The following is a 69,176-nucleotide window of genomic DNA, read 5'->3' on the forward strand; positions in this document are numbered from 1 at the left end:
TATTTTCCTCTAATTATAAATAAGAAAAACTGATTATTCAACCCCAAATCCTAATCTACTTTATTTTCTTTATTAGGTCGTGAAAATTCGTCACATAATCTCACCGTGGCCCATTCGTGTGGATACGGAACACATGTGGGCTCGGGCCCACAAACCTACGAGTCAAGAACATTAACTTGCATATACACTTGGTGAGGTTCATTGTTTCCCAAAACCATATGGTAATAGGAGAATTAGGTCAGCCAGTATATATGCAAGTCCCCAACCCACTATTTTATCGATGTGGGATCTTATCTCACATGTGAAGTATTTCAAACATTCCCCCTTTACAAGTGAGCCACATCATACCAAGAACTACCTTCAGCTTTGATACCATATTAGGCCGTGATAATTCGTCACATAATCTCACCATAGCCCACTCGTGTAGAAACGAGACACCTGTGGGCTCAGGTACACAAACCCACGGGTCAAGAGCATTTCTTCAGTTCGTACACGCTGATTTTTGATCATGAAAAATGTTATTTTATAAGATTTCTACCAAATACAATTATATTATTGAATGATAGTTGATTACGCAGAAATTCTATTCACCTAACTTTGATTGGATATCATGTACTAAGTAAAAAAAATATAATAATATTTTTTATATTGCATAAATAATTGATGATTATTTTTTATATTGCATAAATAATTGATGATCATTAATAGCAAAAGTATATATTGCATGATTCGGTTTTGTTTGCAACTATAAACAATCATCTTTGTAGGTTTTCCCATTGAATTCTCTGATCACAAACTATTACAAATATTTGTTGATGGCTAAAATAAACTTACACAAAAAGCACTAAGAACAAGCTTGAAGATGATATTTGTAACGATAATCATTACCCGGAAACTTGATACTTATTGCAGGCGTGTAATCAATTTCCTTTTATGATATTTCCCCCACAAGAAAGGTACTTAGGTTTTGACTTGGAAATTCACACCCTTAATACTAAGGGTACTTAATGATAGGGTTTGTCGAATTATAAACTTTGGAAATTTTATCAAGAAATTATAACTCTTTCTGAAAGAACACAAGTAAAAGAGAAAGTAAGGATGTGAGAATTCAGAAATTGGGTGTATTTGACATCCTTCCCCAAGTCCCTATTTATATTAGTTCAAGTATACCAAAGGGTCATGGCACATTCAATCACCTATTGATGATCAAGCATAACGACCATCAATCAATACCATTATAAATATGGTATTCATGAGCATTATTCCTCCTTATTAAGCATTTGTAACATCAGAATTGATATGGAATTAGAGAAGGAATCCAATGCATTTAATTCAAAGAAAATGTAAAGGCACAACGGTTGATCAGAGCCTAAAGCCGAGTCGTCTTTAGGTCCATTACTAGGAAAGCCGACTCGGCTTTTCCTGCTGGACAAAATATTATTTCCAGTACCTATAGCAGAGTCGACTTTTCTTGCTGACTCGGTTTTCCAATTTATCTTTTGTCCGATCCTTTAAACCCCTTAATGAACTTGTATTTTGAATACATTTTGTCCCAGTACTATTTGTAGTACTAGGTGATATTTTCTTAGGATTTAATATACACTAAATGTTCAACAATCCTCCCCCATTTAGAGTTATTCAAAACCTCTTTCTCAATTACAAAACAAATTTTATAATTCCATTTCATACTGTAACATTTGGGAAATTAATATTTTAAGACAAGTAAGTTTAAGAGAATTATCAGTGCGAGAATGATCTTGAATACACATGACATAAAATATCCTCATTTTAATTTCTCTTCTTTTCCTTTTCTTTTATAAAAATTAAAAATAAATAAATAAAAATAAAAAAATAAAAAATAAAAAAAATAAAAATAGAAACCAGTTTCACGCATTCCTCTATTCATCATCTTCTACATTTCTTCCCTCTTTTTCTTTTCTTTTATTTTGATTAAAATACCCCAAAACCTTTTTCCCTCTCTCACTTCGTTAAAACCCTAATCTTATGAGCTTCAAGAATTGAAACAACTGCTTTCCTCCTCAAACCATTCGAAACCCATGCCTCTCATCCCGTTCTTCTTGTCTTCGATATTCGAAGGAAAGCACAACCCCAATCCCATCTTTTCCTCTGAGTTTCAACAACCATTGCAAGTGAGTCCTCATTATTTTGGTTTCCGATTATTGAAAGTTTAATTGTTTTATTATATTTTTTTTACTAATTTCTCCTAATATGTCCATCCACTTCTTTCTGGGGACTCTTTTATTCGAAGGCAAATTAAGAATCAACAATAAGAGGATCCTTTTCTTTTTACCTACCATTTGTGATTTTTGATTCATTATTTCACCCAGGATCTTCAAGGAAGGTAATTACTACTTAGATTTACTTTTCTTATCAAGTCATATTATTATACACCTTCAATATTATTAATGTAATCTATTTTCTTTAACTTTAAAGAATCTCTAACCATGAGATCAATTTTTGTTCTATATCAAGACTTGCGAAGTATATTATTTTAATTACATAATTGGAAAATGTGACGATTGACACCAATTTATGAGATTATAATGTTAGTAAGAGATTATTCTAATGATAAAGGATTGAGTAATTTGGGTATTCTTGGATGTTTCTTTTTGGATATTGTTGATTGGGTAGTAAAATGTTAAAATTGATGGATCATATGATAATTAGTATCAATTTGTGGGATGTAGAAGTCATGAGTTTATTGGAAAATACTTGTCATTGATGATTATGAAATAATGTGATATTCTTGAAGGAATTGCTAGGTTATTTGGAGGAATTATTGAATTAAATTAGACCATTTATAGTTATAATGGTTTGAAATATTAGGATAAAGTCTTGACTAAGTTAGGATTTTTAGGAGGAGATGCAATAAGCTATATGAACCTAGTTTGTAGTATCGAACGCTTTGTTGTGATGTTATGTTTGTTATGCTTCAGGAGGCGACGTCATCGAGGAACCTTTCAAGCTGATAGCTACGAATCAAACCTGACTCTTTGAAGCGTTGTCTTTGGTGAGTAGTAGCAGTCCCTTAAAGGGTCTGATCAGACTACAATCTTGAAATAAACTTTTTACTAAAGCTCTTTTGAACTGGAAATTGTTGAGACAAATGTTGTTGTGAATGTTTATGCTGATATTATGATACGGTCAATGGATCGGGCTTGCGAGCTGGTCATTGACGGAGTTGAGGAACATTGTTCCCTGCTCCCTGTTTGAAGCGAATTGTGATTGAGATATTGACTAGCTTCACCCGAGAGTGACATAGCCTTAGAGCTATGGATGTTCCTCTCAAACTAAACTCCCTGTGCGCACATAGATCTAGGGACTGATGTTGCTTTTAAACCTATGAATTGATTTACTGTGTTTTGTTGTTTTGGATTGTTACTTCTCATTTAGTTTAATCTGACTTTCTATTGTTTCCAACTTTTAGTTTGTCTACAGATCGGAACCAGACGGGAATAATGGATTAGCGGAGGTGATTAGTGGTTCCAAGGATGTATATTGAGCTAAGCATTTAGGAATTTGTAGTTTTGTATTAGTATTTTGGATAAATGTATATTTGTTTTGGTTGTGTTGGTTATATCGAACTTGTAAGAATTGTATGATTAGCTGTTTTAGTTAGATGTGTGGTTTGAGAATTAGCTGAGTTAGTCACATTAAAGAGCTTGTGACCCTTTGCTTGAGTTTTGGAAGTGTGATTTCAGTTTCTTGGGAAACGAACCCAGTGATGACCCTATTTACCCAGTCAGCGGTAAGTCGGGTTGTTACAGTTGGTATCAGAGCCGAATCGTGAATTGAGAACCTTTTGATGGGTAATAATGTAACACCCCGTAATTTATCGGGTTTAAAAATAAATAAAATATAATAAAATAAAATAAATAAGTAATATTAAATTATATTATTTTACATAGTTAATTACAAGAAATAAAGTAGGTTTAATTTTAACGGTAACAAGTTTTGTCGCGTACGATGTTATCGCGTGACGTTTCTTGCTGTTTTAACAAAAGTATAATAATTACTCAATTAATAAAAAAAAATATGGAAGGGAGGTGAAGGGCTGCCGGTTTGGGTGAGTATGGGAGGAGTCTTGTAACTCCTCTCATAATGGTGTAATTAGGAGTAATTAAGTTGAACCTTAATTTCCCTATTAATCCTTAAGCTTCAATTTGAATTCCTCACTTTCCTAATCACATTTTTAATCTTCTTGGTGAGAAAAAAATTCAGAAATTTTTTCCCTTTGTGTTCTTGGTTTCGGCACTCAAGAAGAAAAAAAAAACATTTTCTTTGCTCAATCCAATCTTCTAATCAAAGGGTAAGTTAAGTTGTTAATTACTATTTTTATTTATAAGAAATTTTAGTATGGGATTACATAATCTTCTTTCTTTTTATGATGATATCCTATGACTTATTAGGAGGATTGAGTATTTTATATAAGTTTTCTTTAATAATCATTTGATAAAATTGGTTTTGTTTGTTTTATTTTAGTAGAATGTAAATTCGGTTTCGGTTAAGTGTATCTTGGTAATGAGATTTAAAAAGGATTAAATAATTTAAATAGAAAAAAATATAAAATAAAAATAATAAAAGTAAAGGAATTTTGGACAGCAGCTGCTGCCTCGATAGTGGCGCCCCGATCCGAGCGTTGGGTGTGTTTCGTTGTTGTTTTATTTAACCGATGCGTTTTGAAACTCGTTAAAACGCTTAAAATAATTAAAAATAGTAATTGGATGCTAGAAATTATGAAATTTGGTACCCAAGGTAATTGATGCGTTCCGGACGCAGCGGTGAAGTCGGATTTTTAATTTGAATTTTCTAAACTGTCTGAAATGGCCATAAAAGTTTCTTGTCAGAATGTAAAAAATTTGGAACTATTGGGAGTTTGATGAAAACATTTGAAATTATCAAGTCTTAGTGATATTTTAATGGTATTGAGTGGATTAAATGTTTAAACACGGTCTAATACGTGATCGTTTTGTGTGTGTGTTATTTAGGACCTCGTTTCATAAGAGGGCGAAATTCTAATTGTGCTTGAACAACGTGTGTTTGCAGCGTTCAAATGTACACGCTTAGACCATACTGTTTATATGGTTGTGCAAGTAATGTTGTTTTATTCCTAATCGAGGCATTTTTAATCACATAAGAATTAGACACCTCAAATAATATGAAATAATTAAGTGTAAATTGAGAATTTATGTGTTTGTCACCCAGAAGGGTTGACGTTTGGTTATGTTACCCAAAAGGGTTAACAAATGGTTTGGAATATTATAAATTATTTTTCGCATGGCAGTTGTGGATCATTACGGTCACCATGGGAGTATGCATACTTTAGCCTTTGGCGACCCGAACAGGACGGGCAACGTCATAGGTAGGTGGTTGCCTTGGGATTAGCTCTCCCAAGTGTATTCCACCAAAACAAATTTGAAATTATACTTGTACGACTCGAACAGGACGGGCAATGTTACAAGATTGAAAATATTGAATAAAGAATATGTATTAGAGCCTTTGCATGCTAGAGTAAACACAATGGTTGTATTCAACCTGTTTAATAGATGTATGAAGTCTCTGACGTGTGTTGGTTGTTCTTTGGAACCTGCTACGTGTTATCATACGACGTGCAGCAGGTTGACTACAGGAGGGGGCTGGAGTGAGGATTCAGCTTAGAACCCGTAACCATCAAATCTAGACATACTTTGTAATGAGTCGAAATAACTCAGTTTATGTAACCAAAGTTTTTGACGTTTTCTTTTTATCTCGTACAACTTTTAGCTAGTCTAGAGGCCTGTGGGCTCTTGAGTTGTATGTAAAAACTTCCGCTGACTTGTTTTATTTTGCTTGGCGTTGTTTCCTGTGTTGACCATATTCCTTTTACCGTTGGAACGTTGACGATCCGAGTAAAAGTGAACTTTCTTTTGTGTCCGTTTGTGAACCGAAATCATGTTTTCATATGATTTTCCGGGTCACTTAAACCGGGCCGTTACAATTGGTATCAGAGCCAACGTTCCCTAGGAGCTAAAGGAATATCAGACCTTAGGAATGAGAGATGGGGAATGGTCGAATTTGATATAAAAAAAAAAAAAAAAGTTGAATGTGTTTGTTGTGATGTAGCTGGCTTTGGACCATTAGGGTTATATAGTGTTCTAGGTGTCCTTAGTTATCAATTTTCTTACTTGATTCCTTTTCGTTATGTGTATATGTTTAGGAATATGAATAAGGGAAAGACACCTATGGACTCACACACCCCCAGTGAATCGAGAGAGGTACCGATGTTTGACCCAGAAACTGTCTGGAGGGAAGTCTCCAATGCTGACATATGGAAAATAAGGAGTGGTGAAAGTATCCTAGATTATAGGGAGAGGATGCTTATGGTTAAGGAAAAAGTCGATAGAGTATGTTACGATTTAGATTTGGACCTAAATAGGTTACACCGTTTGTCTGAATCTAGGAAGAGTGTAGAACCGGAGAGGAAGGGCGAGCCTCCAATATCGGGCGGCACCGATGTGACCTTGGAACCTTTAAGGGAGCGGGTCCTTCCTGATTCCTCACTGGTGGAAACCGAGGCTCAGGCAGAATTGAGATGTGGGAGCCTAGTCGTGAACCGCCTACTTATATAGAAATTTCCAGCGATGATGAGAGAGAGAACTGGGGATCGCATTACGACTTATATGGCTTTGAGGTTGGGTTTGATAGGAGGTGGTCTGATGAGGAAGATCCTGAAGAGGAGGTAGAGGATTTACAATTAAGCAGCCCCAGAGATAGTGGTAGTGAATCAGAAGAGTCGTATTCGAATTCCAGCTCTGATTCTGGAGAAGACGGGGATGATGAGGACTTCGATACAGCAAGTTACGATGAGGGTGTTGACGCTTGGGATGCTTGGCGCTAGATGTTCTTTTTGCTTTCGCATCTTTCCTTGAATTATTTTTAAGTTGTATCTTTTTTATCAAATAAATAATAAAGTAATAATGTAAACTCTTGCATGAGGCAATTTTCGATGTATCAAAAGATATCTATAGAATATTGAAGTGTGCTTGCTGTTTCTTTTGGTGTTGTAAGTTTATGCATTGTATACGTAATTTCCTTTTGTAAGCATTTCAACTCGAAAATATATATATATATATATATATATATATATATATATATATATATATATATATATATATATATATATATATATATATATATATATATATATATATATAATAATAATAATAATAATAATAATAATAATAATAATAATGATAATAATAGTAAAAATAACGTTAATAATGATAATAATAATACTTATATATATATTTAGGGATATAAACAAACAAGTAAACGACTGTTAGGTTTAACCAGCAAAACCTTGTTCTTTCTCCAAAGGTTACGAATCTTAGGACATTCTTTTGATTTGTACCTTTCTTTCGATTGCAGAAGATGCCTCCAATTTCTAGGAAGAGACTATCTAAAAGTGATGCTAACCGTACGATAAGAAATCTGGTGAAAGCGTTAACAAATGTAAGTGCACCTCGAGAGAAGTCTTTGTCGGAGTTAGCCTCTGAAATGAGCAAAAGGATTAGCCAGAGCAAACCCTCGACCTTCGATGGTAAGGGGGAACCGTCAGAACTGGAACTTTGGTTAAGAGAATTTGACAAACTTTTCGATGTAGTAGAGTGCCCAGAAGAATTAAAAGTCAATCAAGCTGCCTTTTATTTGGTTGGAGAAGCCGACTACTGGTGGGCAAACAGTAGACCGGGTTATTAGAGCAAGTTGAGGGGGATTTTGGTTGGGAGTTGTTCAAAAGGGCCATGCGAGAGAAATTTTATCCGCTGCATGTAAGGAAAGATAAATCGAACGAGTTTGCGCGATTAGAAATGGGTAGTATAACTGTTGACGAATATTACCACAAATTTATGGAGTACCTCAAGTATTGTCCTGATGACGTACCCGCTGAGGAGAAAAAGATGCAACGTTTTGAGCTAGGTTTATCTTTCGATATTCAAAAACATATTGAGAGTGACCGATATAACACACTGGAGCAAATGTATAAGCGAGCGTCACAAATAGGGAATATTTTAAGGAAAGAAAAGGAAAAAGAGAAGGGTAATGTTCCTGAGAAGAGGAAAGAAGTTTCTGGCCAGGCATTGGAGAATATGTCGGGCTTTTATCAGAAGAAAGCAAGGAATTTTGGAAATTTTCAGGGAGGCAGGCCTAATTCGAATTTAGGGATTAGGAACGACGCGAAGCCTGCTAAGCCATTATTGGACTGAGACGGCAATGAGAGGAAGTATTTCTGTAGGAGGTGCAAGAAAAATCATCCGGCAAAAGATTGTGAAGGGAATCTGATCGAATGTAACTTTTGCCACAAAAGGGAGCATAGAGAGTTTGAATGCTACATAAAGAAAGGGGGTAGAAGTCAACATCCGAGTGGACAACACCGGCAACAAAATTTAAACAACGCTGGTAGTCAAGCCAGCCAACAGTACGGGAATGGAAATCGTGGTAATGCTGGTCAGAGATTCCAGCGACCTTTTTATGGTGGACAAGGCCGGGTAGATGGAAACCGAGTGGAAGGGTCAGAAATGCAGCACGGGGAAAATCAGGTGGGAGGAAATAATGTACAGCCGACGAGCAGAAGGGTATCTGCGGTCAGTGCAAGAGAAGCTGACCAGGCAACAGATGTGGTTACAGGTACGTTCACCATTCATTCTATAGCTGTTAATGTATTGTGTGATTCGGGAGCTACATGTTCATTTCTTGCAAAGAATAAAGTAAATGAATTGAATTTGGGGACCTTTGAAAAAGTTTCTTATACGGTGGCTGTACCATCGGGAAAATTGTACAGTTGTGAAAAACTGTATAGGGATGTACCCTTAAGGATAGGAAAGGTTGTCTTTCCTAGCGACTTGTATGTGTTAGATATGGAAGGTTTAGAAGTAATTTTGGGGATGGATTGGCTGGGAAGGTATAAGGCCACTATTGAATGCAGAGAGCAGAGAGTTTTGTTGGAAGGACCACGAGGGGAAAGCGTTAGATATAGGAAGTTTCCCAAGGGGCCCAGGACGAATTTGGTGTCGACCTTAGAGTTGCAAAGGCTTGTGAGGCAACGACACCCTTTGTATTTATGTCATATCAGCCAGGGGGAAAAGAAAGAGGGGGATCCCCAGGATATTGCTGTAGTGAATGAATTTTTGGATGTTTTTCCTGACGAGATTCCCGGAATGCCACCTCAACGGGAAATTGACTTCACGATTGACTTGGTACCGGGGACTGGACCGATTTCTAAGGCCCCTTATCGGATGGCTCCAAAGGAGATGGAGGAATTAAAGTCTCAACTTGAAGAATTGTTGGATAAAGGTTATATTCGACCTAGTGTTTCACCTTGGGGCGCTCCAGTTCTGTTTGTGAGAAAGAAAGATGGTAGTTTGAGGTTATGCATTGATTACAGAGAGTTAAACAAGGTAACAGTTAAGAATAAATACCCGTTGCCCCGGATAGATGACTTATTTGATCAATTGAGAGGAGCCGGGATCTTTTCGAAGATTGACTTAAGATCGGGTTATCATCAGCTAAGAATAGCTGAAGGGGATATACATAAAACCGCTTTCAGAACACGTTATGGACACTATGAGTTCACCGTGATGCCGTTTGGGTTGACAAATGCTCCAGCCGCGTTCATGTGCTTAATGAACCAAGTGTTTAGTGCGTACTTGGATAAATTCGTCGTTATCGTTATCGATGACATATTGGTCTATTCGAAGGACCGAGAAGAACATCAGGAACATCTACGATTTGTCCTGCAAACCCTGCGAGAAAATAAGTTGTACGCGAAATTGTCAAAGTGTGAATTTTGGTTGGACAAGGTATCATTTTTGGGTCATTTTGTCTCTAAGGAAGGTATTTCGGTGGATCCGGTAAAGGTGGAGGCAGTTCGAAGTTGGCCGTCACCTAAGAACGTCACCGAGGTACGAAGTTTCCTAGGTTTGGCCGGGTATTACTGTCGTTTTGTTAAGGATTTCTCGCGTATTTCACGGCCCATGACCTCGTTAATGAAGAAAGAGAAGAAGTTCGAATGGACTGCAGAATGCGAACAGCCCTTCATGACTTTGAAGGAAAAGTTAACTACGGCCCCTGTTCTTACTCTACCTGACCCTAAGTTGGATTATACTGTTTATAGTGACGCATCGAAGAAAGGGTTGGGTTGTGTTCTGATGCAGGACCATAAGGTGATTGCTTATGCATCACGACAACTGAAAGTACATGAAGTTAATTATCCGACCCATGATCTGGAGTTAGTCGCCATAGTATTCGCTCTCAAGATATGGCGGCATTAATTGTATGGCGTTAAGTGTAGGATTTACACTGATCACCAGAGTCTGAAATATCTCTATACACAACTTGACTTAAACATGCGACAACGTCGGTGGTTAGAGTTGATGACAGATTATGATCTGGAGTTCATATATCATGAGGGGCGAGCGAACTTGGTGGCCGATGCTTTGAGTAGGAAGTCTAATCACTCGCTGTCTGCCTTGGGCGGAGTTGAAGAGTTGCATCGGGATTTTGCTAGACTGAACTTGGAAGTGGTACGTAAAGGTGAACTACAGGGATGTCTGAATGCCTTGGCTATTCGACCTTCGTTCTTTGAGGAAATTTTGAATTCTCAGGATAAAGACCCGAAACTCTTGAAATTAAAGGACCAAGCACGGGAAGGAACAGCAGAGGGATTCCTTGTCCATGAAGATGGAAGCTTGAGGTTCAAGGGTCGTTGGTGTTTACCGACGGGGGAGGAATCTTTGAAGGAACGTATCCTGGATGAAGCACATTGTACGAAATTTTCAGTACATCCGGGTGGTGACAAGATGTACCAAGATCTCAAGTTAATGTTTTGGTGGTTGGGAATGAAGAAGGATATTGCAGAATATGTCTCACGCTGTCTGACCTGTCAGAAGGTTAAAAGTGAGCATAAGAGACCAGGAGGGTTATTACAACCGTTAGAGATACCAGTATGGAAGTGGGATGATATCTCTATGGATTTCGTTGTGGGTTTACCTCGAACGAAAGCAGGTAATGATGCGTTATGGGTTATAGTTGATCGTTTGACTAAATCGGCACGTTTCATTCCTATGAACTGTCGCTGGGAAATGGAACAATTGGCACGAGCCTACATTAAGTATGTCGTACGATTCCACGGTGTACCCCGTACTATTGCAACAGGCAATGGGTACAACGTTGCTTTATAGTACGTCGTTTCATCCGCAGACGGATGGACAGACAGAACGAACAAATCAGGTTTTGGAAGATATGTTACGCGCTATTGCCATGGAGTGGCAAGGGTCATGGGATGAACATTTGGATCTAGTTGAGTTTTCTTGCAACAACAGTTATCAGGCTTCTATACAGATGGCCCCATTCGAGGCTTTGTATGGGCGTCGTTGTCGTAGCCCGGTTTATTGGGACGATTTCACTGAAGCGGTGACCTTAGGACCTGAATTGTTGTTTCAGATGAATGAGAAGGTACGATTGATAAGGGATCGTTTGAAAGCGGCACAGGATCGCCAAAAGTCGTATGCTGATTTGAAACGACGGCCAGAGGAGTTCACCGTGGGAGAACAGGTGTTACTTCGCGTATCACCCATGCGCGGAGTAGTACGTTTTGGTGCTCGGGGAAAGTTGAGCCCTCGATTCATAGGGCCATATGAAGTTTTGGAACGTGTGGGTAAAGTGGCTTATCGGTTAGCTCTTCCAAACTCTTTAGAGAAGGTACATGATGTATTTCATGTGTCTCAACTAAAGCGGTATCATGCCGCAGCCACTCATGTATTAGATCCTGAACCTTTAGATTTGGATGCATCTTTGTCTTACCCGGAGCAACCGGTTCGAATCTTGGACAAGAAGGTCCGTAGCACTCGACGGAATGATATAATTATGGTAAAAAGTCCTGTGGTCAAATCACGAGCGTGAAGCGGCTACTTGGGAAACAGAAGACGCTATGCGAGAAAAGTACCCTCACCTTTTTCAGGTCAGTAACGTTACGGGGACGTAACTTCTTAAGGGGGGTAGAGGGCGATAGGGATTTCGCGCGAGGAATGTTAAATCTTTGATTTGGTAGTTGTGTTTTACTCATGAGTTATGATGTGGAGTTATAGTTATGATGGCATGTGTGTTCTATGTTTTCCGTTGCCACACAAGTTACGAGGACGTAACTTCTTTTAAGGGGGGTAGTTTGTAACACCCCGTAATTTATCGGGTTTCAAAATAAATAAAATATAATAAAATAAAATAAATAAGTAATATTAAATTATATTATTTTACATAGTTAATTACAAGAAATAAAGTAGGTTTAATTTTAACGGTAACAAGTTTTGTCGCGTACGATGTTATCGCGTGACGTTTCTTGCTGTTTTAACAAAAGTATAATAATTACTCAATTAATAAAAAAAAAAATTATGGAAGGGAGGTGAAGGGCTGCCGGTTTGGGTGAGTATGGGAGGAGTCTTGTAACTCCTCTCATAATGGTGTAATTAGGAGTAATTAAGTTGAACCTTAATTTCCCTATTAATCCTTAAGCTTCAATTTGAATTCCTCACATTCCTAATCACATTTTTAATCTTCTTAGTGAGAAAAAAATTCAGAAATTTTTTCCCAATGTGTTCTTGGGTTCGGCACTCAAGAAGAAAAAAAAAACATTTTCTTTGCTCAATCCAATCTTCTAATCAAAGGGTAAGTTAAGTTGTTAATTACTATTTTTATTTATAAGAAATTTTAGTATGGGATTACATAATCTTCTTTCTTTTTATGATGATATCCTATGACTTATTAGGAGAATTGAGTATTTTATATAAGTTTTCTTTAATAATCATTTGATAAAATTGGTTTTGTTTGTTTTATTTGAGTATTTTACAAAGCTACTAGATGTCTTGCTTTCCTCTGTTGCAACACATGAACGAAATCAATTGTAAATTATAAACTTTTATGTTTATGGTTATACAATCATATGTATACTTAAGTAAGCTAAGGAATAATTTATTACTACTAAGTTTTACAATATATCCCCTCTTAGCTAAAAAATCAAACTAAAACGACTAAATATCAAAATATACATGTTAACTACAATAAAGATCAATTAATCCACTCTAAATGGCGATTTTAACCTCAGTAGGATTTTTTGGGAAATTACATGCATAGTACACACCCCACCAAGTAGCATATCTAAATATATATTTACAAAGTACATGATTTACTATACTTCCCAAGTATAAATGTGTTTAGCAAGTGTTCCTCGGATTCTAGATGTGTATTTTCAAAGTACATGATTTACAACCCTTTCCAGGTATAAATGAGAACACCTCCTGGAAGTATGAAACAGAAAGATGAATCATGCAACAGTTCACCTCCCAACCGCCTCTCTGACAAGTGGAAATCGATCGGCCCACCGTGAATACCCTGCGTTTCAAATTCAAAAGGGCTGTCAAAATTTAGGCACGCTTGGATTGAGTGTAATATTTTAGGGGGGAAATGAAGTCAAACTAGTGAAATGAATGCAAATAGAAATGCTTTTGAAGTAGTTGACATAATTGTAAAGAAGGTAAAATGAGCATAAAATAAAAATAATGAAGGAAAAAGAAAATAATTTTCCCTATTATGGAGGTAATAGATTCTCCCACCCTCTCCTAGGATAAATATTTACCCCACAAAATTAAGAGCTCCCTTCATTTTTCATTACTTTGCAACTATTCTTCCACCTCTACAACAATCAAATTTCACTAATTTATCATTTATCTTTGTTTTCTTACTTTGATTTTTTTTTACTCCTATAAATATTTACATCCAATTCGAGCATGCCCTTTGAAGTAAATAATACAACCGCCCACATGAAAATCAACAGGCTTTTCAGCTTTGTTAATACTTCTCGACTTGAGAAAAATCCATACAAAGTTGCACCGGTAGTTAAAATGCAAGGCGAGAACAAAATAAATTGTAAAATGAAACAATTCAATGCCTGCACAAATTCAAACTAAGATTCAGAGAAGCCCAACAAACCTGCAATCAAAATCTGAGAAAGATCCACTTCCGAATTTGCATCGTCGCACATTTCCTGCGTAGGATTCAGTTTTATAAATTTAGAATAATTTCAAATTCCCATAATCTTAGTAGAACTTGTGGCAAGAGAACTAATCTCCGACTTCTAGAACCTTAGTTCAAGTGTTGCTACCAACAACAAAGTCCCATGAAAAGCAGAGGAAAAAGTAAGCAGGGAACATAGTTATACGAAATCGGAAGCTTCACACCAAATCTCGTTTCGGAACCTTCGTTTCCGAAACTCTTGAGTAACGTTTTCGAAACTAATTTCCCAAATGATTTTTTTGAAGCCCAAAAACATATAATAATTAATACGAAAGCCTTTCTTTTCTTTTCTTTTCTTGTTTTTCCCTTTTCTTTTCTTCTTGTTTACTCATTTTACTTCTTGATGTAAAATAAATTTTTATGTAGCTATGTACATTTCTTATGTTTCCTACGTTTCTGAAAATTTAAGGTTGACGTTTCTCGTTTCCATTTCCGTTTCTCGCATCGGATCGAATTTAGCATTTAGCACTTAGCAGGAAGACAGGGCGATTTTGTCCATGAGGATGTAAACATAATATCTACCAATATTGTTTACTCGGATTTAAGATCTTCCTAAAGCATAACAAAGTGCATGCCTAGCTCTTAAAAAGCTGTGCAGCAGAGCAATGCATAATGCCAAAACCACTCCCAGAATGAAACATACAGAATCTTAAATGCAAGATTGCATTCAAGGACACATGGGACTGAAATCAAAGCTGCATTTATATAAAATCTATGAATAGAACTTCAAACTATCAAAGCTCTCCAAAATCAGTGAAAAACTTCAAACTCCTAAAGGTCAAAATCGAAGTCCAAATTGTTCTCTTTCCTTTCTCTATGGCCTCTTTACAACAGTAATTCACAAGAATAACGCTGTATTGACCTCAGTCTTATTCCTACAGTCATTTGCTATTACACAGTACGTGAATCATTTAAAAATAACTTTTTAGAACAAACCAAAAGAATCATAATAAATCATCATGTTTTGGAAGACACTCTTCTACTGTTGAAATGTACCAAATTCCAAATAGGATCATACTGCTATATTATCTGACTTCTGTAACAGATCAGCCCATGATATTAACAAAAACTGATTTTATTAATGAATACAATGATATCAAGGGACGTTCGAGTCTCAGACACTCCTATGTATGGGACGTTCGAGTCTCCCAAACACTCCTAAGTATTTCCACTTCTCTCTCTAGATATTTCCTCCTCTAAAACATCCCATACTCCCCTCCATTTATAAGAGATGGGAGGGGAAATACAAACAAGAATACAAGCTAATAAAAGACTAACTAACATAACAACCTAAAATACAACTCTAACTAAGTTTTATTCTTTTACATTATTTAAGACCCTATGAGTATGCCATATATGACAATACCGGCCGCCTAAAGATCCACCTTGTCCTCAAGGTTGGTAAAATGTGACACGGATCAAGACGTTGACATCCTCATTCAGGCCCTGAATATCTAGAGCACTTATAAACCCGATCAAGTAAGTGAGCGTGTCTTTAAGATTGAATGCTTTGTAGTGGTAGGTTAAAGTGAATGGGCTGAATTTTTTTTTTTCCCAATTGCAATAGGTCTTGGGCTTAAAATGTTTTGGCCCTCTCTCCAATAAAATTTTAGAAATTCAGCAGTCCCTTTGAACACAAATTCAGCAGCCTCTTTGAACTCATTTGCCCAGTTCATTTTGTGATCAATGACGTTATTGCTGATGTCATCAGTACATCTCATTCCTGAAAAAGTGATGTCATCATTGACGTCATCAACTAGTTCAAAGTCCCAGCATTGCCGTATTCCCGCAGTCATTGACTCTTTCCCCTTCTCTTCTTTATTAATTTCATAAACCCTAAAGAAATCAGCTTCCATAGCCGCCTTCTCCCTTGTGCCGGCAAACCGTCGCCGATCTTCAGTGATCCGCCCAGCCTTATCGACCGTCTTCTCGTCGTCGGTGTACCTCCACCAAATTCCGGCGACCCCATAACCAAACATCCCTAAAACAAACGCTCCCCCGTTCTCTGCCTTCTCCCACTCACCGGTAAGCCACCACCGATTCCCAGCCTGCTGCAACTGTCTCCAGTGAGTCGTTCCTCCATATAAGTCGACCTAATCTTCTTTCTTTCTTTTTTGCTCTATTTTATATCTCCTCTCCCAATCACTACCATGAACTTCTTCATTGTCGGTCCTTTCTTTTTTCTCGCGCTCAACCACAGCCTTAGACGAACCCTTCACCTCTGTCTTCTCTCGGGTCCGGTACCACCATCCCAGTCCTCCCCTAGAACCACAACTCAAATGTACTTCCTTTCTTTTCTTTTTCATTATTATTTTTCTTCCCATGACTTCTTTATCTTCTTTTCCCAATACCTTCTGTTTTTCTTTTGGGTTCTGTTCTTTCCTTTATGATGCAAGAACATAACCCTCTTCTTGTTTCTCATCCCTTTCTTTTTACTCTCCATTTCTTTTGAGTATTCTTGTTTGTTCTGCTGTAATAGTTTCTTACATTTTTTACTCAAACTTATTTGTTCCTTCACCAATCTTAAATAATGTAAAAGAATAAAAATTAGTTAGAGTTGTATTTTAGGTTGTTATGTTAGTTAGTCTTTTATTAGCTTGTATTCTTGTTTGTATTTCCCCTCCCATCTCTTATAAATAGAGGGGAGTATGAGATGTTTTAGAGGAGGAAATATCTAGAGAGAGAAGTGAAAACACTTAGGAGTGTCTGGGAGACTCGAACGTCCCTTGGTATTATTGTATTCATTCATAAAGTCAGCTTTTGTTACTATATTGGTTGATCTGTTACATATCAGAGCGGTTTATATCTTTTTTACCAAGGAAGAAATGGGAAATCCGAGTACTCAAGAAGATGATCTTGATGCATTCTTTAAGGTTTTAGGGGCTGAAATGTCTCCTTTAAAGATGTTTCAAAGGGCTGTCCAAAATGATATTATTCACTCATTCAAACCAACATCCACAAAAGAAATATATGAAAAGATAGGAAAAGGAATTTGTGAATTTTGTTATGAATTTGTTGCTGAGGCAGAAATGGCGGAACATGAATGCAGTCACAAGGCGTTTTAACTCCTCATCCTACATCAAGAAGTGAAGGATGAATTAATAGCCTTTGTATTCCATAAAGAAAAAAAAGAAGAGGTCCAAGAAGAGAGTGTAAAGGCTGATGATATGGGAAGGAAAGTAAGAGAGTTGGGTATATGTGAAGATCAATGAACAGATCAGCAATTAAAGAACCAAGAAGAGAATCCAAGATCATTGGAGAAGAGTAAGGGAAGCTTGAACAGAATTGATAAAACTACCTTGGAGCAAAATAAAGAAAAGTTCAGAATTAGAAAGAAAGATGTAGGTATTTGGGGAAAAAGAAGATAAAGATGAAAGGGGCAGCAGAAGAAGAAAAATATAGAAAAAGAATGAAATACAGAAAGGAGGAAAAAGAAAGACAAAAAGGCATAAAGAAAAAGAAAAACAGAAGATAAAAAAAAGGAAAAAATAAGAAAAGAAAAAGAGGACAAGGGCAATTGTGTAGGCACCTGGGAAATGTGGAGGAGGTTCAGGAGGAGTGCTGGGAAAGGCCGACAAAGGAAGAAAGGTCGGAGAAGAGAGGGGATGTTAGATGCACATAATACTAGATCTAGAAGAGGTCCGGGCAGGTTGAACGCCGGAGAAGTGGCCGGCAAGGGAGGAGTTCGCACATACCCAAGGGGGCAGAGGAGAGAGGGAATTGCAAAAAACAAAGAAAAACAAGTAGACCCTCAAGGGAGGCGACTCACCGGCGAGAGGAGCAACAACACCGAGAATCGGTGGCAGCAGGCCGGCTTGAGAGATTCAGTGGAGAACAAGGAGGTTTGGAGCGCCGCCAGGGGAGAAGAATTAGGGTTAGGGTTGCGGTTTGAGAAGACGGCTGGGCTGTACGATCTTGAGGTCGCCAGAAAATTGACCGGTAACAAGGTCGGAGATTGGGAACTCACCTCGAAAACGGGGTGGCTGACTGGCAGGTGGTAGAAGTTGTTGAAGGATGCTAATTTCCTTATTCGTAACGGCAAACTTGCTTTATTCTCTTCACTTAAATATAATATATAAAGAAGCAGGCAATGGGAATACAACTAGGGTTTACTTTTGAATCCATTGTTGACGTCACTGATGATGTCATGGTCCTTGCAAAGTGTTGGGTTACTGGGAGTACTAAAATAAAACCTGTGCATTTTAGTTGATGTACTTGGGCACTCGCAACTTCGACCTAAGCTTGACGAGGATATACCCCAGGCTGCTGGTGTTATTTTCATTATTGATTCTTTGGAGTTCTTGCCTAATTGCCGCAGAGTACTTGTACGATATCCTTACAGAGGCTAGTGTTGAAAGGAAGTTTTCTTACTGATTGTTTGCAACAGATCTAAAGAAGTTGCTGCTCATCCCAAGGATTTTATTTGCAAACAGCTGGAGAAAGAAACAAAAGTGATATTTGATGTTATCAATTCGACCCGAGTTACATTTTACCCACCTTGAGGACAAGGTGGATCTTTAGGCAGCTGGTATTGCCATACATGGCATACTCAGAGTCTTAAATAATGTAAAAGAATAAAAGTTAGTTAGAGTTGTATTTTAGATTGTTATGTCAGTTAGTCTTTTAATAGCCTTTATTCTTGTTTGTATTTCCCATCCCATCTCTTATAAATAGAGGGGAGTATGGGATGTTTTGGAGGAGGAAATATCTAGAGAGAGAAGTGGAAACACTTAGGAGTGGTTGGGAGACTCGAACGTCCCATACTTAGGAGTGTTTGGGAGACTCGAACGTCTCATATTATTGTTCTTGTATTCATTAATAAAGTCAGTTTTTGTTACTATCTCGGCTGATCTATTACAACTTCATCTGCCATATACCCAGAGCTTTACTGAATAATTATAAAGTTTAGAAAAGAGACATGTTAACAGACCTAAAGACCCAATTAGTAAGAAATTTTACATGTCAATGAACATTATAAACGACGTTGAAACACAAATATTCATACAATGAACCACAACAAATAAGATAATAGAGAGTTTTGGATGTGCGTAGTATCTTAGCCTTAACTCAATCTTTCAGATCCAGTCTAGGTGTTATGGAGATTGCTTTAAAATCTACCACCAGAGTTGTATGTGTACATAGTGTCTACCCTTTCCTTTCACCCTTGCATTCCCTCAAGCCTCAACCTCTCCACCATTCTCTCACTAGGAAATCAAGTGATTGTACAGAACATAAAGTTTACCTGTTCACATATAAGCAGGCTTCTTGCAATGAGCTGAGACAATCTTTGAAGAACGCTAAAACCAATGTCAGGATACCTCAGTAGGCTATGCTCAGACGTGTTGTCAAAAATAAGTGAACAGATGCTTGAAGCCCTTGTGATAATAGTTGAGTCACTGGTACCCTCTAGCCATCATAGACACATTAGTCTTGTATAAGAAACAAGACTGTAAATAGCAAGTTGTGTGTGTAGAAAAAATTCATAGTCATGTATTGCATCCAACATTTTCAACCAGAAACGTATATGGCCAAATAAAGTGATACATTTATTAGTAATCATTTCACATGTTGGAGTTAATTTAATTCGTGTAGCTGACCCCATAATATTTCGAATTGGATTAAGGCTTCGGCAATGTTGTGTTGTTGTAACCGAGACAAACTTGATGGTGCCGTAGGCAACTTTGACTATCACCTCAGAATCAAATAATGTTCACGAATATAATATATTGCTTTTCATGCCCCATTTTTTCGACTTTGACACTGCTCAAAATTAGATGAATCATCTCAATACCATTGAATGAGAAAAGTATTAAAAACTATTAAGATTTGGTAACTATGACAAACTTTTGAACTTATAACTTCAATTCATTTTACATATAGTCATGTTATTCTTTCATCCTCGTTGCTGCGTATTAGATAAGGTCAGACATACAAAATTTATTATATTATTGATGATAATAAAAGCACCAGACATCCAAAATATGTACCTGTCCAATCGGCCAATGCCTTCAAGACACAGAAAAGCACAACTTCATCCAGCTGAACATTGATGTGTTCTCTCTAGGGCAAGCCATGCAAAAAAAGAAAGAATAAGCACTTCTAATTAAATAATGAGTAGTCCTTGTATGAAGTTAATCCACACAAAAAAAAAGTGTGTACCAAATTAAATTTAAGGAGTGTGAGTTAGGGGTGTGATTAAGTGGAGTAGAGAATGAGGAGTATGAGCTTGTGAATGGAAGATTAAAGAAGGGTGCACAATAAAAATAGTATGGACCAAATCCATATTAGAGTATTACATGAATAATTCTGTTAAGAAACGTGCAAGAGGGATCACCTTCAGCAAGAAGTTTATCACTGTATCACATGCCAAAAATACAGAATCATTATCCTCGATGAGATGGTGATCTTTACTGACTAATTGCACAAGACACTCCATAACCTATCAAGGAATGCAAAATGTAATCACGACAGAATTATAATTAGCTGGCTTGCAATATAGAATGGACAACAAGAAATAGACTTCCAATCAAAAATATTCACAAAACAGATGGACAAGGAACAAGAAAAAAATTAATAAAAAAAGGGAAAATATGTTTTGGCCGAAGATGTACATGTGAATTGCTACCATAAATAAGTAGATTTAGACAAATACAACACATTACGCCCACCCAAGCAGAGTTGTCACATTACAAGAAAAGTTTGCTAAATTCCTTAGTTTGGAAAACCAAAAGAATTTGAATTTGTAATGCAACCAAATCCAATGAATTTAGAACTTAGCTTTAATAAGGGGGTCACAAATACTAGCTCATAACTATAATTTTTAGATTGCAAATTGCTTGCCTCATGCAACTCTCCAGAGTCCAGACTTCTCTTTCTCTCACTTTCTATAATTGACTTAGCGCTTGACACTCCATTAGAGATTGAAGGTCTTCACATAACATGAGAAAGACTCATCACATTAACAAGAGTTTTCTAGTTGTGTGATTATATGGAGGAACCTGTGCAGAGAAGGAATTTGGATAATGTTCCTGTATAAAGCCTTGCAAATTACTAAGCAGAAACTAGAAGTGTGCTAAGGAATATACATTACATGCTAATGTCTAAAGGAATTATGAGTTTAGTTCCAAGGTATTTTGTACATGTTAGTTACTTTAGTTTATTAAGAAGGAAAAAAGCATATTATGGCATACAATCTAAAAACGTTTTCCTACAACATTGGCAGTAAATAGGAATATTCTAACTAAATATTAAAATATTCATAAATTCTACATGCGATATTCAGAGTAATTTTGAGAAAATCAAGAAAACATAATATCGCTTGCTGTGAATATGTTCTTCTGCATTCAATTTTTAAGTCAATAAGCAGCAATGATTCCCTCCACTCTCTGATCGTTGATCCTTGCTTATAGGAACATGAGATCATGGTGGTAGTGAAACTTGGTTAATAAACTTAAGTTTACTCTATAAATAAAGAGCTATTGTTTTTGGAAAAGATACATCTGATATCTGACAAAAAATGATTTCAGAACACTTTATATATTTATGAGTCATTAAAATAGCCACAATATTTTGAGTTCCTATTGCAACTTTAGTGGTTGACTTGAAATCTAAATAAGATCACTGGATTACTATATTCTAAATCTTAACAATTGTGCAACACCACCCAAGATCGGGGCCAGCATTATGAACCCAAATGAAATCTAAATCAGGGTTATCTTTAACAATGTGCCTTCCCATCTGATGCATAGAGTCCAACAGACCTATGTTATCTGGAACACAATACAGTTAGGAATATGGGACGGGAACGGGAACGCAGAACGCTACTTAAAGAGACTCTAGAATGAAGGGGGTACGGTTAGTTCATTGACATTCTACTTTTAGAATTAAAATTATATAAGAGTTAAAAGGAAACAGTAAAAAATAAGAGGATAAATATTAGAAAAGAAAAAAGAAATAGGCAAACATCCTCAATTAACGTAATCATCTGTCAAATAAAGAAAAAGAAAAAGAATTAACTTTTAAAAATAGAAAAAGTAAAAGAAAAATGAAAAGATTTGGGCCAACCCATTTAATGTAGGGTTTCTATTCTAAATTACTTATATAAAAACAACAAATTCATGAATGAAACATAGGTAGCAAGCGGCATGTGGTAGCCAATAGCCACAAGATCTATTTTCTCTCTTCTGTTTGCAATGATCCGGGGAAGTTAGGGCTGATTGTCTCCTTCCCCTTCTTCATCTCTGTTCTCCCTTCTTTCACATCTTTATTCTCTCCTAACTTTGCAGATAGAGTTGTTTTTTTCTTTCCTGTTTTCCCCCTTACATTGATCAATAGAGCAAATATAACAAGGAACGTTGATGTTAGCAAACAAAATCGCGACCCACATCGTTTTGGGTCGTGTGCAATTCGTGATTTGCGTCCAACGTTCCAGATCACAGATCGGTCATTCGTCCCATGATCCGAGTAACATAGCTGCAGACCCAATTTTGCCACATCATCATTTTAACCCACCATCCAAGTCATTTCAGAACATTAAAAGTCAAATCAATCACAATACACATCTTGTTTTTTTAACAAACAACTGATCATACACACCCAAAGCTTAAGGGGTGAAACTTACAGCTTTATAAGATCCAGTAAACGCCAAAGCCTTAGCTCCTTCAACCGTCATTGTTGCTTGGCAAAGCAAGGGAAGCAAAAAGCATCTAGAAAGAAAAGGACTGCCATAAAAAAAAGTATCAAACTTGTTAGTAATGCACAAAAATAATTTAAGAAATTCCACTAACCTTCAAAGTGCAATACCTTGACTCAGTTTCACCTTCAACTGACAGCAAATATTGAAGAAGCTCCTTGACCAGCTCTTTGCAAGCAAGCGGGGCCTCTGCCAGATAACTAAAACAAAATGACAATTAAAAGCAATCTCAAAATAAAGAATGCCGATATTTCTGAATTTGGAGCTGAAGATAAAAAGAATAAACAAGCACACCTTCCAACAAATCGTACTGAAGCAAGAAGATCATCTCCCTTCTTTTGTCCATGTTCCTAAACAACATTTAAATCAAATTAACGATAAGATCATGCTCCTAAATCCGTCCATGATCCTTCACAATTGAAATGGTTGAAAATCAAGTGATCAATAACAATATTACACTAATACCTTTGCATCCTTTAGATACTCAAGGACAACTTCAACTGTTTCATTAAGCCCAGATATGACCTTTGTAAAAGTGCTTTCACTAATAATACCCCCTGCACTTGCCAAAAAGAATTCAGCATTATCTTTCATCCATTCAATCAGGAAATTATACTATTTAAAGGAAAATTTAGATTATATCACATCAAGACATTAGTAAACATTCATAAAGAACTAAGTCCATTAAAGCAAAATAAACTCCACTTCTTAGCCACAAAGAAAATTATATTTGGACTTGAGCAGTTACAGAAACAGTTAATAGTAAATTTTTAAGATAGTAGCAGTTTGCATTCTACAAATGAGAAGATACTATTTAGAGTCGAAAAACAGAAACATTAGAAATTTTGACAAAAACATGTAACCACGTAAGACACATTTACAAAGCTCCAGTTTAAGTAACATACATCACTCAAACAGGAAAGTAAGGATTGAGTGAGGAAGTGACGATAAAGCACAACATAAAATGTGAACTTGAGTACTTGACCAACAAGTCATATAGGAAACAGGTTTGCTGTAGGCATGACATTAATTAACTACTGATTCAAAGACAATATAAAAGGTGAGTTTGTATTGAGAAAGATTGTTCAGGACATGCTGATTACAATTATGTCAAATTGCATTTCCCGACGACACTTCAGAAAACAAAAAACATTGGAGGCATAAAGTTGATAAATGTAAATCCAACCTACAAGAAAACTAAAAGAGTAAAATTAGCATCAGGATGGAAAATACATGTTCTGCACCTTATTACAATCTAGAGACCAAGGAAACATTATTCAGTTCATAAAAGGAATTAGATCATCAATCTATCCTTTTCACCTTACAGATCGAAGCTTAAAGAAAAGCAAGTTCAGATAAGTTCCAAGTTCCAACGATATCTAAAAAAATCAAACAAGGGCTAACTCCAAGTTATGTCACAAGTCACAACTACAGTCTACAGTAAGTTCCAAAAGTTCAATTACAATTCAATCAGTTCAGAGTTTCAGCCAAGTAAAGTTCCAGAGGAAACACTTAAGATTATATTGCCACAACTAAATCTCAATTCAGGCATATGCTAATTGGAACCGACTGGATGTGTGAGAGTGTGTCAGTATCCAAAAAATGGATCATATTCTTAATATTTCAATCAACCTACCCTTTCATGTTATTTGACGTGTCTAAGACTAATAACAATAAGATTCTTCAAAATAAATCGGGATACTCAATAAAGTTTTAGCAAAACACATTTTCACCCTGAAAAAAAACATTGCAATACCACATCTTGTTTTTAGAAAATAGCTCCTGCCCAAGCATGCTTAGAAGGGCAGATATGTGCAATATAACTATTGTAATGAAAGATTTGTCCGAATGACCCCCGATTGCACCAACTTCACGTTAATAGAAAGTGCACATGATTCAGTGAGTATAATGAATCTTTGGCTCCATCAAGAATAGACATATTTGACAGTGATGTCAATATTAATATAGCACTTTAAATAAGTAGAAAGTAAAATTACCTTCATCTTCACTAAGATTCGAGATGAGTTTGATAATATCTTCAACCAAAGAAAACACAACGGCTAAATTGCGTCTCTTTAAAGGGATTGCAATAGACTTTGATGAAGCTGCTTCATATTTTATGTATGCCAGCTCATTGAGTAGAACAGAAATTTCAACTCTTGCTGACTCTAGAACAAGTAATAAACACCTGAGCAAATAAAGGTGGTTACAAATTTTACAAAATTTACTTAAAGTAATCAACAATATATCAAGTAGCAATGAGTGGTTATTATGCAAGAATTACATGTTGCTGACCTGTCTGATGGAAAGGAATTGTGCATTTCTGGAATATTCAAGTGACTAATCAGCCATGTTTCTCCTAGCATAGCTAGCATTGCCTCGGCCACAGTAAGAGCTTGAATCTTCTTATCTGGATCTCTTTCGACTTTCAAAACACACAAAAAAACTGCTTTAGAATTCCACAAGAAAATAGCTACAAAAGGCAGACAGAAAACATGCAAAACGCCTATATCCAGGATCTCGGTGCTTAGTTCAGGTACATTGAGGCAATTAGGGTCAAGGTAAGGCACAAAGTGCAACCGTAAGACATGCATCTCACTGACGAGGGGAGCTATGCTTAAAATAAGGATTTTGAAAGAAAAACATGCAGCAGGCAACAAAAAATATTAAAAATAAGCATTAAGAGTCCAAGACACATGTACACCTTAAAGCCCCTTTGGAATTACGATCTCTCTTGGTTTTTAAAGTCACAGATATATGCCTTCTAATGAATAGAAAAATTAGTCAAATTTACGGGAACATGATGATTTAAAAAACAGACAACTAAAAAGTGAACCACATTTTCTGACTTGCTATATTCGGTTTCAAAAATACAAAAAACTGGAAGCAAAAAACAATAACAAATGGGCCTTTAGTTACCCACTAGGTGTGGCTCAATAAATTTCCTACCTGCATGTTGCACCTTGCGCTTCAACACATAGCATAACCTCAAACAATGTAACCTATATTTCTCACTCGTCATTTTCAGCTCCTATTTCTCAAGTATCCAATCATCTGTGACATGTCCTTGGAATGCCAACATGATTTCTTGGGTCAAAATCATTGTGAAACTATTGTACACTTGTGTATTAGGTCCAAGTAACATAGTTCATCTCATTGTGAACTCAAAACAATACTATTATACTAATAAAAATAAGAGATCATACCACTTGCATCACAATCAACTGTTTCACACTTAAAGTAAGATGTATATTAAAATCCGCGCTCGAGGCGCGCCTAGGCGCAAAGCAATAAAAGAGGCAACCACTTAAACGTCTCCTCAAGTCTAAGCGCAACGCGATACAGAAGGCCTTCAAAGGTGTGCCTTGCATATGCCAGATGTGATTTTTAATAGATAGCATGTCTTTGCTCTCAAATCTTAGTTGTTTATTTAATGGAAATCAAAAATATACCCTCTTTCGTGCCGTAAAGCAAAAATATGAAGAGAGAAACGAAAGAGCAAAAATAACCTTGAAGTGATGTTGGTTAACATATAATTCTAATTTAAATTTTAGGTGTTTGTTTAAGTGTGTCACAAAATATTTCAAGCATCATGAATCACTGTTTTCATTCTTTACCTTTTATTTTACTCTTTGTTTTAGTTTTATTTCTTTTGTGGACTAAATACTATGTTATCAACTTGTCAAGCATGTGACTTTATATGCTGAAGTAGTGTAAAGCTTACTTATATGTATTCCCTTTGTTTCCTTAAAGATGTTTCCATTCGTCATTTTGGGCCGTTGTTCCCCTAAAGAATCGTTATATTTATATAACAAATTTTGGACATTTTTAACCTTTCTTATTTTCATTTTAATATTATATTAATGCTTATGGTCCCTATATACTTTCCACTAACTTCATTTTAACATTTTTATATTGCTTATAGCCCCCACATTTTTACCACTAACTTTATTTAAACATTTTTTAATAATTGCGGTCCCTATATTTTTCTTACTAACTTTATTTTAATGTTTTTCAAATATTTATGGACTTCACTTTTCTCTATCAATTTTTCTATTCAATAAAATAATATATACACCATCTAAAAGATTTATTTTCTTAATTCTCGTGAACATTCCTTGTGCGAACAACTTTAAGAAACGAAGAGAGTTTTATAATATGAATTTCATGTTGTTTTAAATTAAACTTGGAACTTTTTAGCTGAATTGTGCATTTCACATATAAAAATGTTTGCGCCTTCGCCTTTTGCCTTTCACCTTACGTTTCAGCAAAAAGGACTTATTGCGCCTCATGCCTATTAAAACTAAGATAGTCCGTCTCTAGACAATTCACAAACAACGTGATTTATTAATACATAACATTAAAATAACAAAACATGTATAGTACAACACAATAAAATGTTAATAATCTTGCTCGACAAGGAAAAAATTAGAAGGCATCGATCACCCGTCACTGGGAACAAATAGTGCATCCATACATCAACAGAATGGAAGAGTTAACATTGAGTTCGGACAAGACAACAAAATAAATAAATGTTTTGAAGAATGCTCGGCAAAGATACGGAAATTAAACAAGCAGGATGGAAAAGCTTCCAAAAAAAGAAAAGAACAAAGATATACTTATGAGAAATCAAAGGATCAAACAAGAAGATATAACGATGAGATCAGAGAATATTTAATCCAATAAGACTGAATTAATGATGCGAAGGAGATCAATATTAAGAAATGATCGAAGAGAGAGAATATTTAAGAACACAACTGTCAATTAAATACTAACAGCCATTATTGAAAATCATGCAAACCAATTTAAGGAGCGAATTTTCCTTTGATACAATGCAAAAGTATTAATGAAAAAGTGATATCATAAAAAGCAAAACATACCAACACGGTTCTGTAAGATATCAATGACACCAGCACGCACATAAGCGGACCATGTATTATTAGACATTTCTTGGAGGGATTTCTTCAAAAGAACCTAAGATGTTTCAAAAGAAAAACAAGCATTTTAAGAGTTGAGATGCATCAAGACACTGATATGTAAATTCTGCAAATGAGATCAGATTGACAACTAAAAGAATCACCATAAAAAAACTGATAAATACATCTGCAATAAGCAACAAACAACACAAAAACCTAATCTGAGATCCTAGCAGAATAGAAATCATGAATATATCAGTTCTAAAAAACTAGACTATCCATGTGCATCTTGTACTACTGCGGTATTGTGTGCATTAAAAACCCTCTTATGGCAAATCTGACTTTTGTCAGACTATTACGAAAGTAGTTGCAAATGATAGAAGACAATATAGTTCTGGTTTAAACAGTAAAGTTTGCTCCCTCAACTCCAAATTGTTCTTTACACTTACTACAGCTTAGTGCCGGTTCTTGGGGAAGTAGGCCAAAGGACATTATACAGAAATATATTAAAGAATGTATTATAACAAAGCATGTAATGAAGTATTTCTAATGAAATTTTGGCCCTTCCATTTTTTGAAAAAACAGTAGTCAACATAAATCTTATAGCTAGATTCATTCCCAAAAAGTTACTTGAAAAGAGAATATGAAGTACAAGTTTATTCTTGCTAGAACAGTAAAACAAACGGCCATTACATCCCCATATTGCAAACAAACAAGTTTCCAAGCTATTGTAAAACCAAGAACAAAGATTAGCAATTAGCATAATAAGGAGTTCAAGCATCAAGCATACCAAATGATCCGATGTAAGGATAACACAAAGCAGCTGAAGCAAGTCGAATTTCAGAGCATTTTGTAATAAACCAAACTGCCTGGCTAAAGATACAACCTGCAAAGATAAGGATTTGCTCAAGCATACCGAATGATCGATGTAAGGATACCATATTCTTTCTGTATAATGATAAGCCAACATGGAAAAACAAGTATGTTTGTGGGTTGCTAGAAACATGATATCAGACAGTCACATACATATTAATTATGCTGGGAGTCTGGAAACGTAAAGTAAATTTAGTTTGTAGGACAATAACACATCAGATATAAGGTTTGAGAGTAAATTTTTCTTGGTGCCCAAGTTCGGTGTTTTGAAGTTCAAGCATGTTCTTGAACTTTTTGATCATTGATACAAACTCTTTAATTAACCTCAAGTACTCGTGTAAGATCCTTGACACTTAATTTCATTTTGGATCAAGAATATGGAATTTTTCAATGTTTAACAATCTAACACTTGCACTTGTATCCGTATTGAATACGAGTTGCATATCAGTAGTCCGAATAACAATTGAAAATAACTTTCTAAACAACATCCGTGTTGTTAATATATCATCACAATAAAATCATGGATTTGACTCCTGTAGTTTATGCCATCATGAGTAAAAGATTTTCTTTAAAATTTCAGACCCCTTATAATGCTTTTAGTGAGCTACCAATGGTCTAAGCATATCTTTCTGAATTCCAAGCCCTTATAACACATGAATTCAAACACATTAGCGGCCTCAAGTTACAATGGAAACACATTAGCGGCCTCAAGTTACAATGGAAACACATTAGTGGCCTCAAGTTACAATGGAGTAATAAATTTTTGTTGATACTAATCCTAGACCTATTTAAGGTTTCTAAGATAAAATCATAAAACGTATCCAACATTTTAAGGTCATTGTAAATACAAACCATTAGATAATAAAAGATCTGTCTCTATCCTATATATTTGTTCAAATTTCAGCCAGTCAAATAAAACCTCCAATTGTGATGAAGTATCAAAGGCATGTAAAGGCAAGGATTGGTTAATGGTAAACCAAGCAAGGTAATCATATCAAGAGTTAAGACATTATGTCAGAGGCAGTTTTAATACTTGTAAACTATTGGCTACTTTCATTAAAATACTAAGTAGGGAACTGGAAAGGTGTTAAGGCAAGTACCAACAATCTTAATGAGGACGTTAACTTTAAACATATAATCGAACATGCTTTGTCTTTTACTTTGGAGAGGAATGATAAAGATGTGTCCGGTCACATTGGTTTAAGGTTTGGAATGATTGATGAAGTGATAAACGTGGGGCGTTTGAGGCTTCACTAAGTGTGTAGGAACCATGCCTTGAACGAGGCAACGCATGGGAATGAGGTTGCTCGCTGAGGCAACAAGTAAAATAAAGTCTGTGGTGCTGCAGGGGGCTGCTCGTTCGAGCAGCATTGTTCGAGCACTTTAGTGCCTTGTTCGAGCACATTGCCTAGGATGCTATTTTGGACTGTTCAATACACGGTTCAAGGCATTGAAAGAGTGTTTCATGGGGCAATTAATCTAGGAATAATGGTTGGCATTATTTGTATGTTTATTTGTAGGTTTATTTTTGATGTTTAATATGCATTAAGAGTGTGTTTCATTGCTAAAGATTAACGTATGTTAATTGTAGGGTGTTAATTGTGCTTTGATGGTGCATTGAGTGTGGTTCTAAGAATGATGCTTTCCTTCCTCTATAAAAGGGAGCATCATAGAACAAAGCACCACAACCAATTGTTGAGAGAGCTATATTTTGTTGAAACTTGAGAGTGTTCATTATAGTATAAGCATTTGTGATCTTGAGAGGATCGTTCTCAAAATAAGGGGAGGTTTATTATATTTGCAATTGTTGAATTTAACATAATAAAACTATATTTGAGGGAAGGTATCCAAGATACCTCATAAAACACATTGTGTCTATTCTCTTGCTTTTGTTCATTCTCATCTTATTTTTCATTGTTGAACCTCTTTGAGGCTTTCATTTCAAAAGGTGTGAGGTCATTCATGATATATGTACAGTGATGGCAGCCTTCGTGTTTACCAAGCTATCACGACACTTTTTCCTTATGCTTTACATCTTCTTGCTCTCTGTGTTTATCCTTACTAAACTCTTATTTTGTTCCGTAATATTTTTCAAAGCTCAGTTCATAACAAGACAATACCATTCAGAAAACCATTCAATGAGAAGAACCAATAACACATAATCTAACAAACATCCAAGAGTTTTACAGAAATCTAATCGAATAAGCTTTACATAAAGTTGTTCAGAGGCATAGAATCCATCCGGCAGAATAAAATTAAAAACAGCTTTTGAAGAGATTACTTTCAAAGCAACCAGTGAATGTTCGGACGTAATTAGGTCTAATCAAGGAGTCACCCGTAGTAGCCATTGACTATTAAAAGCTTAATGATTTTAACTACAGCTTAAACCACTAATCAAAGCCAAAACCACTAAGATGACGTTTGCATAGTTACATGGAACGTTGAACGTAGCCACATTCCGCGATCCGGGAACGTGCATCCCCAATCACCACGAAACGCGACCTAAATTGCTCAAGGTGACGTCTCGATGTGGAAAATCTTTTTTAAAAAGTATTTTGGCCTTCGTTTACAAATTAAAGAATAAAGAAGGGAGGAAAAAAGAGATAAAACCTGAAAAACCAAAAAAAATTGACTTAAAAACAATTTCTTAAAGCAAAAGATCATTTGCATTTAAATTTTTTTTCAAATATATTTTTTATACATAATGTTTCTCGTACCCAATCATTCCCGAGTCAATCAAGGCTGCGTTCCTTGTTCCTTGTTCCCATTCCCCGCTCCCATTCCTAATGGATTGTCGTTCTAGGTAACAATGGACGTTTGTGCCATGGATTCAGAGGAGCCTAAGTCCAATATTCAAGTTTATTCTAGAAGAAAGAAGAAAACCAATGCAAATGAGTAAACAAAGAGATGCATTGTAATTAGTCATTTTGTTACAAAGAGGGAAAATTTTCCGTTACATGTATGACAAGCAGTAAAAAGTAGTACATTCTAGAGGGTGTACTAAATAACTGGAGGGGGGAATTACCAAAGGCATGCTTGTACAATTTTAGTGTTGTAAATACCAGGAACTTACTGAGCCACTCAAAGAGCTCAAAGGAGTATACTACTCTCGATGTCATAATACAAGCATTCCATATTCCTCAAGTTTTCTCTGTTCTCATTCTACTACAATCCACTTCTTTTCTGATCTTCTTTTTCTTTTTTCTTTTCTTTGCTAGCAAACAAACCAGTAGGTAGGTCATTACAGTTTTTTCATTAATTTATTCATTTGGTTTTGACTAGTTTCTTAGATTCGAATGTAACGACAAAAAAGAGCAACCCGCAAAACACTCTCTCAACCCTCCTTGCATTTATCACCACCAACACCATATTCACCATTATGTATCCTAAACCACCTCCCCCCCCCCCCCCCCCCCCCCCCCGGCCGTCCAATTCCCTGCCCAACTAGCACTACGCTTCACCCTTCCTTTTCTCTATATTTCCTCGCTTGAGGTCAGCAAAATTACCTACACAACCACCTAATTCACTGTCGTCTTTCGGAAAATTCTTGACCTTTGATGTTTCCCTCGTAGTCTTATCCCTCTGATTTGGATAATAACATTCTTCACAAAGCTAACCACCAATATCATGCCATTCCCCTCACCATACCCAAAATTACACAATTTTGATCAAATTCTAGTTTCCATCCATAGAGAAAAATATCAACCACACTAACACAACACGACGGGTTTTTGAGGTTACCACGACAGGAATATAGACCGTGATAGCAACGAGACCATCCGCATTGATTGCAAAGGTGAGTTTGCGACTATTACCACAACTGTGACCGCTTCTATGATTTTGCACTATAATTACATCAATAAAATTATTTCAAGTTTGTTGCGTATCATAGATTCCTAGAAATTTAAGGTGGCTTTTTCTATCTAATTAAATAAAAGTGACATAGTTTTCCCTTTTTCTCACTTAAAAAGTTGTTTTAAGGAAAGAGATAGTGTTTCAAATGTAAAACGATTACCCCAAAAAAGTGTTTTGTGGAGTCAATCTCTTTTTAGTTTCTTCGCTATTCTAAAATTTTGGACTGATTAAATCAACTAACCATATGGAAGAGAAGAAAAGAAAAAAAAAAATGAAAAGCAAGTTTGCAGCAATTGGGTCGAGGTGTGCGGCATAGAGCAAAAGCAAGTTTGCATCGTATTTCAACGATCATATATAAAGGTTTTCAAATTCACTAACAGGTGTTACTCGCATCGTAAAGTGTAAAAATAATCGTTTTTTGGGCGTTTCAATCGAAATTTCATGGTTTAGGCCAAAATTTGGCGCTGCAACAACACATAAACATAAGCTCAACCTCGACCATTAGTGTAATTTTGCATTTGCACCAATATTGTGGGGTTTCCTTAGTTATAGATAATAGATCATAAACCATCATTTTATATAGTTTTCGTCAAAAATACTGGTTTAGGTCGTAGTATAAAATAATTAAGCTTTTAAAAATTGTAACTCTGAATAAGTTTATGGGTTGTTGTTGGCCAAAAAACCATAGGAGTTGGCAAATTTTCCTTGAAACTTACGGAACCTTTAATTGCCCGGATATAAATTGAGAAGAAAAAATTAACATAGCTATGATGAAAATAGAATAGGAAAATCAACTCACCATAGTTGAAATTTCTGATAAATAATTTTTCATTATAGCATCCATTGAAAATTTGCTTAAGATGAGCTGGAAAAGTCTCAAAGAAGCCTCCAATAGTTCAGTCCCTAACAAAAGATCCAAATTTTTATAACTACAAAGGATTGCACAAATAAATTGAATACATGTTGACTAAACATTTAGTGAAAAAATAAGCAAAAAAAACAAACAAACAGCTAAGATAAGCCAACAAGAGCATGAGAGCTTATTCATACCATCTGGCGGAGAAGAAATGTGATTAGAAAGCAATTTCAAGCCTCCAGAGTCAATGAAAGCAGTAACTCCATTTTCAGAGACCGATGAAGTGAAAATCAATATTTCATAACAATCTTCCAAAAGAGAAGAAGTTGATCTGCATTTTAAAATGACAATAGCTACTATGTATGAACATCAAACTAAAGGATATAAGCATCTAGAATGCAAATCCAAGGTTTTCACCTCTGGTATTCACTCCAAATGCAAGAAATATGAACACCTAAATATACATTTTATAAAAAAAAAATTACTCTTTCTCCATCACTTGCAGCACCAAAGGAATCTTTGATACCATATCCGCAGATGCCGCTATTTCTGGAACTCGGCAAAAGGCTGCTAGGACTGTGATAGACAGTTGCAAATATGCATCACAATTGTCATTCCTGCTACCAGCTATATTTTCATTACCCATCCCTATCAATAATACCATAGTAATTACATTGCAATCAAATTAGATCTTCAGCATGCGAACAAAGTATAACTAAGAAATGCCAAAAAAATTACATGGAAGAAAGAAGTAATTAGGGGAAACATACAAGAATTTAATAGCTAATGATGATATAGTTTAATATACAATTTAATCTTCACATATTTATGATGCACATCAAGCACGCATAGGTAATAAACTCAACAGCTAAAAATAAGACTTCTTTTATAGCCCAATATCACATCATGCATTTTTTAAGTGACTAAATGGAAAACCAAGCAAGTCCCCATAAGCTAAACAATGAATCTTGAAAATCTTCCAATTACATTGCCTAAGTTCAAGGTTTCATCTTTAGTCATGCCAAAATCGACACATAGTGATCCAAACATCAAACTTACTATGCGCAAATCCTACCCAAATAGATGTCGTTTTTTACTGATGTACGATGTACCCCACATTTAATTTGTAGGTAAAGTAATTTAATTGAATTATCAACTTCTCTAACTTTCAAGTTTCAACCTCTAAGAAAACTTAACTCAATATTAAAATACCAAAGGAATTAATATTCAACAACAACACAAACAATGCCAAAGTCTAAATCCTAACAATATGTATCATATGACTTTCATTTGAGATGCTTTTCATTTAGTACTTTTCGCATGATCCTTTCTAACCATGACAACATGTCATTAACCCAATGCCATTAAGTCGTACCCACTTAAGCGGATTCGAGGGACGAGTGATAACAAAAAGGTTGTTTCCTATTATCAAATTTAAGATCCCGAGTTCAGTTACTTCAACACAACATGGGTTTTTTGGAATCAAACAACTAGAGTAGTGAAACAAGAAAACTTAAACGCTAAAACAAAGGAAAGCAAATAAGAGAAAGTATAATGAAAAAAGTTACCAGTGCGCAAGAGGCGGTCAAGAAATTTGACACCAACAGCACTATACACTTTCAAAATGGAATCATGATCAACCTTGTTGATGTGCTTAGTGACCAAGAGAAGTCCGGCAAGATGCTGCTCGTCTTTGTCTCCTTTAAGTAGATTCAAGCAATCCTCTAAAGCTACTGAAATTTGGGGCTCTTTATGTGATTCCTACAAATTCCATAACCCCCTCATAAAACTTGAAATGGAAATCCAAAGTTCATAATTTTAAATTGAATCGTAATGAATAATTCAACCAAAAGATCCGTGTTACTTATCGAAAAACGATTAGTAGGTGCAAGTTGGAGCAATACAACAAATAGGAAAATTCGCAATCATCCGAATTACTCATGTATTGCTCCAACTTGCATGCGATTAATTGTTTTCCATAGAACCAGAAAAAAATAACAAGTGATGTCGATAAGTTTAAAAAATTATATCCTTTGAAATCATTTTCTATAAACATAACAGTTCTATTCAAACTAAATGTCACAATAAACTATGAACCATCTCATTTGATCAAATTATAATTCACATCTTCTATGAGCGTACCAGATTAAACAAAATTTGTGCCTAATGGAATCCCACTATCAGCAATAACGTTATCCTCAAGTTATCAAAGCACAGACACCAACAATTCCGTCCAAATTTGAAATTAACAAATAAATTTCAAATAAAAATTAAGACCATCACCCGCTCAGCTTCTTGTCTAGTTTTCAGTATGATCTAAAATGTTGCAAGATATAAGTTGTATGATGAACTTAAGTTTTTACATAACATACATATTATTATTCAGGTTCATTAGGAAAATTGACTTCCTAGTCCCTAAAATAACCAGATAATGATTAGCAAGCAACCAAATAAGGTCTAGGTTAATAACTGTCATTGATTCTTGAATTGCAAACACAGTATGCTCACAAAAGTAGTGAAACAATGCGAACCCTGACAAAATATCGCTATACCTTCACAAAAATACAGAAATAAAGCTATCAAAATGTGAAACCTAACCCTAAATCCACATAACCATAGAGTCAAACGAAAATCAAAATTAAGAATTGAAACAATTCTAAAAAGTTTATATCTAGAACTTACCTGCATAGCTATTAGTAATATCAACAGTACCCTTGGCGGAACTTCCAAGCAAAACACCGACAACACGGTTCTTAGTGTCGCGCGCAACACGATTGAAGTGATCGACGATGCTAAGCACTAATGGATGAACTACCACTTTCTGGTTTGCTCTAGATGATATCTGTCGAGGTTAGGGGCAAGAAAACAGTTTGTTAAGGAAATGGGGAAACAGGGGCGGGATTAGGAGAATTAGAAATGTGGAGTAAAACTGTAATAAAAAGACCATAAAGATTAAAAACTAATAAAAAGACCAAAAAAATTGGAACCTGTAATCTTTCACAAATTTTGTTTAGACTTTAATTTCATAGGTGATCACTTTTATCATTCCAAGACTTAGTTAAGACCGTCTCAAATTGAGATTAATAATAGGTCGGCTCAATTCGCGCGTGCAACAATATCACATGTTTTCTCTTGTTTTTTCATTTTTTGGGCATTTATCACTTTTGATCTTAAAAGCAACAATTTCAACGTAAAGTAATACTTAAACATATCAATTGAAGTTAAAATTTTCAATTTGAACCTATAAGTGATCAATTTTAACGTTAAACTGATCAATTTCTACTTAAATATGATTTTGTTTCACAATTTTTAGAACGAAGTTATATAAAATGGTATTATTCTATCATTCTATGGATGAATTTCAAACAACACATGAATGGTCAATAAAACTATCAATAATAGTGTTAAAACTATTAACATATTAAATTTGAACTAAATGATATACAATATATGTATACAATTTGAATACTTATTTTTAAAACGATAATTGAAGATTAAAAGTTCAAAATTGAGTTAGATTATAAAACATCATTGTCAAATTATATGTCATAATTTAACAATTAACATATTCAATTTGAACTAATACCTATACAATATCTTTATAGACTTTGAAATACTTATTTTGAAAACGATAATTGAAGCTTATACGTTCAAAATTGAGTTAGTTCATAAAACATCAATTGTCAATTTATGTGTCATAATTTAACTCTTACATATTCAATTTGAACTATTTACAAATATATATAAACGTGTTAAGGAAAGAGTAATATCACTATTATTGATCGATGATTAAAGAGTACAAGTACTCTTATGTTCCATTAGAACCATCATGTTGCATTGAAAAAACGTACTTGTAATGTACAATGTTTTAACACTATTATTGATAGTGTTATTGACCATTCATTTGTTTAAAATGTTTTTCTCCTTAACCCCTACTTAAGGGCCATTGATTGTGCATTTTAGGCCTCTTGATTCTAGGCTATATATTCTCCTAATCTATGTAAAAAAAACGCATGCCTAGTGTTAGACATCATTTATGCTGTTATTAAGTCTTGTTCTAGAATACATTTAAGCTTTCCTTAGTTCTTAAACCCTAGTTTCTAGTTTATTGCTTTTCAATCTTTCATATCAAGTACTAATCTTTATGCATTGGATTTCAAGCTTTGTTTAAGATTCTTAATTTCCATTCCGTTGAAGCATTTATCTTTGGTTTGCAAGTATTATTTCTCTTATTGCTTTCAAGTTTAGTTATTGCTTTTATTGCTTTCTTATTGCATTAATCATTGCTTTTTTTTGTTGGTGACATTTATGTTTATCATGTTTAGTCTTGTTGCTTTCGTTATTACTATTGCTTTATTTAGTTTAATTATTTGTGAGTAGTTTTTTTTGGGGTTTGATTAGTGAAACCCTAGGAATGGTCATGTTCTTCAATACATAGTGTTGGAGAAGATAACAATACTTAATCATTGATATTCGATACGTATCTTATTATCCTGTCATCCCTAGGGAAACATAAGGCGATTATAGGTTATTCGAGTGGTTTGTGAAATCACCAATTTCCTCTCGTTATCTTGAGTGTTGAGATTACTTATGTAAGTTTCTACTTCTTTATTGCTTTCAAGTTGTTAATTGCTTTCATTTATTGCTTTCATTGATTTCTTATTCTTCAATATTGTTATTGCTTCCCTTATTGCTTTATATATTATTTCTTATTGATTTCATTCAAGTTTATTCATGCTTTATAGATAATGGGTGGTATAGCCTTTGATGTAGCTTGCTTAGCGATCTAGAGTCTTTGAAAAATGTCGTTTTCCTTAGTATTATGCTCTCTTGAGCCCATTGTACTTGCACACCTATGGCTAGGAAAGAATTTGTGCATACACACCTTGCATTATCATGTTTTTCGCTCGCCTTGTTTTTCTTTGTTTTGGTTTGTTTTGCCTTGTGCTTTCATGTTGGCTTGGTAGTCCATTTGCTAGAGACTAGGAAAGGTTTGACTTGAGGGAAATTGATGTACTCGTTTTGAGCACGTTTTGACAGTGTCGATTTTCACGTTCTTTAATTGATATTATGCACATTATGCATGATTGTAATAGTCCGAGTTAAAGTGAACCGGATATTCATATAAAAATATGAATTTGGGGTACACGCCGGACATTTAAGTTAAACTGTTTTCAAAATCGATGGCGTTCTAGTGATAAAGAAATAAGTAATCAAAAGAAACGGAAATAATAAATCAGCGGAAGTCTTGAAGTTTACAACTTGAGAGCCCATTGGTCTCATAAAAAAAAACCAAGTAAAGTCCGAAATAAACGTACTAGCTAAAATGAATAGTAAAGTTCAGACGATCAAATAGTATAAACTCAAGTGCGATAGTCAACTCATGTACAAGTTCTAACGTTTGGGTCCTCACACAACAACCCCACCTGCAATTTAACCTGCTAGTTGTCAAAGAACAACATCATTGCAAGTTCCAAAGAACGTAAACCAATACACGTCAGAAACTTCATACAATGCATTATACAGGTTACATACAAGCAATGAGTTCATCATAGCATGCAAATGCTCTAATAGATAAAATGTCATATTTGACTTTCTAATTCCCAACTCATGTCGTTGCACGTCCAGTTCGGGTCGCCAGAGTAATACCAAAGTTTGGAGGAATACACATGGGAGAGCTAATCCCAAGGCAACCTCCAACCTAAGACGTTGCTCTGTTCGGGTCGTCAAATGTAAATTATTCATACCCCCATGGTGATCGTAATGATCCAAAACTGCCATGGAAACGATAACAATAATAATTCCATTCCAATATTTTAACCCCGTGCGGGTAACCAACACAACCATCCTCAAATTTCCAATTTAAAACTCCTTTCAAATTATTTTTGGTGTCTAAGCCTTAAGTGGTAAATAACATCACATTACATAATGAACACAACACTACTTCACATAACCAATTACAAAAGTATGGTCTAAGCGTGTACCTTGATAGCACGGCAAATCAAATTAAGACACTTTCACAAATGAGATGTCAACCTCTTATGAACCGAGGTCCTAAACATAGATACACACATAAAAAGCACGTATCAGAACGTGTTTACACATCCATTTGATTTTATACTATCAAAGCATTACTAAACTTCATAATTTTAAATGATTAAATATTAATCGCAATAACTTCTTAATTCTAAAATGCAACCAGTAACTTTTTTGCCCTTTTTGGACAGTTTCGAAATATCACACAGAAAATCCGACTTCACCATTGCGTCCGGAAGACATCAATTACGTTGGGTACCAAATTTCATAATTTTTAACGCCCATTTACTATTTTTAATTAATTTTAGCGTTTAAACAACTTTTAATGAAATCGGTAAACGAAACGATAAACAAACTCACTCAAACCCCAAAGACCGAGGTACGCCTATCGAGACAAAAATAATGTTTCTGTCCAGAAATGTTTTTTATTATATATATTTTTTTTAATTTTTAAATCCATTTAATTTAAATAACTATCTCTTTAATCTTCTTTTACAATTCTTTTTTTTTTTTTCATAATACATAACAATTACCATATGCTAGTATACTTATCCACAATAATAAAATCAACCGTACCTACAACAAATTCATAGAACAAAATAAGCACATCATAAAAGTCCATCCTCATACCAAATCATGAATCAAACATAAATAATCATTAAATTAGAATGTTTTGTTGACTTTTTTCTGTGATTGATGTCTTTTAAAGTTGAGATTGTCAAATGAATTATCAAATGGTCTATTTTTGTCTTCTTATTGTACTTCATACGTTCATTGTGCAACAATATTTGCAAGTATTTTAGGACGGAGGAAATATAACATTAAATGCCGCTAAGTGTTGGTTTTATTCTTCTACTTTATCCTTTGATTGGGTATTTGGCAAGTCACATTGGTAATATAAGAAATTGAGGATGAAAAGAAAATTGGAAATTAATGTTGATGTTTGATAATTTTTAGCCAAGTTTTTATATTTGTTTTCTCTTGCCTTATTGTTTGTCTTGTCTTATCTTACTTGTGTCGTATCTTAGATCGTTTGTTTGCATTTGCAGATCTTTTTTTGAGGATCTCACTACTTTAATCTCTTTATTTTATTTGATAAATTTTTCTAATAAATTAAAAAGGCCAATATTTATATTTTTTTATTTTAAATTTAATAATTTAAAATAAAATAAAATATTAAATCATGTACACTCTTTTATACTTCTATATTTATATATTAATGTGAAATTGCAATTGAAACTTTCCATCGGTCGGTGAACGCTCTAATTCAAAAAAAAAATATTCATTAACACAAAGAAAACTTGTAAGCAGTTTGAGCCAACCTTTGCTCATCAGCAACTAGCAGGTCAGTGATGGCTATGACTGTCAATTCTCTCGTTTACCAATTATCCATTTAAATTTGCCTTTTTAGTGGGTTGCGTTGATGATTTTGAGTTACAGCCAATCGTATTTTTAGTGGGTTGCAAATTTGCATTATATTTGAATCCCTATCTCTTAACAAAGTTTTGTTCTTTTGATAATCAATTCAAATTTTTGCTGGGAATCGGGATATAGGGCTTTGGCATTTTCCTAGGGTTTCAATCTTACCCTTTTATTGATTTTCTTGCAGTTCATGTTCTAGAAATTGTAATTCTATACTTATTTGTGCTTTCTATCTAAATGGCAATTGGGTTGTTCAAATTCATGTTTAAGCCTGGAATTGCTACTTTTTAGGGATCTAAATCAATTATAAGATCAATTTCTTCTGTACATCATGTTGTATCTAGGGCTAGAGACCCAACATTTGAGAAATATATGGACCATTATAAGAACCTTGTTAAAGTTATTGCAATTCATGACCTGATTCTTGCAAACCCTAACAAAACCCCACCTTGTGTATCAATAGATTTCTTATCTAGGCTCTCCCAAAAGCTCCATCTTAATCGGGGCGCTCCATCGTTTCTTCGTAAATACCTTCACATTTTTGTGAAATTCTATGATCCCACAAAGTCTACCCCTTTTTGTAAATTAACTGATAAGGTGTTTGAAGTTTCCCAGCTTGAGGCTGATGCTATTAAGAATTCTTTGCCATTAGTTGTAGAACATTTAGTTCGAATTCTTTCAATGTCGAAATCTAAGTCATTGCCATTACGAGCAATCTTTAAGGTGTGGAGGGAGTTAGGTCTTCCTGATGATTTTGAGGAGTCTGTGATTGCCCGAAATTTGGAGCTGTTTTCGCTTTGTGATGGGAATGCGCCTAATACCCATGTTTTGAAACTTATCCCTAGCTACCCTAGTGGTCATTTTACTGCTGCAGTTGAGGATTAGCGGGTTTTGGAGTGTTGTAAGGAGGATACAAAGGTTGATAGAATGGATATTCGATATAGCTTTAAGCAAGGATTTCCTCCAGGTATGAGATTGCGGAAGTCTTTTAAGAAAAAGGTTAAAGAATGACATAAATTACCTTATATTGGTCCATATGAAGAATTGGGAGACAAAAAAAGATCAAAAATTGGAATGAAGGGACAGCCTACAAAACACCAATTGGAACGTCATCATACCGTCTTGTTTTCAGGAAAGCCTGTCACTTACCTATTGAGTTAGAACATAAGGCGTATTGGACCGTAAAGTGTGTCAACATGAGTTTAGAAGAGTCCGGTTTGCATAGAAAATTACAGCTACAAGAGTTGGAAGAAATTAGAAATGAGGCTTATGAGAATGGTGAAATCTACAAAGTAAAGACTAAGGCTTGGCATGATAAAATGATAAGTAGGAAGACCTTTGAAGTCGGTCAAAAGGTTCTTCTATTCCAATCCCGCCTTCGTTTATTTCCAGGAAAGCTGAGATCCCGTTGGATAGGACCATTCATAGTTGTCAAAGTGTTTCCACATGGAGCTGTGGAAATTTAAAGTGAAGAAACTTCTAAAATCTTTAAGGTAAATGGGCAAAGATTGAAGCCATACTATGAAGGTTTTCAGCCGAAAGATGTGGAAGAACAAAGCTTAGAGGATCCGGTGTACTGAGGCATCGGAAGCACTAAGTCGTGCCAACGACATTAAATATATGGAGCTTCTCGAGAGGCATCCCGAGTTTATGATTGTGTTAATTTTCATTATTGTGTTTAGTTTAATTTTCTTTACATTACACATTTTATTTTATTTCTTCTTTTTTACAGGTAACCGATGCATTGGAGCTAGCTAGGAGACCTTTCGAATTTAGGGTATGTTATTTTTAAAAAAAAAAAAAACGTGAAGAACAATTTTGGAAGCAGACAGACCTAACTCCGCGGCTCACCCATATCTCCGCGGCACGCGGAGTGCTTACTGACCCAGAACCGCGCCTCGCATAGTTGTACGCGGCCCGCGGAGTGCCTGCTGCCCACTCGATGCATATTTGAAAATTTTCATCATCTTCCTCAATCTTTCACTTCCCTTTTCAAACCCAACCATGCCTTCTCTCTCAAACCCTTCTTCCTCACTTAAATCCTCCTCACATTCTTTTATTCCTACTTAAAAATCATCATTCCAAGAAGTAAAACTACAATCCAACAACAAAAATTCCACAAAAAAAAAATCAGAAATTCAACCACATTTCATGTTTTTTCTCAAAACCTAGAAAATTTAGGAATTTTTATTTGTTGAATCAATAGGTGGAATTGAAAATAAAGCTTTAAAATTTATCAACAAAGAAACTTTTGGGTCACAACAAACATCAACAAGAAACTTATTTGGAGGAAATCTTCAACACATTGTGGTATAATCCATTTCCTACCTTGTTCTTTTTCATCTTTATAATTTTTTGTTAATAATTGTTGTTATATTTTTGAGAATTATTAGTAGTGGTGAGTAACATTGTGGTGATTGTTGAGATTCAATTGGGAATTGGTGATTGTTGTGCTTAGAGAAGGAGTAGAAGTGAAATTTGTTGAATTATTGAAAACAATGGCTCCTAAAAGAAGAAGAGGTGCTTCCACATCAAACCCAAATGTCCCTAGAATCAACTCCTTAGGGCTTCTAAACCTTGATGACAATGCTAAAATACGATGGGGGAGACTTGATTCGGGAATAGACAAATCTCAGAGACAAAGTTTGCTTGCATACAAAGTCTAGAAACCTTAGGTTTGATGGAACCCATTAAACAATTGCTTGGGAAAGCGGGTTTAACCAATTTCCTTCAAGTGGGTGCCCCAACCTACCTAAGGTACACTCTAGAATTTCTCTCAACTTTGCAAAAGGGAGAAGATGAGGAAGGTTCTTTCATCACTTTTCACTTAAATGATGAAGAATGTACCATGTATTTTGAGGAAGTGAAAGAAGCTTTTGGGTGGGATTATGAGTATGACCCTAACTTTAATACTTGTGAAGGATACATTGAGGGCATATTTTGGGGTCACATAACTCATGGACAAAGATGGAACAGCAAATGCAAAAACAACCATATACCTCATCCAGCACTAAGATTCATCAACCGGTTGCTTAGTGCAACAATCTTTTGTCATTGGGAACCCACAAACATACCTAAGTTTGATTTAAAATGTTTATGGGCAATGACACCCCAAGAGGTAGAATGTCCAGATTGGGTAAATATTTGGGTTTCAAATTGCATTGAATTGGGCAAGAAGGACAAAGAAAAAATCAGTATGGGAGGGATGGTCACCGTGTTAGCATCATATCTAGGCATTGAGGTCCCTATAGATGAAGATGGAAACAGAATTTTAAAACCCTTAGGAACCCCAAATGACTATGATCATTTCCCTTCCTACCTTTATAACCTCGATGCATTAAAGAGGGCATTCATGTTGTGGAGTCCACCTGTAGGAGATTCATATGTTTGGCTTTATGGGGCAAATAATATCAAATACATGGTTCTCCCTCAAGAACGCACAATGATTACACCCCTGCCCAACTTTACCTACTGCCGGATGAGCACTAAAGAGCCGGTGTTGAAGAGGAATATGGGAGAATTGTAGCACCCGACCCTCCAATTCCACAGCAGCCCCAAGATTTATATGCAAGTATGGAAACTAGGATGGCTTCCATGGAGAATGCACAACTTGCATTTGGGGCTCAACTTAATGAGCTACAACACCAAGGTGATTATTTGGAGGACACAATGTATTCGATGTCCAACATGGTTTTCGCCATGAACAACTTCTTTGTGTCTCAACATCCATCATACACAGACCCAACACCCTCCATCCAAGCGAATCTTGAAAGGCGAAGGGAGCAACGTGCCTCAAGGAGGGCACATAGCAGGAATCATTGAGGACAATGCTCCAAATAACTGTGGGGGAGGATGTGTACATATTCAAGCTTTCTAGTACTTTTTCTTTTCAATCATTGTTATAAAAAAAGAAAAAAGAAAAAAGAAAGAAAGAAAAGAATGAAATCCCCGTTAGGTGAAAACCCACAAGGGTGGGCACCTAGGCAAAAGTTAAGGGGGCCTCGCTATGTGAAAACCCGTAAAGGTACTTAGGCAAAAACAAGAGGCTATGTAAGTGAGTAGTAAGACAAAAGAATAAAGAGAAAATGAGGTAAAAATAGTGGCTAGGTGAAAACCCGAAAGGGCGCCTAGGCAAAATGAATTGAGAGATAAAAGAAAAGAGAGGAAGAAAGAACACCAACATCTCCAGTTCAAGCACGCATTGAAACTCTCTACTCAAGCAAGAAAGAAGCAACAACTAGGCACAAGTATTTCAAGGATTCTTTGTAAGTTTTTCATGAGAGAGCCATTTCTTTTTGAAGCTTAAAATTCATTTGGTTGATAAATTCTTTTGGGATTACTTTTGGGATTGGTTGATTTATCATTTTGGGACTTACTCGAGGGCGAGTAAGTTTCAAGTGTGGGGGAATTTGATAATACTTTGTTTTGTGTATTTTTCCGGTTCAATTTCGATTTTATTAAGTAGAATTTAGATTTAACTATATAACAATTAGAGAAATTACTTTATAGAATAGTTTTATTGATGTAATTCTCTAAGATGATAATCCTAGTCTTATTAGAAGGTCATTATGTAAATATATCATTTCAAGCAAAGAAGAAGACGCAAGCAAAGAATCGGATCAGACTGAGATGCGCGGCCCGCGGTGTTTTACACGGGGTGCGAAGTTCAGTCTGTAGGTTGGGCGGCTATTTCACTTTTCCCATTTCAACTTTCATTTTCAATTGGATGTTTAGAGGGGTTTGAGAGACGACTTGCAAAGAGGAATGATGAGCAAATCCAATGGCAAGAAGCTTCATCAAATCTCTATAAATAGGCAAGAAAGCTTAGGAATGAGATCATCTTGTAATTTTTCATTAAAATACTTCTTCATTTCTAGTTTGCCATGGTTATGGAGCTTCAAGCTTAGATTTTCATTTCTTAAGGAAGGTTGATTGGAAACTTCTAATTACTTATTGTAAGAATTCCTCTACTTAATAATACTTTAGATTATTGAAGAGTTCTTGTTATAATCTTATGAATGTTTTTTGAATTGTAAATCAACTATTGTTCTTGTTATTGCAATATTCATTTATGCTAAATCTATTTGCAAAATCAGTTAGTTTTGTACTTGGAGTAATGGTAGCAACTAGTTCTAATTGTGAATGAAGATTATGAATGATTAGAATCTAAATGAACTTTTCATTTTGATTGAAAACTATTTACATGAATAGTTTTAGCAAACCTATTGATTCTCTTTTCTTAAAGCTATTGTTGGATTGAATTTATTCCCTGATTGGAGTGAATTAACTAATAGTAAGAGCTTTACATTCAAACTGATTTTGATGTTTAGCTACACTTAAGGAGAATAGAAGTATAATCATCTTCATAATAGGTAGTCAAAAGTGAATTTCTTAAGTAAAGTATTCAATGATCAATGAGAAACAAAAAGTATACAATCAACTTAACTCAAGATATCCTTTCCATTGATTTTTAGAAAACACCATTGTTATAGATTTCACTTTGTTCATTGCTTATTCAAGTTATTTTGTTTCAGAAAAACAAATCAAAACCCCCCTTTTCTTTGTGTTATTGATTGTTTTCAATTTCATATGCTAAAGCACATATCATACTAAACCTTCTCAAACCCCATCTCTGTGGATACGAACCGTACTACTCTACTACATTAAGTTGTATTTGGAAAGTAAGTGAATTTATTTTTGGTTAGAGTTTAGGCGACTGAGAAAGAACTTACCAGGTACGATTTACGAATTCAGGATAGAGTTAACTCCATCCCGCTTTTATTCTCTACAGATACTTGATAGCCTCAATTAGTAACAGAAACAAGTTCTTTCTTCCATATCAGTGTCAAAAAACTATTTGTTCATGTACGCAGCCAGCTGCCAGAATTGTTTACATATCAACATGGAGCTAATGACACGGATGCTTGACAACTCTACTGACTGCCGCCGAGGTGTGTCGGAGGCTAATTTGATGATTTACTATCTGGTAAAATTGCTTCAAAACCGGCTGCATACATGTGCTCTACTATTATAGCATCATGCGGGATTATGCAAGAAAAAAGATCTGTTGATTTTCAACCACGCCGATTTTCTAGTTGTATCTTTCGTCGTATCACAAGTGAACTTATTGCAGAACAGAAACCAAAACGCCCTGCCTCAAAGGTTAGCTCAAAAGCTACTTCAGGTCAACCACAGAAACATTTCCATGTTAATGAGCATCTCAATTTGAAAGAGAGATTGGTAATAACTCAAAAATGCAAATAAATTGAAGGAGAGATAGTTGGTAATTAACTAGAAAATGTTGACAAGACACTCAAAACTTCACCAAATTTCTAACAAAAACACAGGTTGGATTTGGATCGGGTCGGTTTTTAGGGTAGAGTAAAAAATTGATAGGTGTAACGAGAAATATAAAACTCATAGGCAAAAAGATAGTAGAGTAGGTGCAGAACAACAAGCTTAGCAATTGTATTTTGCTCTATTGTTTTTTATGTGGATGTTTTTGGGTTTTTGGACAGCAGTTCACGAACTTCTACCGTCAATTCATCTATCATTTGTCCATACCTTGAGCTTGCACCACCATCTTCATCGGCCTGCAACCACAACAGCACCCCATTCGACCACCATCTTCGTCGACCATCTTTCAAATTACATCACCACCAAATTTCGGCACCCACCTCCGATTGCACCACCATAGTCCCAATTGATTAGCTACCTCAAGCACCACCTCAACCCCAAAATCAATTGAAATTAATAAACCAAACCCACACCCATGTTCTTTTGGCTGCAAAACAGGTGGGGGTTGGGTTGATTTCGAGTGGTGGTGGAGATTTGGACTGTGAGGGATGTAAATGGTGGTGGTTGCAATGGGGTGGTGGTGCCTAGGTGGTGAGGGTTTTTTCTTTTTTTTTTCCTTTATTAGTGTTCGAATGGTGGGAGAGGAGGGGGGTTGGAGGCTGTTACTGGCGTGGCCGGTGTTCGATGGTGGCGGCTATTGCTGGCGTGGCTGTGGGAGGCTGGCTGGTGGTGGGATGGCCGGTTGGTGGTGGAGGAGGATTGGAGTGTGAAGAAGTGTTTTTACCTTTTTTTTCCTTTATTTATTTTTTTATTTTTCTTTTTTTTAAATGGAGGTAACCTGCTATCCTAGGTTACCAAGTTGTAGTGTATGCCTTGTTGGGATTATTTAAAAATAATCGATAATGGAGATTATTTATGGCCAATGAGCGATAGTTGGGTTTATTTTGAGCCAATTTTCCTAAAATAAATAGGAAAAAAGAAACACATACCTCCAGCTGCCCTCTCATCATAAATCTCTATCTGCAATACTAAAAATCAAAGAGGTAGAATCTTGTCACTTGCCTTCATCTTGCATAACAGCAGCCTCATTCACCATCTTGGATGGCATAGTTAACATCCCACGGCGTTCCATCATAACCAAATGAAGGAGCTTCATTCGAGCCTCATAAACAGGATTTGGATTGATCAATCGTCCCCTTTCGTAAGCTTCTCTCAGAAAAACCGTGTGCCTCTTCCCTTTTGTGGACAAATAAAATATCCCAAGGTAGTCCAGAAATAGGTCTCTAATATTCAAATCAATCCCAAACCACTTCCTAAAATGACTTATCTTCTCCACTTCCACAATCTTCTACACAGTCAAACTCATGAATTCGTGAACAATGGCAACTGCTCGTTTCTCCAACACCTTCATTCCAATTTTTGATCTTTTTTTGTCTCCCAATTCTTCATATGGACCAATGTTCAACAACTGTGAAAACCCGCTAATCACAAAGGCAAGCATATGCTCAACAAATGTTCAACAACCAACCCAATAGACTTCCCTTCAATTCAAATCAAAGCCAAAGAAACTTCAATCAAGGCTACAGCCAAAAAATCACGTTCCTTATAGAAATAAAACGAACGGGAGTATACCAAGTTAAAATTTGGATAGACCAAATGGGTTTTATCAAGGGCCTAGAGGTAATCCCAAGTTGTTTGAGTCCCAACTTTCTTAAATAGCCAACCCTCTTCCACCATTACTATTCCCATCTCATCTTCAACCTAAACCATCCACCCAACCTCCATATTAAAACCCTAATCCCAACCCTAATCATCATACTTGCAAGGGAATTTTCCTTAGATCAGATCTCTATACTCCAATGTTGTTGTGACTAATGAGAATAATTTGGAAAAAGGATCTATTGAGGGACATGGGCCTCAAGAAGTGAATGATTAAATAAAGGGAGCTAACCTTAAGGGGAGAAAAGCAAGGAAGTATGATGATGGAGTTGAGAAAAAGGATGAAGGGGTAGCAGAAAGTGAGAAGGGAAAGAAGAAGAGAGATTATGAAGAGAAATGAAAGAAGATAGAGTAAAGAAGGAAACTTGAGTGACAATATGCTCCACCACTACTCTTCCCTTGCAATATAGTGGAGAAGAAATTATAAGAAAAATTCTTCAAATTCCTATAGTATAAGAGCCAACTTGAGATGGAGATCTTGTTCTTAGAGGCCATAGAGAAAATGCCATAATTTATGAAGTATTTGATGACACTCGTGGGGAACAAGAAGAAGATCGAATTCAAAGTTGTTCGCTTACCAAAGCAAGTGAGTGCTTTAAGCAAGAAAAGAGAAGGCTAGAGGGCCTCTTATGCTTTGCGTGACTCATGGGAAACTTGATGCAAGGGGAGTGTTCACACAAATTTAACTCAACATGTGAGTTACTACAAGTACACAGTGTTATAGCATGTACGGGTCAAACACAAGGAGCAAGGGTATGCAACTTTCTTTGCGTATTAGTCGAATATAAAAGGTGTTTGTTGGAAACGATAACAAAGAGGGTATGCAAAAGAAATAACGGTTAACAACGAATGATAAAGAGGGGGTTAAAGTTAACTCATTCATGATGACTATTCAATGGTGATACACTAGCTTCTTAAGGGTCAGTTAAGGATAGCAAATCGCACTAAAGAGAGCAATTTGATCCTTGATCGGGCTTGGGATTGCCTCAAAGCACTTCAACATCCTCACTCTCATGAGTGAAGATGAAAAGCTAGGGCTATAAATCGTTTGCTATTTGCTCATCCTTCCTTATTCTCGTAGGTGAACGATAAAGCCCTTAGATGAGAGGGTGGATGCAAGGTTCAATCCTCATTGATTCCTTATACCCTATTCCATCCATTGATAAAAAATTAGATTACTCAAAACCCACTCTCATTGGTATATTGAAGACGATCATGACAATCCTTATAAATGGGTAGAATAATCGCTCATCTAAGCCTTTAAATAAAGCAATATCAACTAGAGTTTCATCATCATTAAGTCATCACAAGGGTTGAATTAGCCTCAACCCTAGAAAACTACTCTTTACTCATTCTAATAATTAAAGACATCATTATGAGTGATATATTAAAATATTGAATGTTAAACAAACACAAGAACACAAATAATAAAGCTACTAAACAAGAATGGTGAAAACCAAAAATAAGTATAAAAATACCTACAAAAGATGGAACTGATTGGAGAACAAAGATATAAAAACCCAATAAGTCCAACTCTCAATCTTCATGGTTATGGCTTGAAAGCTTGAAATATTTACCAACAAAAGATAATGACTAAATGTAATTAACAAAGATAAACTATAAAATAAAGTTTGTTTGAAGAAATTAAAATTAACACAAGAAAAGACTAAAGAAATCAAGTTAGGGTTTATATGAGCGTAAAGGGAAAAAGGAGAGAAAAACTAAGAAAAAGCTACTGCCTATTTCCCGCAATTATGTTTGAAATTCTTATTTTAAGTGTCAAACTTGAAATTGGGCATGGGAATACATTATTAGTATAATCAACGCTGGGTAATAGCATAAGTCGTATGTTTTCTCAGTTGGTTCATACTCCATTGTTGTTTGCATCAAGTTGCATGTTCAAATTCTGGTGCTAACATTTTTGGCTATTGTGTGCTGCTTGGCACGCGTTTTGGTTGGGATTTCGGATCAATTGACTTCTCTTTTGGCATGCCATTTTAGAAATGCTTTATTTCCTTCGTTATAACTCCAAATTTGACGTATGACTAGTCGATTCGAAGCTAACGAACCCAACTTTTGATATTTTTTCTTGGGTTGGACTCCTTTTCACCTCTTGGCCTCATTTCTTCCTCGGCTTTGATTCATGGTTCCTCCAAGATTTTGGAAAATTTAGGGGTATCCTTCTAGCATGCTTTAAAGCTTGAAAATAGGTGATTAATCTACAAAAACAAGCAATAAACATGCTACGCTACAAAAGGGCGTAAAACCAGCCAAAAATAATGGAAATGCACGAACACTAAGGAATAATCAACCATTATTATGCCTAAATAAAAGGCAAAAACGAGGTTTATCAACTCCCCCCACGCAAGCCCTTGCTTGTCCTCAAGCAAGATGAGCAAGAAAGCAATTAACATTAAAATCCGCAAAATCATTGCACATGCAAGCAAAATAGGTCCCAATGGCATAAATGGTGAACACACTTGCATTTATAAGATGGCTTTACAAAACCAAACATCAAAAACCTGACAAAAGGCTTAGAAAGTACAAAAAGACGTGAATACACTCTTGGGTTCACGGCTCCATTAACTTGAAGTGATAACTTTAAGATCCTAAGCTAGTCTCTAAATGGCGCACACAAGACACACCAAACAACCAGACTGAGCCGAAGCTCCTAAGCCATTCACAAAGATGCGAGCAATCCTCACTATGGGTATGTGCAATCTAAATGACAACCACACTCAAATATGTTTAGGCATCACTCTCACTGAACCTATGGCTCAATGTAATGTGAGCCTCTAACACAAAGATTTAACTGTGTTTCGCACCTCGGTACTCGGGGACTCAAAGGCTAAGACTTCACTAGAAGTAGATAGATCAATCTAAAAGAGGTGTAATGGTAAAGGCTAAAGTGTGGTGAAATGAAAAAAAGACAAGGTAGGTTAGGGTTACAAAAAGGAGTAGCATAACTAGCTAGTTAACCAAAACAAACCAAAATGACCCATGGTTTCACACAACTTGGCATTTATCAACAACTAATATTTTTCTATACAAAATTTGACATTTTTTTCTTTTTTCTTTTTCTCTTTCTTTTTGTTTTTTTCTTCTTCTTTTTTTTTCAAACAATATAAAAACAAATACCACACTACCAAAATCGGGTAGTAATAAAACCAAAAGACTCTTAGAGTCATACAACATTAATATAATATATACAACCATATCTAAAATCGAAATATCACTATGATATGTACAAGTGGTGACCTCAAAAAAGTAAAAAACAAAAACAAGCTAAAGACTTATGCTAAGTGTGATAAACCAACCACCAAAATACCATCATCCAAATCAACTAGTATGCTACAAAAGGGTTATGTTGAGGTTGAAAAAGGTGAAAGTGAAGGGATATGAAAGAAAGTGAAATGCTCAAACGAAATATGAAAGAAAGTTGAGTATAATGTAGGGTAACGAGAGGGTAAGAAACAATGAGGATTGAGTCGATCTAAACTAACAACTAGATCCATACAATGCCCAAGTCTCTAAAGTCATGCCTAGTGTGCTACACATCAAACATCTCAAAAACAAGCATGTATCATTTTTTAGAAGGCTCAATCAAACCCCACAAAAGGGTTATTTGTGTTTGGTCGAGATCTATGGTGGCGCCAAACATCTCAAACACAAGCATGTATCATTTTTTAGAAGGCTCAATCAAACCCCAAAAAATGGTTATTTGTGTTTGCTCGAGATCTATGGTAGCACCACTAACCCAAGAGCACTTTACGTTCCCTAAAGAGGGTCGCTTAGAATCCTACTTGTGCCAAATCAAAGGAATGGAACCACAAGTCAAGAGTGACACTCATGCTCTCACACTCAAACAAAACCAAGGTAAGGGGTTCGAAAAGCAAGATCTATGAACAAAGTCAACTAATGCAAGCATGTCATCAACATCACATCACATCCAATAAGAGTATAAATATGAAAGCACATGCATAAATAGGAGTAAGAGTAATAGCTAAAGATATAAAATAAGAAAATTAAACAATCACGACAATCCCACAAGCAAGACCAAGCATCGTCCTGAATGCTTGAAAACTCAAAAGAAGGTGCGAAAGGAAAGGGTGGCACACCCAAGCCAATAAGGCTCTAAAAGACCCTCTAAAAGGTGGGTGGGATAAAAAAATATCAAACAAACTCATAACATATTGAGCCAACTAAGCCCTCCTAACTTCCCAAAAACACAAGATATGCATAACCGCAAAGACAAACCACAACAAATTCAAAAATAAAAATTAAAAATAATTAAAATGTACTTTGTTGGGTTGCCTCCCAACTAGCACTTTTTAGGGTCATTAGCTTGACCATGGTCACTTTGGCACTTCAAGGTGGCTTGAGCACATCGGTAGCACTATCAACCTTAAAAAGAGTGGATAGAGAAAGAGTCATGTCATCCCCCAAGATAGCTTCTTTGCATGAAGGAACATAAAGTGGTGTCACATCTCCATAAATGTGCAAACCTAAGGCACTTTTACCCACATCAAAGATCGCATTGGTTGTCTTAAGAAAATCAGAACCAAAAATCACGGGGTAGACATGATGCTTCTTAGGGCTAAAGATCATTCTCTCATTTTCTCTTCTTTTCTTTTTTCTCTCTTCTTTTTCTCTCTCAAGCTCAAAATTCGTTTTCTTTTCATTTTCACTCTTTTCTCCACTCTCAACTTTTCTCCTTCCTTCACATTCCACATAATTCTTCTCAGTATCCCATTTCTCATTTTCCATGGTCTGCTTACTCTCAAATTCTATGAGATTTTCAAATGGGGATTTTTGTGATGGGTGAGCAGTTTGTGGTAATGAAATTGGATTGAAGTAGGCTCTTTAGGGTTCAAAAAGAGGGTTATCATGAAAATCTTGAGGTTCAAATAATGGTTTGTCAAGGAACTGAGGATATGGGATATTGCATGTAGCATTGACATAGCCCAAAGACTTTTCATTAGCTTGGGAAAAGATGTGCACATTAATAAGCTCATCTCTAGTACGTGCCATCTCCTCTCTCCATAGAGAACTCGAAGCCATTTTTTAATTATATGCTTGGTGGCTTTAAGAGTCTTACCCATAAAGGAACCACCGGAGGCAATATCCAAAGAACCTTGGTAGTCCTCTTGTAACCGCATGTACAAAGTTTGGAAGATAAGCCATTCGCGTAACCCATGGTATGGACACCTCCTTTGAGATCCCTTAAAGCGAAACCAAGCTTCATGGAAGTTCTCTCCCACCTCTTGATGAAAATGAAGGATGGCATTTCGATGTTTAGAAACCTTAGCCGGGGAAAGGAACTGAAACGTAAAGCCTTTGACCAAAGCTTCTTATGTAGCATATTTTCCTTTCTCTTTGGCCCTTAACCAATCCTTTGTCACCCCTTGGAGTGAGTAAGGGAAGAAAATCAATCTTAGTTGCTCATCAGTGATGCCAACATGCTTTGTGGTTGCACATTTTCCCATGAACTCTTCAAGATGAGTAAGAGGGCATTCTAAGTTGGTGCCCGAGAATTGATCTTGAGAAATGAAGTTGAGAAATGATGGCTTGATCTCATAATGTGTGGCGGTGATGGTCGGCCACACAATGCAAGTACCAAGTGAAGTGACATAAGGCAAGGAATATTCCCGAATACATTTTTGACTTGTCACTGCTCCCAATCACCTTGTTTTCTCCTCCTTTTCTATGCACTAGGTTAACAAGAAAAACCAAAGAACACAACGTAAAAGATTGGGGAGGGGGAATAAAAAAGTGAGGAAACTAACAACAAGTCTAAAGAATAATTGCAAAAGAAAAATGACAAGTTGCCTTGCTTCCCGGCAATGACGCCAAAAACTTGTTCACACAAATTTATCTCAATATGTGAGGTACCGCAAGTGCACGGTGTTATAGCACATACAAATGAAACACAAGGATCAAGGGTATGCAACTATCTTTGTGTATTTGTCGAATATAAAAGGGGTTTGTTGAAAATGATAACAGTGAGAGTAAGTAAAAGAAATAACGGTTAACAATGAAAGATAAAGAGGGGGTTAAGGTTAACTCATTCATGATGACTATTCAACGGTGATACACTAGCTTCTTAAGGATCATTAAAGGATAGCGAATCGCACTAAAGAGAGCAATTCGATCCTTGATTGGGCTTGGGATTGCGTCCAACCTCTTCACCATCCGCACTCTCGTGAGTGCAGAAGAAAAGCTAGGGCTATAAATCGTCTGCTACTTGCTCATCCTTCCCTACTCTCATAGGTGAAAGATAAAGGCCTTAGATGAGAGGGTGCATGCAAGGTTCAATACTCATTGATCCCTTACACCCGATTCCATCCATTGATAAAAAAGTAGATTACTCAAAAATCCAACTCTCTTTGGTATATTGAAAACGATAATGACAATCCTTAGCCAATGGGTAGAATAACCGTTCATCTAAGCCTTTAAATAACCCAATATCAACTAGAGTTTCATCATCATCAAGTCATCACAAGGGTTGAGTTAACCCCAACCCTAGAAAACTACTTACTACTCATTCTAATAATTAAAAACAACATTATGGGTGATATATTAAAATATTGAATGTTAAACAAACACAAGAACACAAATAATAAAGCTACTAAACAAGAATGATGAAAAGCACAAATAAGCATATAAACAAGAATAAAATATCAATAGTCACTAAAGAGAAGTATTAGAAGATACGTACCAAAGATGGAATTGATTGGAGAAAAAGATGTTAAAACCCACAAAATTCTAACTCTTAATCTCCATGGTTATGGTTTGAAAGCTTAAAATATTTACCAACAAAAGATAATGACTAAAATAAAAAACAAAGATAAACTATAAAATAGAATTTGTTTGAAGAAATTAAAATTAACACAAGAAAAGATTAAAGAAATGAAGTTAGGTCTTTATGAGCATAAAGGGGAAAAATGAGAAAAAAACAAAGAAAAAGCTACTGCCTGTTCCTCGCTATTCTGTTTGAAATTCTGATTTTAAGTGTCAAACTGAAATTGGGCATGGGAATACATTATTAGTATAATCAGCGCTGGTTAATAGCATAAGTTATATGTTTTCTCAGTTGGTTCAAACTCCATTGCTGTTTGCATCAGGTTGCGTGTTCAAATTCTTGTGCCAACATTTTAGCACCTACTTGCTGCTTGCTGTTGTGTGCTTTTTGGCACGCGTTTTGGCTGGGATTTCGGATCGATCAACTTCTCTTTTGGCACGCCATTTTAGAAATGCTTTATTTCCTTCGTTATAACTTCGAATTCGACGTATGACTAGTCGATTCGAAGCTAACGAACCCAACTTTTGATATTTTTTCTTGGGTTGGACTCCTTTCACCTCTTGGCCTCATTTCTTCCTCGGCTTTGATTCATGGTTCCTCCAAGAGTTTGGAAAATTTAGGGGCATCCTTCTAGCATGTTTTAAAGCTCGAAAATAGGTGATTAATCTACAAAAACAAGCAACAAACATGCTACCCTATAAAAGGGCGTAAAACCAGCCAAAAATAATAGAAATGCACGAACACCAGGGAATAATCAACCAATATTATGCCTAAATAAAAGGTAAAAACGAGGTTTTATCAATGGGAGCACTTGTCAACGTTGGGGCTTTTATAAGGCTTATGCCAATCTAAGAGAAGGTTGTCTTTGCTTTCTCCTAGTCTTCTAAAATCCCATGGTCGAGCAAGTTTGTTCTTATGAGGTAGTGGATGGTAATGATGATGAGAAGATTGTGGAAAGTGTTGTTCTTGATGTTGGTAATGAGAAGATTATATTGAGAGTAACAATACTGTCAATCAAAGATGCTGAAACAAGAGGGCTAAAAAAAGAAGATGAACGAAGAAGGAGAAGATGGCTTCATCTGAGCTCAAGAGAGCCCTACATTCTAGTCCACCACCTTGTGAACCCAATCCGTAGTTTTTTACTATTGTCACTTTGCTGAGTAGAGAGTTTTTGATCACCATGTAGGCAAAGATGAAGATGCTAAAAGTGTGCCCACTTCTAAGGCAGGTATGTTTTTATGTTTTTGGTTGTGTTTTATTAGTTGTGTCGAGCTTAAAGACAATAAAGAAAAGCACTTACGGGAGATAACCCTGTGTTAATTTAGTTTAGTTAAGTTTGGTTGGATAAAGTGCTGATAATGTCGGTATTTCTTCTTGTGGTTTCTTTGTTCTCACCTTTTCCATGTGAGCTTGCTTTTATTAGTCCGCATTATTGTTACTGTTACCTTAGCTTTTATTTTTTTAATTTAGTTTTAGTTGTGGTTTTGAGTTGTGAAACTAGCTTGCAAGCTTCTATTGTGTACATTGTGGTTGCTTTAAGCTTAATTATATTTTCCTAGCCTTGTATATGTTTTTGGGAGTGGTTGATTATGTTTTTGCTTGACTTGAGGGATTTTTTCTTGTTCGATTTCTGGCTTGGATGACTACCCTTTTATGCATATTTCAACTAGCCATGTCAGTATTAAACGTACTTTGCGAGTTCTCTTTTGAGTTCTAGTTAAGGAATCTAGAAATTGCGTTTGTTCTCCTCCAGCGTAGTCTGCGTTTCATGTACCAGAGATGATAACACGTTTATAGTAATAGCTATATTAAAAAATTAGCCTACCTTGTGTATTATTTGACTTTCGGTTAGTCTTATTCTTTGGCTTGACCTTTTCTTGGTGGCCACTTAATTTACCTTCACATGTCCAAATGTTCTCTTTGCATACCTAGAGGATATTGAAGTGATAATGGGTGTGATGTGTGCATACATTGTTGGTGTAGGCGATTTAAGTGAAACACATGTCCAATCAAACACATGAGCGTTATGGGAAATTTTCCTCACCTTTTGGAAAATCACCTTGCGAGCGTAGACTTGGGACCTCATTGTATAATCGGCGGCATGACTTTAATGGAACTTGGTTCGTGAACCTGAGTCATTGGTGAATGTATTTCTCCTTGGTATTATGCTCTCTTGAGCCTATTTCACTTGCACACCTATGGCTACAAAAGAGTTTATTCGTACACAGCTTGCATTCTCTTTACCTAAATTGTTCATTCGTCAGGGATTTGGCTTAGGGGTTGTTGAAGTGCTCATTTAGTCATTTATGAGCACATTTGTAAGCCCTTTATTGTGTCAAGTCTCGATTTTTTTAATTGATATTATGCACATTACGTGTGATTTTACCTTGCTCTTGCCTTTGTGTTGCTGTATGGTTATTTTAGGTGTTTCAAAGGCAATGAGGTTAATTTCCGTATGGCAACTGCAGCCCCGCTGAAATGTTTTTCTCCTTAAAGCCAACGTAAGGGCCATTTCGAACATTTAACTTAACCGGATTATAGGACCGACGAAGTTCTAGTGATAAAGAAACAAATAGGTATTAAAGAAACACAAATAAAGTCAGCGGTAGCGTTAAAGCGATTTTTAATTCAATCGGGAGTAAAACAATGAAACGAAACATGACCGAACCACGAAGGCACGCGACAAGCCTCCCGAGACAGAAGCTTCTGTCCGAAAATCAGTTTACACATTTGTATATATATATTTTAATTTCTTTAATATTATTCGTCAATTCATCAAATTGTAACAACGATACAACAATCACAACAAGACGCATATACTTTATCACCCAAATATCAATGAAATTAAATTAACCAAAAATTATAAATAATCCCATCAAAATAGAAAATATGTATTCTTGAATACATTTTTATGCTTTTATTTATATGTCCATATTCCATAAATTTATATATAACACAACTACATCCTTAAAAACCAACAACATCAAAATTGCCTCTATGATGATCAACAATGATGTATCATGAACACATGTAGTTTTTATTTTCTAAATCATAACATTACACGTTTTTTTAAAACCATAATTATGCAAAACATATTAGTAGATTAATTATATTTATATATACAACCTCAAACATCATATAAAACCCTAAATAAAAATACCTAAACGTGGAGGGCTTAAAGAAGTGAAACATCATGAGCCCAGCCACAGAACAATCCAAAAGAAGCCAAAGTAGACCCACTCGACCAGAAAGGTAGCTCGAGCAGTTCAAAATCTGAGTATCACATTCCTGAAGCTCGCTTGACTAGGTTGAGCGATGTGGCTCGAGTCTAGCGAGCTGTAATCAATCTTTCAGTAGCTTCTGATCATTAGCAGAATTCAATTAAGGGGTACAGGACATCCGCTCGACCAAGTCGAGCGAGATGGCTCGAGTTCAGCGGAGCTAATTTTCACATTGTGACCAATTTTTAAAGTTTCTGATATTGTACCTAATGGTGGCTTGGCTGGTCGAGCAGGTTCCACTCGGGTCGAGCGAGATGGGCTGCAACAGCTTTTGCGATCTTTTTAAATATCATTTGAGGTCCAATCACATTTACAACCTAGGGGTGGTGGAGCAATCATGAAACCACCATCCCCCCACTTGTTTTGAAGGCCATAAATAGAGAAGAGGAAGATAGAGCTCAACATATCAGATTTCACCCTTCATTTTGTGTAACTCTTATGTATTCTTCATAGCTTAGCTTTCTTTTCAATTAATAATTAGTGTTTAGCATAATTTCTCTTTTAATTCAATTAAGCACTTTCAATTTCCAATTACAATCTTAATTTCAAGTCTCTTTTGTAACATTTTGTAATTTGGATTCTTCAACCATTGGTGTATTATTATTGAAACTTTTGGAATGTATTACTTTGAATAATCAATAATCATCTTGTTCATCCTTAGATTGAACTCAAAAGAGTAGACTCTATCCTTTGCTTATATATTTTCGATTCATGTCACTTAGTTATCTTTGATTAATTGCTTTTAGTTTCATATATTCATGCTTGTAGTTCTTCAACTTATATTGCATTCAACTTTTTAGAATACTCTAGTTACATTCATTCATCTATGGTTCTTAGCTTATTTGCAATTTACAATCTCAAAATGAGTATGAGTGAGTAGTTTATTTTGGCTTAGGCTAGGCATTATCACCATGTATGTAGTCTAAATTTCTTTCCTTACCTTTGCTTTGGTTGTGTTGTTTGTGGTTTAAGATGGATTTTTCTATCATGAGTAGTGTTGTTGAATTGAGGGCGAGAGATAATTTTTAACGATAATCTATGCTGAAAAATTAAGTCATCTTCATGAGAATAGGTAGATGCCTTGATTGGAAATGTTGAATGTGTACTTTATATCTTAACTTATGCTTGGGTCCATGAGAATAGGTAGTTGAGTATGTTTTAGAAAGCTTTTGTTGCTCGAGAGAGAACATTAGCATTTATGATACTTTCTTCCCCTTAACAAAACATTCATGACCTAAGGTTAAAGTTTAGGAAACACTACTTTGGTGAGAAAGCCTAGCCTATGCCTCTTTAGCTTATTGATTATTTTATCCTTGCTTTAGTTCATTGCATTCTTATTTATTTTTATGCTTCATTTTCATTAAGTATTTTTCATTGCTTACTTTAATTATTTCTACCACCAAACACCATATTATACGCTTTCGAACATACTAATCGATCGAGAAACTATTGACTTAACCCCCACTCCTTGTGGATTCGACTCGTACTTGCCTTCGTACTAAGCTACGCCGTTGAAACAGCCCAAACCAGTGAAAACAGTATAATAATATTGTCCAGTAAATACATCGGAAGACTTACAGATGTTTGGACTGAATCTGACCTATGATCCGATGATCATAGCAACTAATATCAGAGTTAACGAAAACTTTTTACAAACTTAACTTAAATTTAGTTATTTACAAAATATATCTAGAACTTTAAAGTCTTAATTTACAATACCAAAATAAGAAAGCGTTTACATCACCAACAGTCAAAAAAGGGAGAGATGACAAAATGAAATCCTTGCCGCGCATATAGCACATAATATTTATAGTCATCACCTCCATAACGAAGCTAACCTGAAAAGAATAATGGATCTACTCCTGTAAGAGTATGCCCCATCGAGAGCAATCAATAATAATAATTATTGAGTAACCCAACAAACAATGCCACATTTAAATAAGAAAATCATTTAAAAATTTATATTTTAATCCTTTGCTCATTTAGGTAAATCCCCTTTCTTTTTTTTCAATCAAATTCTTTCAATCAACTTTTTTTTGGCGACACAAAAAGTATATTACATCACAGTGTAATATTTAAGGTTAAAGAACAATTTGAGGTAAATTCCTCACAAAAGACACAATATTTGTCAACCATCAAAACAATACGTACGACAGTATTTTAAAATATAATATAAAAATAATACGAAAACAGGGAATATTCAGTGACCGCCAAAAGTAGGCTTGATCTAACATTCTGGTAAATGGGTGATCGTCATCACCTAAAATGGCTCTTGCAAGAACTAAACGGGATCGAGGGCTCGAGGCCGATCCTAAAAGGGTACCTGCAATCAAGCTCTAGGGTTTTCACACAAAACCGAATACATAATATCCATTGTCTAATTCCCAAAACGACAAACATTTGTAATGTTTAATACTTTATACAAAACTTTAGGTAAAACATGCTTTTGTAATCTCTAAATATAATGTTAACATACTTTATTTCATTAAACATAATTTCCGTAACATGGTAAAATTTATTAAAATCGTTTTACAAAACTAATAATATTTTTATGTAAACAAAATAATCAATGATTAGCTAGAATACCAATCGACTCATCATCAACAACACATGTAGGAGCTGGAGTTACTATCAATCGAGTTTAACCAATCTATACCCCAATCTTAAGTTCGAATACCCATTTTGATTTAAACCCAAATAATATCAACTAATCAAATAAGAACCCATAACTCAGCAATACCTATCCATAAAACCCAATTGAAGAACGAATAATAACTCTAGACACATTATAAAAGGAATACTCAATTACTTTCCAAACTAGATCAATTCCAAAATCATTCTTTCATCACCGAAACAACGTAATTCCTTCTGCACCTATAATCTTTCTTAATTTCATGAAATTATAACTAACCTTTAAATCATAACTTATGTACTCCATAACCGATTCCTGAGTCAATTCCGAATGCAAAATTGATAACACTTTCTTCAATTAAATCCAAATCCAAGAATCAATCACTAAACTAAATTAATCACATCTATTATAGATTTAAATATCAATCCCAAGTTAATACTAATGTTTACACATCCACCCAAGCAATATTCAAGCTTAGTAACAACATTGAACTCTTTTAACCACTTTTATGAAGATATAGGCTCACTCAAAGGCTTATAAATAAAATTCCAATTAATATTTTTGAGTAATTCCAATTGGATGACAAAATGGACTTCCGTGCGGTCGTAACGACTATAAATTTGTCTAAATCTCAATCCGAACAAAGAAGATATCGCATTTTCAAAATGAGGTATAAAACTGCTAGCTACTCGCGAGCCGCGACCAAACTACTCTTCATTCCAGAAACTTTTCTGAAAAAGACAGAAACTTTAACGAAGGGACTCGCGAGCCGCGACCAAACTCGCGAACCGCGAATTTCAAATTTTCTCGATCTAGAAACTTGTTTTCAGTTGTTTCACTCAGAAAAACAAAGTGTCCATTTGATTGACGAAAACCCAAAGTTTTAACAATACATTTTATACACTTAAAAAGTTCTAAGCACTTTGAAACATTCAATTTGTACTTATTTAACAAAGTTTTTGGATTACCTCTATGAGCAATCTTCAATCACCACAACAAAATCAGAAATCCAATCATCCGAAACAAGCTAACTTGATAAAGACATTTAATGGTTATTTCTATCACCACACCAAAGAGATTCTACTAATTACCCTAACAATCAAACACATAAATGTCAATTAAAGGTTTATCTAACCCTTACATTAACATGCACATAGAAGAAAATGAGGGTGAGTTAGTTTAAAACTTACTTTCCAACACAAAAGAGAAAGGATGATGATGAAGATACTATCTACTTGGGCTCTTCTAATTCAAGAACATCTAAAACAATCCAAGGTGAACTTTAATTAGGCTTCATACTCCATATAAATTTTTTAGAGATTGAAATTGAGCTTCAAGAAGCTTCCTATGAGATAGGGGTTTTCTATAGTAAGAAGATACTACTAAGCTCTTGAGGATTTTTGAAACTATGAGAGAAAGAAGGTGGAATTATGGTTTTTAAGTTGCTTGCTCACTTAAAGAAGGGAAAATTCTGAATTTGGGTTTACTTATACACTTGGAGAAGGTGCAAATTCAGAAATTTGGCTTTAGGAGTGAGGGGAATGAATACACATGTATATGAAGAAAGAAAGGGGTAGAGTATTGGGTGATTATAGATTAAGGTGGCATCACTTACCCATTCAATAAGCTTAGGTGTATAAAAATACCCGTATCTTTGTCGTATAATTTATTTGAAAACAACAAACTCATTTTACTTATTAAAATAATGATTTTTAATGAAGACGTTTTTGTAACTGTTTCAGCCGTGCACTTGTGGTATTACTATTGAAGGACGTAAAGTCCGGATCACTAACTGTTCTATCTTCTGGCAAGACATAGGAATGAAACGTGTGGATTTTATCAAGCGATCCACTATCTCGCCATATGACATTCGAGGCAACCCTACAATGAAGACCATTGATATAACATCCCATTTCCACACCAAAATCTTCAAATATGAAGTAAACCACCCGACCGTGTATGTTCACTTTTAACCTTTTGACAGATCAAACAATGAGAAACATACTCAGTGATGCCCTCTTCATTCAAAATACGTTCTTTCAAAGATGATTCCCCCATCGGCAAACACCATCGGCCTTTGAACCTCAATCCCCCGTCTCATGGATAAAGAACCCTCGGCTTTACCCTCACAAGCCTCCTCCTTCAACTTTATTAGTTTGGGGTCCTTATCTTGTGAACACAAAATTTCTGCGAAGATTCAAGGCTATATAACCAAAGCACTCAGACGATTTTTCAATTTGCCCTCCAGTATGACCTCCAAATCTAGCTTAACAAAATCCAGATTTAACTACTCAACCCCACTCAAAACAGCTAAGGAATGACTAGATTTCTTGCTCAAAGCATCAACAATCAGATACGCCTGCCCCTCATGACAATTAAACTCAAAATCGTAATAAGTCAACAATTCCAACCACCGATGATGCTGCATGTTAAGGTCATTCTCGATATAGAGATATTTCAAACTCTGAAAATCGGTGTATATCTTATACTTGATTCCGTACAAATAATGCCACCATATTTTGAAAGTGAACACAATAACAGATAACTCCAAATCGTGAGTAGGATAATTGACCACATGCATCTTGAATTGCCGTGAAGCACAAGAGATCACCTTGCGATCTTGTATAAGCACACAACCTAAACCCTTTTTGACGCATCACTGTAAACCGTATAATCCAACTTAGGGTTAGGTAAAGTAAGAACAGGGATCGTAGTTAACCTTTCATTCAAAGTCACGAAAGCCTATTCATAATCATCAAATCACCCAAACAAATTCTCCTTCATCAAATAAGTCATTTGTCAAGCAATACGTGAAAAATCTTTAACAAACCGACAATAGTACCCAACTAAGCGCAAGAAACATCTCACTTTTGTGACATTCTTTGGCGACGTCTAACTCTGCACTACCTCTACTTTTTCCCGATCTACCGAAACACCCTCTTTAGAAACGACATGTCCCAAAACAAAACGACACTTTCTCCAACTAGAACTCACCCTTAAATAACTTTACATACAACTTATGTTCTCAAAGAGTTTGTAGAACTAGACGTATATGTGCCTCATGTTCAGACTGATCCTTAGAATAAACCAATATTTCATAACCCCCACAAATTTGTCTAAGTAAGCACTAAACACCTTATTTATTAGACTCATAAATTCAACAGAGGCATTAGTTAACCCAAATGGTGTTACAATGAACTCAAAGTGTTCGTATTGGGTTTTAAAAGTCGTGTTATGAACATCCCCCTCAGAAATCCTCAACTGATGATATCCTAACCTAAGATCAAATTCTAAAAATATCCCACCTCCCTAATTGATTAAATAAATCATCAATCTGAGGCGACAGGTATTTTGTTCTAGACGATCACCCTATTTAAATCCCTATAATCAATACGTAATCTCAAAATTCCATTCTTCTTCCTTATAAATAGCACCAAAACGCCGTATGGTGAAACACTTGGGCGTCTATAGCCCTTGCCCAAAAGCTTCCCCAACTGTGACTTTAGTTCTTCCAACTCGTTCGGAGCCATACGATATGGAGCTTTAGAATTGGTCTCATTCCTGGCACCAAGTCGATAGTGAAATCAATCTCCCATTGAGGTGGCACACCGATAATTTCTTCAAGTAACACGTCCACGAACTCAACCACGACAATGACATCATTAGGGTTTAGTTCTTTCTTCTCCTCTTGGCTAATATGACATAAATACAAGGGATGCCCTTGCCTTACCAACTTCCATAACTCCAAAATTGACGCTGGATTCCATCCATGCCCCTTGGGGCACTTCCTATATCTCACATCCTCCTCAAATGTTCCTTTCAAAAATATTCTCTCCTCCCTACATTCAATAGTAGCTTTATACCTTCCTAACCAGTAACTTTTCATCCCTTTTCGATTAGTTTACAAACTTCAACAGAAAATCCAACTTCATCAATGCGTTTGGAAGGTATTAATTACCTTGCGTACCGAATTTCATAATTTTTAACATTCGTTTACTATTTTTGATTTATTTTAGCCTAAAAAAGATTTTAATTCAATCGGAAGTAAAACAACAAAATCAAATGCGCCCGAACCATGATGGCACGCGACACACTGTAATAGGAGCGGCAATCTCGATACATAATTAACATTTAATAATAATGTTTAATACAAGAATATTGCGGAAGTGTCAAAATGCCGAACTGTTAAAAACTTTAAATCATAAAAACTGAAACTCTTTGAAACAAAAGTAAATATTACATCTGATAAGAAATATTATGTGCTAAAAAATGGAAAAAATACATCATCATCAAGTCATCAATAAAGATACAAAAAGTAGCTAAGTTCTCGATAAATAATAATCACTGCGGCCTGGATCGGAAGCTGAACTAAATCCTGCAAAATGCTACCATCCATGATACGGATGACAGCCAATTGAATCGGTTAGCGCTTAACGTCGAGCTTAACTTCCTATCCAGCTCAAAATACGAAAATTATATGCTATATTTATAAAATAATAATTTAAGCATGAACTTATAATTAATTAACATCACCGTATACTTTTACCATATTCTTTTTCTGTTCCATACTTTTAAGTCATTAAGATACCATTCTCAATCCTGACAGAAGTACGTTACTGCCACTTATACAATTCGGTGATCTTAACACTTAAGTATGTTCATTTGGTTAATACTCATAACCGTACCATGCATCATAGGATCAACACTAATCAAGTTTATCACTGATCAACAAGCACATCAATATGACACCTGATATATGTAAGGGTCTGGTTAGGTGAGGATCGTAGTCCTTAACCCTAACTGTGGTGAGAGTCGTCACCCATCTATTATAATTTATGCTTGAGCTCTACAAGATAGGAAGCTAACCCCTTGTCTTACACTGCATTTTACGTGCCGGCTAACATGAGCGCCAGGATTTTACATGCCAGTCCATGGTTCGACATTAACTTACTATAAGGGTCATTCAATCAACATTCATTCACACAAATACATCACATTTTTATTACTACAATTTGACATTGACTTTGACTTTGACCAACTTAGGTGATAACCTCTTTTATTTAATAAAATTCTAAATCATAACGTAAAATTAACCTTTTTGTCTTTATACATTCATTATTAAATTTTTACACATTATATTTTATTTATAACTTTACTTTTAATAGTTCGCTAAATTCACACTAAGAACATAATATTCTATCAATAGTCTCCAAATTAATATTTTCCACAAGTAGCTACTAAAATCTATCCCTCTTTAAATAAGTTCCCAAAATCAACATTTTCAACTTTACAATAAATAAACTTCATTCTCTTAAAAAAAATCAAATATTCTAATTAAAATTCAAGTTAAAATTGCATCATTTGGATAAGTTTCCAAAATTCTACAAGTTCACCAAAAATCAATATTTCAGGTTTAGAAAAATAAGTAAACTTATTAGGTTTGCAAAAATCAACATTCCAGTTTAAAAAAAATAAAACTTATAATTTCACAAAAATTAATATTTCTAGTTTAAAAAACAAGTCAAACTTATAATTTTCATAAAAGTCAATATTTTTAATTATAAAACAAGTAAAACTTCTAATTTCACAAAATCAATATATTACACATAGTTTGAGTGGCAAGTTTACTAAAAAAATACTTTTATATCATTTTACATAAAGTTTGGTCAAATAGTTAGCAAATAAAATATTTTGTACTAAATAGTGATTAAAAGTTACTTTTATTATGAAATCTCATGTATTCAAGAAAAACACTTCAATATTTAATAACTTATAAAAATTTCTCAAAAATATCTTTTTAAATTGTTATCTTATTATTATCACATAAATAGTTGTAATAATTTAAAATAGTAAAACAAACTTTTTTTTTATATAATAGTGGTCGAATGGATTATGAGTGTTTTGGGCCTTTTTCACATAAAAAGAATGACTTAATTTAACTTATCATACTAAATCCTAGATTTAAATAATTAACATAACCACTTACAAAAATAAAAACTTTACGCAATAACATGGAAATTTACTATAACTTTAAGGATAAACTTAAATCTCAAAATAAAATATAATCACAATATTCTTAATATAATCATACTTAGTAAATACGTTCATAAAATAACTTACTACCTTATAAACTAGTTTGAAGGCTAACATAAACATATTAATAAAAATTCTAACATAAAAAAAATAATAACATTCCTAATGTAACACTTAACTCATAAACATACTAGCACTAGTTTATAACATAAATAATACTTAATATCACTAGAATATAATTTTGCATCCAACTTCCTAAACTTGTTCAAAGATTATTAAAATAACATACTAAAAATACTTTTAGCATACACATACTTAATATAATCTTGATCATAATTTAATTAAACTAACTTCCTATTAAAAACATATCAACATATTTCATACTTTGCATATTATAAAGTAAATATAATGTAAAATTCCACAAAAAGAGTAGGATAAGAAGTTATACCATACTAACACCAAGGATTAGTACTTAGTACTAATTAGGAAAATAATAAGAAATAAGATTCTCTAAGATAGATAATAATGCTTCAAAGATAATTAATCCAAACTCCCAAAATAATGATGATCTTCTAAGCTCCCAAAATAATTAAATCCAAACTCCAAAAATAATAATACATTAAGTACCCAAAGTAATAACCCAATAATGCTCCATAATGATGATGATTTAGCTAAATAATAAGAGTGTTATAAGCTCCATCTTCTTGAATTTCTTCAACTAATAATAAAGGAATTAAGGTGGAAAGATTTAAATGATGAGAAATATAAGAAAGACTATTAGAAAGATTTGATGATGATGGTGTAACTGATCTCATGGCTACGGAGGTATTTATAATGGGTATTTATAACGGCGGTGTAAGAGAAATATATATATATGGTGGTGTAAGGTATATATATATATATATATATATATATATATATATATATATATATATATATATATATATATATATATATATATATATATATATATATATATATATATATATATATATATATATATATATATATGTATATATATATATATATATATATATATATATATATATATGTATATATATATATATATATATATATATATATATATATATATATATATATATATATATAAATATATCTACTATATATATCTATATATACATATATATATAAATATATCTATATATATATATATATATATATCTATATATCTATATAATATATATATATATTATATAAATATATCTATATATATCTATATATATATATATATATATATATATATATATATATATAATATATATATATCTATCTATATATATATATAAATATATAATATATATATTATATATTATATATATATATATATATATATATATGTATGTATATATATATATATATATATATATATATTATATATATATATATATATAATATATATATAGTATATATATATATATAAATATAATATATATATCTATATATAATATATATATATATATATTGTATGTATATATATATATATATATATATATATATATATATATATATATATATATATATATATAAATATAAATATATATATATATATATATATATATATATATATATGTATAATATATATATATATATATATATATAATATATATATATATATATATA

The 69,176-nt window shown here is 34.9% G+C and overlaps 1 protein-coding gene, 1 non-coding gene and 1 pseudogene across 5 annotated transcripts; 2 read left to right on the forward strand and 1 right to left on the reverse strand.

Moving 5' to 3' along the window:
* Positions 1 to 12,863: 12,863 nt before the first annotated feature.
* Positions 12,864 to 36,252, reverse strand: LOC130828206 (uncharacterized). Of its 4 annotated transcripts, XM_057694059.1 has the most exons (18): positions 35,996 to 36,252; positions 34,882 to 35,074; positions 33,799 to 33,961; positions 33,508 to 33,644; positions 33,257 to 33,360; positions 28,520 to 28,615; positions 27,694 to 27,787; positions 25,109 to 25,238; positions 24,811 to 25,001; positions 23,279 to 23,370; positions 23,108 to 23,163; positions 22,924 to 23,013; positions 22,742 to 22,841; positions 20,456 to 20,560; positions 20,109 to 20,181; positions 19,364 to 19,527; positions 14,038 to 14,092; positions 12,879 to 13,440 (listed from the first exon to the last, which is right to left on the reverse strand). In XM_057694059.1, the coding sequence occupies exons 1-18, from the start codon at positions 35,999 to 36,001 to the stop codon at positions 13,385 to 13,387; spliced, it is 1,905 nt and encodes a 634-aa protein (XP_057550042.1). In that variant the 5' UTR covers positions 36,002 to 36,252; the 3' UTR covers positions 12,879 to 13,384. The 4 variants fall into 4 exon arrangements, with proteins under 4 accessions (XP_057550043.1, XP_057550042.1, XP_057550045.1 ...); XM_057694060.1 differs by lacking the exon at positions 19,364 to 19,527 and having other exon boundaries at positions 12,864 to 13,440; positions 35,996 to 36,238; XM_057694062.1 differs by lacking the exons at positions 12,879 to 13,440; positions 14,038 to 14,092; positions 19,364 to 19,527 and adding an exon at positions 19,556 to 19,881 and having other exon boundaries at positions 35,996 to 36,238.
* A 4,756-nt stretch (positions 36,253 to 41,008) lies between these two features.
* LOC130828649 (protein ROOT PRIMORDIUM DEFECTIVE 1-like) lies at positions 41,009 to 41,932 on the forward strand (annotated as a pseudogene).
* Positions 41,933 to 53,977: 12,045 nt separating this feature from the next.
* Positions 53,978 to 54,083, forward strand: LOC130797383 (small nucleolar RNA R71). Its single transcript, XR_009038851.1, has one exon. It is a non-coding gene; the product is annotated as a small nucleolar RNA R71 (small nucleolar RNA).
* The last annotated feature ends 15,093 nt before the right edge of the window (positions 54,084 to 69,176 follow it).

The sequence above is a fragment of the Amaranthus tricolor genome, chromosome 12, assembly GCF_026212465.1.
Source record: "Amaranthus tricolor cultivar Red isolate AtriRed21 chromosome 12, ASM2621246v1, whole genome shotgun sequence".
NCBI classification, from domain to species: Eukaryota; Viridiplantae; Streptophyta; class Magnoliopsida; order Caryophyllales; family Amaranthaceae; genus Amaranthus; species Amaranthus tricolor.

Coding starts and splice junctions, on each gene's coding strand:
- LOC130828206 (XM_057694059.1), bottom strand. Junction 33,962..34,881: donor TGACCGCCTCTTGCGCACTG/GTAACTTTTTTC, acceptor TATTATTGATAG/GGATGGGTAATGAAAATATA. Junction 28,616..33,256: donor TATCAGAAATTTCAACTATG/GTGAGTTGATTT, acceptor TTATCTTTGCAG/GTTGTATCTTTAGCCAGGCA.